At 35.5% G+C, this 72089-nt stretch overlaps 3 protein-coding genes and 1 pseudogene across 4 annotated transcripts; all 4 read left to right on the top strand.

Annotated features, from left to right (window-relative positions):
* The first annotated feature begins 21565 nt into the window (after positions 1 to 21565).
* LOC100250533 (receptor like protein 22) lies at positions 21566 to 24992 on the top strand. The gene has a single exon (XM_059738930.1). It carries the CDS (start codon positions 21568 to 21570, stop codon positions 24826 to 24828), a length of 3261 nt encoding a protein of 1086 aa, XP_059594913.1. The 5' UTR covers positions 21566 to 21567; the 3' UTR covers positions 24829 to 24992.
* A 4808-nt stretch (positions 24993 to 29800) lies between these two features.
* LOC100255712 (receptor-like protein 35) lies at positions 29801 to 33507 on the top strand (annotated as a pseudogene). Its single transcript, XR_009466384.1, has one exon. The product of XR_009466384.1 is annotated as a receptor-like protein 35 (transcript).
* A 3405-nt stretch (positions 33508 to 36912) lies between these two features.
* LOC100265987 (probable inactive leucine-rich repeat receptor kinase XIAO) lies at positions 36913 to 52472 on the top strand. The gene is made up of 5 exons (XM_059739342.1): positions 36913 to 37090; positions 50429 to 50714; positions 50846 to 51358; positions 51508 to 51579; positions 51875 to 52472. The coding sequence occupies exons 1-5, from the start codon at positions 36913 to 36915 to the stop codon at positions 52470 to 52472; spliced, it is 1647 nt and encodes a 548-aa protein (XP_059595325.1).
* Positions 52473 to 58616: 6144 nt separating this feature from the next.
* LOC132254198 (receptor-like protein 33) lies at positions 58617 to 59360 on the top strand. Its single transcript, XM_059739343.1, has one exon. The coding sequence runs from the start codon at positions 58617 to 58619 to the stop codon at positions 59358 to 59360; it is 744 nt and encodes a 247-aa protein (XP_059595326.1).
* The last annotated feature ends 12729 nt before the right edge of the window (positions 59361 to 72089 follow it).

Genomic DNA, 72089 nt, shown 5'->3' on the forward strand with positions numbered 1-72089 from the left:
TTCATATGAAGATTAAATAATTTGAAATTGTATCAGTTTCTAACTAGTTTTAATATATATTTGATTTTCTTTGGTATTTTTCACATGACAACCAAATATGATAAAATCAAAATTTTTTTTAAATATTTTTTCATTCCTCATTGCTTTCCGAGAATCAAATATAACCTAAATTTCTTGTTCTTTTTTCCATAATAGATCAACAAAGAGAAGGGATAAGGGCCATTGAACATGACTTGATGTAGAGAAACTTTAATTTCTCTCGTCTTGCTCTAGTTACCTTACCAATTCAAAATGCCTTTAGTTGGAAGACTTTGAGGTCTACAAACATAACCTAAATTTCTTGTTCTTTTTTCCACAATAGATCAACAAAGAAAAGAGATGAGGGCCATTGAACATGACTTGATGTAGACAATCTTGAATTTCTCTCGTCTTCTTATAGTTACCTTACCCATTCAAAACGCCTTTAGTTGGAAGGCTTTGAGGCCTACAACTGTGGAAAAGTCAAGCCCTCAATTATGCCCAAACATTACACTCACAAGTCTTTTTCTTTCACTCTCCTAACTAACTTAAATGATTCTTATTAGAGAAACTACTATATAAATAGTTTTGAGATGTATACTTATTTATATTTATTTATCATAATAGATAACAATTAAAATTAAAACATGGCATTTTGAGAAGATAGCTAAAATAAATTGAAACCTCATCCAATTGTTTTAGGAGAGGTAAGATAATGTTTGATTAACATACAAACTAAATTAAATGTGTAAATTACAAGAAAAGTGTTATGCTTGTTAAAGAATTCGAAAAGCGTATTTTTTGGGCTAGAAAAAAGGTCGCAAAGAAAAAAGAATTATGGAAAGGAGAATTCCATTTTCATGTTGGTGGGAAGATAGACTTGAATCTAATTTTCCAAGTGACAATGGCATATTCCCATTGAATTCAAATTGATAAATTTTATCATTATAGATATTTTGATATTTTTAGTAATGGAATGAAATAATGTGGATATTGGATTATTTTGATATTTTTACTAATGGAATGAAATAATTTAGATATTGGATTCATTTGAACTATGTTTGGATCCCAGAAAATACTAGGAAAAGAAAAAAATGTTAAGAAAAATGGTTTTCTCACGTTTGGTTTCACTATAGAAAATATAAAAGAAAATCAAATATAATTAAAATTAATTTACAATTTAGATATTTTAAAATTATTTAATCTTGCTATAATAGAGAGAACTAAGTAAATTGAGTTTGCAAAAACATATAAACATAATTTATTAAATTTAAATTTTTCTTCATTTTTTCTTTCTTTTTACTTTTCCTCTTTATTTTCTTTCCTTTGCATTTTCCTTCAATTTTTTTGAGAACCAAACATAGTCTTAGTATCACTTTCTAAACTTAATTTGGTATGTATACATGCAAAACTCTATAAAATTGAATTTGTTGTTTATGTTGTATGCCATAAAATTTGCATAGACTCTTTGGGAAGCTTCCCTCCATGTGTCCTTCACAGGCTCAAGGCCCTTTGGCCGTCCAAGGGAAGCAAATAATCTGTCTAGGAGAAATCCATCTGGACCAAGACAATCTCCGTTTGGCATAAAAGGAAAGACGAATTTCCTTTTTCCCTAATGCCAGACAGAATGGACAAACTAAACCGACTGGGGGACTTTCAAATGGACAAACTAAGCCAGTCGAAAATTCCAAGCATTGAGTAGATGATTAACCACCACCAATGCCTAAGCAACAAGCAAAACAACATTTACACCCAGAAATCAATGTCCCTTAGTCGTTACGTGCAATCGGTGACATTAAAAAACGTATATGCACAACCAACAACATGGTTCGAGATACAAAAAATAAATGACGCCAATTAGTAACTCTTATTTGGTATGATTGTCCAATCCACACTAAGCTAATGACATTGACTACCTTATTAAGGCATAGTATCCGCCATGACGACAATCATCAGCGCAAGAAATGCATGAATGCACAATCAATGCTATGATGATGATGTCATACGTTCTATAAAAACTCATCTAAAAGCATGAAAAAGGTATGCACATACATAACCATTCAAAAAGTTGGATTCATTCTCACTAGATTCTGACTTAAGCTTCGAAGGGGCATGCTCGGACCACCTATCTGAACATCCTTTTGTGTTGGGAACAATCCATCTAACTCTAATGAAGTCAGATCCTACATGCAATTGGCACAACACCAACATTGGTGCAGTCTATGGGAAACAACTAAGGATGTTAATGCCCTTTAGAAACTAATCATCAATTATTAGTGATGAAGACTATTTTGTCTAATGCAAAAGAATGGAGAAAGGCCAACGAGAAAATGAGCAGCAAATACAAACTTTGCTCTACTAAACAGAACGACTAAGAGAAAAGAACGAGGAGTTGCAGACTCAAATGTCAATAGTGAGCCCCTCTCAAAGTCGACACACTCAAAGCTGACAAACAGCCTCACGACGAACTGTTGAGGCATCTTTCCTTGGGGGCACAAAGTTCTCCTTCGACAGCTACTCAAGACAATACAAGAAGGAGTCTTCGCCAACTCATCAAATTTAGTCAGACGAAGGCATCAATTCCATCTGGGCATCAAGGAAAAAGAGGCGCGACAAAGGGTCGCATTTGTCTAATGCGAAGCGAGCCAGACTAAGACCTTAAGCACTAGGCGTGGAGACACAACCGCACATGTTAAAAACTCTAAGGGCACGTCTAAGTCAGCCAGCCATAACAACCACATCTAGATGCCCCCCCTCAACCACCAAGGCAATAGCAGGCAGGAGTGTCAACAACGCGAGCCACACCTTACTCTATTAGTCGAAGGTTGGATGACATGCTCTCCATGTTGTTCGTCACTCATATCATTAGCTATGAACCACCCAGAGGGTTCGTGTTGCCCAAATTCATAATGTACGATGGAACGAGTGACCCATTTGACCACATCATGCACTTCAGGTAGCTTATGACCCTTGACATAGGGAATGATGCACTGATGTGCAAGGTCTTTCCGGCCAACCTACATAGCCAAGTTCTCTTCTGATTTCACCACCTTGCATAGAATTCTGTGAACACATTCCAAAATGTCTCAGAAGCCTTTGTGGGCCACTACTTATGTTTTGCTCGCCAAAAGCAGAACATAAGCACCTTATAGAACATCAAGTTACAGGAAAATGAAATGCTAAGGGATTTCATGAAGCGGTTTGGACAAGCAGTTCTTTAAGTTAAATCATATAGTATGGACGTCATCCTATAGATCTTCAAGCAAAGTATTAGCCTAGGCACTCCATTTTTCGAGTTCCTTGCAGAAAAGCCACCCATAACAATGGATGACCTATTCAAGCGGACAGACAAGTATTCTATGCTCGAAGATGATGTCAAAGCAACCTCTCAACAAGTCTTGGTCACCAATCAACCGGCCAAGAATGATAAAGCAAGGAGTTGTAAGCCTTCTAACCAAATGAGACAGGTAGCAAAAAATAAGACAACCGACAACAACAGTAGGAGAGTCTCACTTCTTTAAGTATCTCTTATAAGAAACTCCTCCCATAGATCTGTGACCCATCGGACTTCAGATGCTTGGATCTAATTAAGATAGATTCGGATAGATGGGACTAGAACATAAGGTGCTCTTACCATAGGGAAAATGAAAACACCACTAAACAATGCAAGAGTCTACATTACTTGGCGAAAAAACTCATCAAGATTGGACACCTTAAGCAGTACTTTTGCACAACAAGCCAGCAAAGAAAGACAACACTAGAGGTACCCGCCCAAGCCCCTATATCTCCGACAACCCCCAAACTATAATTAACTATATACACGGAGGTCTAATAGATGACAAACACAACTCTAGGTGACAAAGGCGAAGGTTTCTTCATGCAACTTCTATAAGAAAATAGATTAGTTCCGTCTAGGACACCTTTGTAGAAGGAAGTGTGCATCCAGTCGATTACACAATCACCTTTCCTCTTATAGGTGTCAATTGGGTGTTGCAACCCCATAGAGATGCCTTGATCCTAACACTAGGGATGGGCAAATTAGAAGTGCGGAGAATCCTAGTTGATCCAGGCAATTTAGCTAATCTCTTGCAAATGTCAACCTACAGGCAAATGGGTCACTCACCATCTGCCTTAGAAAATCCAAGGCGTCTACTATCCAGATTTAATGGACTTACAATAACCTCCCTAGGTGATATTGTGTTACACGTCCAATCCGACTCGATCATAACGAGTGTACAATTCTCGATGGTTAATGATCTGTCTCCATACAATGCCATTATGGGACATGCATGACTTCACAAAATGAAAGTCATTCCTTCTACGTACCATCAAATGGTAAGCTACCTCACAGAAGTGGAACAAGTCAATTTCCTTGGTAGCCAACTAGCCGCATGATAATACTATCAAGTGGCGCTAGAGTTTGTACATCCAACCAACGATGAGGCACATCTCGAACCATCGAACACAAGGTAACAATAGCAGTTACTAAGCCCGATGGAGAAATATCCATCCGCGGTTGATCCGCTTCAACCACTGCTTTTTTCACATGACACAAATCAAATCACCTACAATCAGTTTTTTACTTGCGCAAGATGAACTAGAACTGCTAGGGAATACGATTTAGTGCAATAAAAACATTTTTTCCTAGACTCACTAGGACATGTAAGAAATCCATCCGGTCGTGGCCTCCCAAAAGCTCAATGTCTCACCCACATCGTATCCTATCTAGTAGAAGGTCTAATGCTTTCATATGGATTGTCAAAAAATCATCTAGATGGAAGTTGACAAGCTATTGGCAATCAGATTTATTAGAAAAGTCAAATATTCAGATTGGTTGGCGAACGTGGTGGTAATTCCAAAGAAAAAAGGGAAAGTGGTGAGTTTACGTTGACTACACTAACCTGAATAATGCTTGTCCAAAGGATAGTTTTCTCTTACCTAGATAGATTAGATAATCAACGCCACAATCGAGCATGGGGTGCTATCCTTTTTAGATGCCTTTTTCGGATACCACCAGATCCCTATGTTATAGCCAGATGAGGAGAAAATAGTCTTTGTCATGCCACAAGGACCATATTGTTATAGAGTCATGTTGTATGGACTCAAGAATGTTGTCGCTACCTACCAGAGACTAATGACAAAAATCTTCAAGCCCTTGATCGACAGAACTATGGAAGTCTACATTGATGACATTCTTGTAAAGAATGAGACCCAAGTTGAGCATGTTCAGCACCTAGAAGAAACATTCCATTTGATACGAGCATACAACATGAAGCTCAATCTAGTTAAATGTGCCTTCGACATCAATGTAGGAAAATTTCTAGGGTTTATGGTAACCCAAAGGGGAATTGAAGTTAATCCAGCTCAAGTGAAAGCCGTCTTGGAAACACCTGCTCCAAATAACAAAAACAAATTGTAGCACCTTACAGGCCATCTCACAACTTTGGGTCGTTTCATAGCTCGTTTTATAGACAAGATGCAACATTTTTTCCTCACATTTAAGGGGGCAAGCACGTTTGGCTGGACAGACGAATGTAAACAGGCATTTGAGGCAGTCAAACACTACCTCATTGAACCACCTATTCTAATCAACCCCAAATTCGACAAAGAACTTTACATGTATCTGGTCGTATCTAATTACACTGTCAGTGTCATCCTATTTCGACATATACTAGACAAGGAACAGAAACCCATCTATTATGGGAGCAAAGTAATGGTGGATGCTGAGACATGGTATTCCTAAGTAGAGCAAATTGCTCTAGCACTAAAGAGTGTAGCTCAAAAGCTCCACCCACACTTCTAGGCTCATCAAGTGATCATACTTACAAACCAGCCGCTTCGAGTCACCTTGCACAAGCTATCCGGATGAATGTTGAAATGGGCAATCGAGTTGAGTGAGTATGAGATCAAGTATCAATCGTGGTTATCCTTAAAAAGACAGGTTATGACCAAATTTATAGTTGAACTCCATGAAAAAAAAAAAAACCACATCCGGTCAATCGCCCTAGAAAGCAATGGTGGATATTTCATGTAGACGGAGCATCCAAGGTGTCTAGATCCGGAGTGGGTCTGCTCCTGCAGTCATCAACTGGGAAACTAGTATAAAAAACTATCCACCTTAGCTTCTCGTTTTCCAACAACGAGGCAAAATATGAAGCTATGCTAGTCAGGCTAGATCTTACCCTAATGTTAGCCATAACCAAGTTGGAAATCATGAGCAATTCTCAGCTAATTGTTGGGCAGATTCAATAAGAGTATGAAACAAAGGATGAATGTATGACGCGATACCTTGCCCTGGTGGAAAAACACCTGAAAAAGCTAGACGAATGGATTATCAAACAGGTGCCGTAAGAGGACAATGAAAATACCAACACACTAGTCGAGCCAGCTGCCACTTTCCCCATAAATGGGACGGTAATGCTACCCATTTACCTCGAAATCAAGTCTTCCATCACTCCTAGGCTAGTATGCAATATCGGTTAAATAGACTCAGGATGGATGCTTGACATCATAAAATACCTCCAAACAGGGGATGTACCAAAAGACAGAAAGCAAACACACAAACTTTGCATACAAGCAACATGCATCACTTTAATTAATGATCAACTTTATAAACGATCATTTGAAGACCCATATCTAAAGTGTTTGAGCAAGCCAGAGTTCAAGTATGTCCTAATCAAACTCCATGATGGCATATACAACAATCACCTAGGGGGGCAAACTTTAGCGCACCGTGCCTACACGTAAGGATATTATTGGCCCACCATGAAGTGGGACACTGAAAGCTATGTCAAAAGATGCGATCGATGTCAATGACACATTCCCATTCCCTGTGTACCTTCGAAAGTCCTCAATTTGGTCACAAGTCCTTGGCCATTTGTGTAGAGGAATGGACATAGTCAACCCCTTACGTATTGGAGCATCGCAAAAAAAGTTTTTGCTCGTTGCAATCGACTACTTCAGCAAGTGGGTGGAGACAGAAGCTTATGTCAGTATCAAAGACAAAGATGTTTCTAGATTTGTCTAGAAAAACATCATATGTCAATTCGAAATTCCACGAGCAATTATCATGGATAATAGGCCCTAATTTGATAGGATCGTCTTCTGAACATTTTGTTCAAAGCTAAACATTAAGAACTTTCACTCAACACCCCACTATCCGCAAAGCAACAGACATGCCAAGTCAACAAACAAAGCCCTATTAAATGCTTTGAAGAAAATGTTGGCAAGAATAAAAGGAAAATGGGTAAATGAATTGCCCAAAGTTTTATGGGCCTACCAGACAACATCTAGACGGCCAACAGGAGCCACTCCCTCGCCTTTGCTTATGGGATGGAAGCCATCATTCCAACCAAAATTGGCATGCCTACTACCAAAATAGCAGTGCAAGATAAAAAAGACAACAATGAACTCATAAGGCAACTAGATTGTGTTGAAGAAAAGTAAGAAACTCCAGCTATCCGAATAGCTTCTTACTATTAGAGGGCAATCACTCAGTACAACAAAAAGGCACGACTACGGTTTTTTCAGTTAGGATCTTTGGTTCTTAAAAGAGTCTTAAAAAACACAATTGAAATGGGACATGGAAGCTATAAGCTAATTGGGAAGGACCTTATGTTGTAATTAAGGTAGGAGACTTGGGGGCATATCACCTCCAAACACTAGACGACGTGTCTCTGCTCTTCCCTTTGAATGTAACTAACTTAAAAATAATATAGCAAAGACAAATTGCTAAAAAGAGCACACTAGAAGGAAAATTAATAAGTGTATTCATAATTGAGCATACATTGTGTATATAGGCATAAAAATCTAGGCCACAATTGGCTAAAGAAAAGAAAAGTAAAAGAAGTCAAGTCTGCTCATCATGGGAGCCGTCTTCAACGGAAGGGTCCGTCTCCTAAACCATGTCCATCTCTTAGTGCAGGACTACCCGAAAACTCATCTTCCTCATCATCAGAAGGGAACCTAGGAGTATTGTTTGCAATGTCATGCTTCTTCATACAACACCGGTAGCCATAGAAGAATATGTCATCAACCTGCTTCTAATAATCTGTTTCTATATCATTCTTTTGAGTGGAAAACCCTTCCCGAATATCTTATAGCTCACTTCTCAACTGGGCAGTCTTCTCTTGAACCTTCTCTTTTTTGGCCGCAATAACAACCTTCTCCTTAGCCAGGCAGCGAGCCTTGGCCTGGGATGCTTTCTTCTCTTCCTCGACTTTCCTCAGCAGGCAGACACCCTTTCAACCAACTTTTGGGTAGTAACAACCTTACCCATTGCCGTCTTCATGACGACTAAGAGCTCCTCATTTTTGTCCATGTTATGGGCGATATATGCCATCATGGTTTCGATTGCTTCTAGTCGTTGGAAAAGGTGCGCTTGTTGTCGTATGAGGTTACAAACCTCGACTATCATCTAGGGGTAGCAAAGATCATTATGAAATAAGACACTAAAGGAAAAATGAGAAAAGTCACAAGTGAAAAAGAGGGGGACGACTAACCACTTCCACTGTCTCAAAAGCAGTGTAGTCCCTCATATGAATGATGCGAACAATGGCAATGTCCGGAGTACCATAAAGAAGTCGCGCCATGAAAGACTAATTAGGGTCTTCATCCACCTCAACCAGAATTCGTTGCATAGCTGGAAAGAGCTCTTTATGTCCTACACTAGAGGCTCCATTTCGGTAAAGGTTGGGATACGCCTTATAAGCTTAGACAATTTCTTCATGCTGGGAACATAGGCTGGCTTTGGGCCGTGAGGAGAAGGATTTAGACACTTGAATGAATCCTCATTGATGTTCCCTAAGACGACAAAGGGTTTCCTCATCTCGTGGTTGGGAATATCACCAACATATGAGGGTTTATCATTCAAACCTGAGTCGACAATGTTGGCTTGGACGGAGAGTCCAAACCGGGAGCTGGATGATCCTTCTTTGAAGAAGATGGGCCAATAGCGATAGACTCAGACAGGCACTTACATTGCCTCTTACGGAATCTGGCTCTCAAATTGGTAGCCATCTCCTCTTCTTCGTTCTCATCGTAAATAATTAAGGGCACCAACTGACTCTCTTGCTTCTGTCTCGTCATTGGAAGATGAAAAGGACAAAAAAAAAAAAAAAAAAAACGGAGAAGGCGATGAAGACAGCAAGGCAGGAGGTGGAGTTCTCGTTTTTTTGATGGAACGAGTCGCGGGCTTCTTATTTTGGGCATAAAGACGAACAACGAAGTTGGAAGCCGGACGACTAGCAACTTGAGCTTGCTTCAGTGTTCCCTCCTAGTGTTTCTTATCACGTTCCTCTAAAAAAGCCTGATGTGCTTTAGAATAAGCCAAACAAGCAACCTTGTAGAAAAGTACATCATTCAGCACGAAATGTTTGTCAGGCACTAAAGACGAAGAAGCTAGCCGGGAATACACTAGGATGATCAAGACATTGAATTTTCAATTAAGACCTGGAGGTTTTTATCTGATAGAAGAAAGTTGTGAGCCCATTCAACAGCATCAATCTTGAACAACTTGTTTAAATAGGCAAATGAAGCCTTCTCCACCCACTCCGCAAGACGTCCCCACCTCTCTTTGCATGTATTAGACAAACATGAAGATCGTGAGTAGGTTAGCAACAAGGATAGAATAGTAGCAAGACAAGACGAAAATGGTAAAATCATAGTCTACTTGGAATCTTCAACAAATGTTGCGGAGCAAAAACTTTATCTAGACCCTCAAAAGAACCACTCTAGGGGCCAAACACCAAAACATGCCCCTTCGCTCAGCCTTTGCTTGAGTTCAAAAAATTGGTCACGAATTGGAGAGAAGGGATGTGGGCAAATAAGTTGAACCTTTCCTTTGGGTTCATCTTGACAGTGTAGATGAGTAAGACTTCTAGTAGAGGAAGATCTAATTGGAAAAGCATATCCAACACATTGCACCCCATCGATATCCAGATTATGTTCGTATGAAGGAAAGTAGGAGGAATTTGTGTGAAGTGAAGAAATTGTTTAAGAAGAAAAGGAAGATGAAGACGAAGCCCCACGGAAAACTGTTCTTTAGTAAAGTATATCATGTTATTCAGGATATCGACTGACGATAAAGCTTCGTCGACTGATAGTTGAATCAAGATGGTGTCCAGAACTCGAAAACGAGCACGAAACTCCTGCTTGGACAGGTCACCAACTGGCAATTTAGCTTAGAGTGCCCGACTCTAGCATTTTTTTCATCTGCCTTGCTGAGGCCTTCTGTTGGTATTAGTAATTCATCCTCTATCCATTATATCATAGGGATCTGGGTTGTGTGGAAACCTGCACGGATCAATGTAGTTGGCGGAACCAATCAATCAACCCATTCGTCGTTTGGTGTTGCCCTAGTAACGGACATTTAAAACTAAATGAACTATAATCTAAATCTAGATGGATTTGATTGTGAAAACTTGTAGAAAAAACTCCTTCGCCAATGACGAACGCTGAATCGCATACATCACACCTTCGCACCATCACGATGATAGTGAAAGCATGAGACAACAACACAAATACAATGACGACATAGAAGCAAACAAGAAGTCTAAAACACCCAAAATCTGGACATTGATATGTCCATTTTCTCTCCAAACAAACAACACCAACACAATCAGAAAAGCAAAAACTAGCCCAACAAAGAATCAAAATGACAGTAAAAAACTTACCTAAGCTAAGACCAAAACGCTTTTAGGCGAGAAAAGAAATCCTCTAGTAGCATACTAGTTGACGACGATGGAAGTGAAAAGACGCAATCGATGGTAAGCAAAGTAATGACAAAGAAGCAACATAGACAAGAGAACACTATGTATAGGAAATGCACCAAATGACACGCATCCCTTGGCGCCCAAAAACTAAAAAAAAACAGATAATCCATCATGCCCCAGTTCATCAGCAACCTGACCAAACAGAGGTAGACGGATTAGGAGGAATTGTGGGAAGCTTCCCTCCACTTGTCCTTCATAGGCTCAAGACCCTTTGGTCGCCCAAGGCAAGCAAATAATCCATTTGGGAAAAATTTATTTGGACTAAGACAAGCTCTATTTGGCGTAAGAGGAAAGACAAATTTCCTTCTTCCCCAATGCTAGACAGAATGGATAAACCAAGCTGACTGTGGGACTTTTAGATGAGCAACCAAGCTAGTAGGAAATTCCAAGCATTGAGCGGATGATTAACCACCAACAATGCCTAAGCGACAATCAAAACAACATTTACACCCAAAAATCAATGTCCTTCAATTGTTATTCGCAATTATTGACATTGAAAAACGTAAATGCACAACCAACCACATGGTCCAGGATGTTTGCATGATAGACAACAAATGGCGCCAATCAACAACTTTTATTTGGTATGATTTCCCAATCCACTCTAAGATAATGGCGTTGACTACCTTATTATGGCATATTATTCGCCATGACGACAATCATAAGTGCAAGAAATGCATGAATGCACAATCAACGATGTGACGATGGTGCCATACATTCTATAAAAACCCCTCCATAAGCATGAAAAAGGTATGTGTGTACATAGCCATTCAAAAAGTTAGATTTACTCTTGCTAGACTTAAGTTTCAGAGGGGCATGCCTGGACCACCTGTCCGGACATCTTTTTGTGCAAGAAAATAATCCATCTGACTTTGGTGAAATTAGACGAGCCTGCATCTAGTTGGCACAACACCAACTGACTCCATTTTTTTTATTGAAATGATATAAAAAAAAATACGTACAAAAAAAATTCTCATAAAATCTTGAAAAACTAATAAATTTTTATATGACTTGAAATTACATGAATAGTGGTGAGTTTATGTCTTGATATATGAAACTATCTTAAAATGGGCAAATAGGTAATCTAAGCTCGTAGTTCATAATTTTTAAATTAATTTAATTTGTGGAAATCAATAGTTTTCAATCACAAGACATATTACAAGTGTAGGAATTCTAAAGTTCTATTCCAAAATCAGAGATATTACCTCTTACTTGAAATCTTCAATTTATCAACCTTCATTACTTCAATAAGTTAATCCAAGGTCACTCAAACTAAATATTTATAATTAATGTATTAAAGCCTAAATACATGGTAACCTATATTAAGAAAAACTAAAGATGAGATTACCATGACTTGTAGCATCTAGGTTGTCATCCCCTAAGATCCATATACTAGACTATTCAACAAAGCAAATCCTCTATCTACATTGAAAATGTCTAAAAGTAAAGTTTTTTATGAAACTAATTCTTTTTCACACCACTATCATGAAAGTAATAAAATCTATAGTAAAAACTTTTGAAGAGTTCAAAAATCTAATTTTAGATTCATAGATTGAGATAGTAACTTTTAACCCTAAGACAAATATCAAAGTTCACTATGATTGAATTAGATCTTAAGATCAATTTGCATCTAGTGTTAATATTTAAGTTTAAGGTACTATTCTCTTAAACAAATTTAACATGTCTATTATTTCAATTTTGAGTTTATATACTTTCATTACTAATATCCATCATGTAGGTTTGATTCCTAGAGTTTCTCTCAGTGGATCAAATCAAGTTGACTAGTGATCAATGTATCCCCAAACATCACTAGTACCATAGTAAGAATCCTTTGTACTTAACCTAAGCCAAACCACATAGAGGATTATTCTAATTAATTTAAACACAAAATATTTATAAACAATCCAAATGAACTTTAATGTTCTATCGCACATCTCTCTATATATGAATCATCTATCTTTATGTTACTATTAGGAAAACAACCTTTAGATCTAGATTAAAGAGTGCATGCAACTAAGATCCCAAGTGTAGTGAAAAGATGCCTATTTTTTCAAAAAATTATTCTAAGGTGTTCTTAAAAAACATACCCTTGGATTCGATCCAAATCTTTTTCCTAATTTGCAGTAGAAATCTCAAATGCATTGTGATCTTCTACCTGATGACTCTCTCTTGGATCTTAGCTATAAAGAAGAATGGACCTCTCTTTAGAGGAAGTGATGGTTATGATTTCTCTCAAAACAAATTATAAGACAACATTTAGTCTAACCCTAAATCCTAAGAGGATTTATATAAACTATCAATTAGGCTTAAGTGACTAAGGCTCATCATATGGGCTTAGGTTGTTTAATCTTAGCCTAGTAAGTCTTATTTAATTAATTATGCTAAATGGCGTCAATTAATTAAATAGATTAAAAAGAAAACCCATAAGTCATTTAATCATAAGCCCTTGCACAACCTTTGCTTATACAAATGCACCCTTATGCATACTTATAATTAAGTACTAAAAAAGTTCTCAAAATAAATACCACCAAAAAGTGTGAGCTCGAGTGGGACCACCAAAACCCATAGGAAAGTATGTATTAGCTCCCTTAGAATCAAATTCTAAAATTCACTCAACATTCCATTAAAAAAAAAGTCAATTGCACTTCAATATCTTATGATATTAGATGGAGATAGAAAACTTGGGTCTATCACTTACTATCCATTGTATGTAAGTTCCTTATGAACTAATGTTTATAATCCAAAAATGTAGTAGCTATCAATCTTTAAAGATCACTTCTCAATCCTTGAGTCTTAAATCCTCCTATACCATGACAATTTGACATACTCTAGTCCAGAAAGGATGTATGTCAAATTTCGTTGAAGGAACTGCTATAGCCATATACTACATGATCATGAAATCCTTGGGATCATGCAAAAGGATATATTGTCTCAAATCCATGAGATATTATAATGTCTCTATGGATCATAATATCTATTGTTACTTTCCAAAACAGTCAGTCACCCAATCCTTTGGGAATATATAATCACTTTAAGATTTTACCCATAGATCAAAGTGATTGATGACCTCTACATTAGCATAATATTCTCTAAAGGTTGAGAACTCATGCAATTAATATTTAGTAGTTTTGACAACCCGATAATCATTAGTCATGATCCTCCAAAGGTCTTGTTCAATCTGTAACCATACACACTAGTACACTTATCATGGTAAACCTATCCTGATGAGCAAAATTATTTATTCCACCACTTAAGAGGTAGTATACTATGACTTTTGATGGATTGCCTAAGTCTAAAAACCAGTCATAAACTAACTCATCAACTTGTAAGATGTTAGGATAAAGCCTTTAAGAACATGACATGATATAACAAAATTTAGAATTTATTATTTATTAATAAAGTTCCAATTTTACTTATATCTATCCTTATTTCATGCAATATACTTTATAAATATTCTGGTTTACATCTTTTGCATTGTACATGAATTGGATGCATTAGGAGTTATATAGAAAATCTAAGTCATGAGTCCCTTACAAGAGGATGACTTGTTCACAACTAGTTCGTGTTCCTAGGCAGCCCATTAGAAAATGTAGTGCACTACCTCCTAATTGGAGGGATAATTGGTTTTGGCCATCAAGATGGGTTTCCTGTACTAGTGTGTATGGTTACATATTGGATAAGACCTACAGTGAGTCTTGATGTAAGACTCTCAAGTAGTTATGAATTCACCAAGTTGTTTCATTGTGTTGTTTTTCAACATTGAGTGAATATTGAGTTTATACTAAAATTAGTAGTGGTTTTGACCTACAAGTGAGATTTTAAAGGGATCATATATTCCCTTATGGATTGACTCACTATTGATGGAACTTATAACAATAGGTATTCTCAATAAAGGTACCATTTTATCTCATGAGATTAAGATAAAGTGTCTTATTTGGTAATCCTAAGAAAGTGTGTTTATATAAATTATGACTATAGTAGTTCCTTAAGCGGTATTGGACATAAGCTCTTTGTAAGCTAAGATTGAACAAGCATAAAAGAAGAATAGCTTAATAAGGGCAAACAAATTTAAGTTAAAACTGTTTTTCACAAGAAGGAAAAAAGAGAGAAGGCCACACAAGAGTGATAATTAGAAAAATATTATGTACTAGTAACAAAATGATGGAGGGTCCCAAAGAGAATTGTCTTTCACTTAAGCATGAATCTTAAAAAAAGTGATGGCAACTTTTGGCCACTCATAATCACTACTTGAAATGCTATTCTTCACCATACCACCATAAAATTGGTATCTTTAATCCACTTCTCAGCAAACAACATTTTGAAAAGAAAAATCCCTTTCATCCATTTTGGAGAAACACCATCTAGTTACAAATGAAATTCTAATCTAAGAATTTAGCCATAAGTAGTTCTTCTATGAAATAGCATTCCAAACACACCTTCGTATGGTCAAAAGTCATCCAACTCAAATACTAGAATGAGTAGACTCGATCTAATTTTATGACTCCGAATGAAATATCTGCTCCTTGGAATAAAATGTAAAGAATATTTTTCTTTTAATTTATTTTAGGGAAACATCTCCTAGGATGTGGTCAGAAAGAAAATTTAGAATGCATTTGGGAGTGATTCTAAAAAGCGTTTCTCACATTTTTAACCCTTGAATGATAAAAATTTTCAAGTATTAGAAATATTAAAAGCGCTTCTTATAATCACTACCAAATGGGCTTTTAATACAAGAATATAGTTAAAATAATCTAGAAAGTTGTATTGGAAACATTCCTTCAATTAGAAAAAAAAATTAAATTAACATTTTTAACAAGATCAACTTATTATGATTAATTATAAATTTAAAATTTTGTAGAAATACATAATCAAGATCCGATTAGACTAGCGTTGCCAATACATGTCTGATCCAAAATGAATTCGGAGTGATACTTCTTTTCAAACCCAACTTAAATTATAAATTAAGGAATCCAAGATTCTAAAAGATGGTGCCAAGGAGCACGTAACAATAATGATGAGATAAGAAAATAAGTGTAGACTGAATACAGAAGAATTGGAACCAAGTAGAGTTGAAAGTGAATTGAGAGTGAAAGGACAGCTTGTAAGAGGACATTTCTGGTTCTCATTCAAAGTAATGAATTCTATGTCGGTAGGCGTTCTGTTCTGCCTTCCTTGTTTTCTTTCTCTTTCACAAGGACTTGATTAGGAAGACTTGAAGCCAAACCGAAGCATTCCCACTTGCAACTTAGATTATCACTACATTTGTCAAAGTCAAGTTGGACCAAGTGTTCAGTTTGGGTGTGAATACATTAACCAATAATTATATCAGCAATAGCTTGATAGGGTTTATTCAGAGAGGACAACTTAAAAGGTGAAACGCATCACACTAATTTAGGAAATTTTAGAAAATGATTGGACTATAATAATACCCAAGCGAAGAAGAAAAAATAAATGGTATTAAAAGCTAAAATGATAGATGAAATGTTTGTGGATGACCTCTAATCAGTTTTATTTTTCTTTTTAATTTTTTTTTAATTTTAGCACTTAAATGTTGGGTTTGATTAAACAATTAATGAGAGATAGATAATAGAAATGAATTGGAAACAGGCATTGATTGCATGTCCTTAGACGGTTTTATTTTTTAAAGGAAAGACAAATGTTAAAACACACTCTTAAACTCTTTCTCCACTTGTCCATTTTTTTTTTCAAATAAAAATAAATATGATTGGATAAACATACCCTCTTCTTCATCTTCTTAATACCACTCCCTCACCAACCTTAGTTCTTCAATTTCCTTCCCTTCCCTTCCTTCACCTACTATATATTATTGCTATTACAGAAAGGGTTTTCCTTTAAGGTTAGGAAAGATCAAACCAACTTAATATTTATGCAAGTAATGGAAATAAATTATATTAAGGCTACTCTTCCCAAAATCAAAAGTATTAAAAAGTTCATGAAATTTAAGGAAGAACATACCAAACTAGTAACAACTCTTTTTTTAGGACATTAATGGCTCAGTTGATCACCATGCATGAAATTTAATGGTTCATGGAGGATAAGTATCTCTTAATATATTTCATATTTAATTCCTTGTCTCTTAAACAATATGGGTCATTTCAATTGAATTATAATATTTTTAAGGATAAGTAGAATGTTAATAAATTGGTTACTACCCTTGTCCAAGAGGAGATAGGGCTAAAGCAACAAATGAACTCATGCACTTCATTTTATAAGCTTTCAACTAGCTAGAAAGAAGTCTACAAAGGGCACAATCCAATGACCATAATTGAAATTAAATGAGTCTTATAAAGATTCCCAAAAGAATGAACAACAAGAATAATAAAATATCATTTTTGAAAGAAAATTGGGCAGTATAAAAAAGATTGCTAGCTAGAAACATAATGCATCATTTTTTTTAGAAAGATAAGTTGAGTACTTACATACATTTTGAATCAAATTTAACAGAAGATCCTTACAACCCTTAGTGGATTGATTCACACATAACTACTCATATTTCTAACACAGCACAAGGATTCTATAAAATCCAAATCATAAATCTAAATGAGAACTTAAATCCAATCAAAGCTCCAATTGAAGCCGCTAGAATTTGGCATTTGAATTTTAAGCTCCAATTAAATACATTGGGATTTATTGTTTGAATTTTAAACAACCATTAGACTTGTTCTAGACACTTCATATATATTGTTTTCAAGCAATTTGATTTCTTTGTCTAAAATTGATGCTTCTGGATACACTTTCAAATTTAGGAATAGGTGTTTCAATTTTTCTAAAAATAATCATCTCCTAAATTTTAGTATCTTACATGATGATTTGTACAAGTTGAAAGGTGAGAATCTTCTAAATTATAAAAATTTTAGTACCAGAATGTTTAGTAGATAAGCCTTTAGCTTTCTTGTGGCATAAATGTTGGGGATTAGTTAATAATGAAATTCCTCCAAACTTAAATTTAACTGATACTCAATGTGTATGTGGATTATATTAGAGTAAAACCAACTAAACTCCCTAAGAAATGAGGTACTAGGAGAATAAAACTTCTTGAGATTATATACATGATATATGTAGGCATTTTGATACCCATCATTTGGTGGAGAAAAATATTTGTCAATTTTATTGATGATTTTCCACGTCATGATTATGTTTACCTATTGCATAAAAAAAAAAAATAAAAAAATAAAAAATCTCAATTAACGAGCATCTTTGGGCCATACACTAGTGGGGTTGAAAGATATAAAAAAGATGAAAATTGTAAAGTCATATGTGGGTGGTGACTATTATGATAATTACAATGAATCAATAAATGTCTTGGATCATTTGCTAAATTCCTTGAAAGAGATGACATGTGTGCTCAATATGTTATGTAAGGCACACTAATAAAGTGATGTAATTGAAAAACATAATCGTACTTTGATGAACATGATTAAAAGTATTTCAAGTAATTTGTTTTTATCCTTTTTATTGTAGTTACATTTTTTGAAAACCATCATTTATTTTTTGAACTGCATTCCTAGTAAGGCATATCCAAAGTTTCCTTTCAAACTATGGACTAAAAGAAAACCTAGGTTAAGGCACATGCACGTTTGAGGTTGTGATGGGGGTTAGAATATGTAATTCAAAGGGAAAGAAATTAGATTTTAAAATGATAAGTGGATAATTTATTGGTTGTCCAAAATAGTCTAGAAGTACAAATTAAATTTATTGTCCAACTTATAGTCCAAGGATTTTAGAAATTGGAAATGCTAGATTCATAGAAAATGGAGAAATTAGTGGGAGTGGAGAACCGTGTAATATGGTTATTAATGAAGAAGTTAGGATACAAGTTCCTTTACCCAAAACTTCAAAGGTTGTTGTTCCTATATATACAATTGTCAAACAATTTGATAACATTTAAGAACAAAAAGTGAATGATCAAGCTTTTCATAATGAAACTATATTAATTAACCCGTAGTAGACGAACCACATGAAATAGCATTAAGGTCTCAAAAGAAAGGAGATTATGAAAATCATGTGGTACATTTATAAGTCAATATTTAACTTAAGAATCAATAAAGATCCTACTTCATTTTCACATGCCCTAAAAGGTATTGATTTAGTTAATTAAATGGGTCGATGCTATGAAATAAGCTAAAATCAACAAAACAAAGTTGGCATCTTGTTGAATTGTTTGAAAGTCATAAAAATTTCTATGTAAATAGGTCTTTAAAACCATGAATATAGTAGAAATTTTGGCAATATAAAACCATATTGTTTGCCAAAGGTTTTAATAAAAAGAAAATGGCACAAATAACGTATTTCATTGACAAGGGAGAGATCTAGAGTATTCACTTGCCAAGGTTAAAAGATTCCCCCACAATAATAATCACCTTCAACAATAATTAACAACCTAACAAGAATCAAGATTGATAATTAAGAAAATTCAACCAAAAAGGGGACACCAAATATAACATGGAAAAACCCTCCAAATGGAGATAAAAAACCACTGAATTCTACTTTAATAAGGGGGGATACTATAATTAAGTCCTCAAATTTCTTCGTCTTGAAAAGTTATATAAATATCTCAATACCTAAGGTGGGAATCCATCACCTTAGGAAACATGAACAGAAAGAAATTAGGGAAAAAAAATATACCATAGGGACTTCCCAAAAAGGTTGATGAAAAAAACTTGTAACTTCACTTTGAGTCCCAAAATAGTGCCCAAAAAACAACCCTAATTTTATTTTTATTTTTAAATCAAATCTTCCTTCTCTCATAATACCAAAGATCTAATGCTCATGGGTTAAACAAACATAGCCTAACAATCTCCCCCTCTAGCACATGAGCGAGGAATGCCAATCTATAACTCCAACACATGGAGTTTAAACCCTGCTGTCGTAATGGACAATTGAAGCTTCTACTGGGGAACAACCTTTATAAATATATCTGAGGCATTGTTGTTTCTATTAATCTTCTTCAATTTGGCTACATTTTCTTCAACTATATTGTCCTTTCACATATATTTTTCTTAATTTTTATGTTTTTTTTAAATAAAAATAAAAAAAGAGATGTGGATATAAAAAGAGAAATGATGGATGTGTTTAAAATTTATCTTCCCTAAAACATTCTCATATTATCTTTTTAAAAGAATTCAAAAATACTTTCTACTAATTTTTTTCTTATTTTCATTATTATTATGATTATTATTATTATTTTTCATGATATTCAAATATAAGAAAACATCTCCCTTAATATGCAAAATTTTCAAATTTTCATAATTATTATTTGTAAAAGGTGGGGCCATTGAATAAGACTTCCTTAAGAGAGCCTTGATTCTCTCTCTCTCTCTCTCTCTCTCTCTCATCCTTCTATTTTCTTGCCAATTTAAAAAGACTTTAGGAAGACCTTGATGCCTAAAACTATATACAAAGTGAACCCTCAATTAGGCCGAAACATCAACCTCATACTCTCATGATCAATTCAATAATGTTTCCGACCAATAAAACTCTTGTATAAATGGTCGAAAAATGTCTACATAATTAAATTTATTTTTTATCAGATGAATTAAGAATTATAATTATAGTTGAAACATGGTCTTTGAGAAGACAACTGAAAATAATTGAAACCTTATGAAAATATTTAGGAGAGGTGAGAAAATGTTGATCACCATACCGAGTAATGTGAATAAATGGAAAGAAAAAATGTTCAGCTTAAAGAATTGACCATTCACTACGTGTTGTTTGAGCTAAACAAAAGGTAGGCCAAAAAAAATGACTGAGACTTCCTTTTTATGTTGATGGAACGCACAAAAGAATTCCGAATTTCCAAGTGATAATGACTTTATTATTATAGATAGTTTTATATTTTCATTATAAAATGAAATGGTGCAAATATTGAATTCATTCAATATCACTGTCTTTCTAAATTAAGTCAACTATACATGTATAAGTCTATAAAATTGAATTAAATATTTATATTCTTTTATCAAAATAATACAAAATCATAGTTAATATGTTTTTTTAAGAACAAAAGCAGGAAATAAATAAATAAATTTCCACACAAATTGTTGTGTGGAAAAAATGAATAAATTTTTGAAAAAGAAAATAATAAATTGTTGTGTGACTTGGAATAACATGAATGGGAAAATAATTGAAAGAAAAAGCAAAAATGGTCAAATTAAGGTGATGTTTGTTATTTTACTTCATTCTAAATAGAACTTTAATATTTAATAGTATTAAGTATTAGACTATTTATTTCTATTAAGTATTAAAAGGTAAAGAAAATCAATATATATTACTTTTTATATTTAGAAAAAAAAACCAAATATTTTGACTTTTTCTATTTAACAAAAAATTTATAATAAGTCATGAAAAAAATATAAAAACAAACAACCAAAAGTTTGAAAATAAATTGCTTTTACAAAAAACTAAAAAAACAAACACCCTCTAAGATTTTGATTAATAATGATATTAATGGTCAAGAGTGAAGAGATTAAAAGGGAACTCACTCCTCCAAAAGGTTTAAATTGGATCATTCTTAAAACTTCACTTAAAGATCAATTTTAGCGTTATGATGGTTGATTGAGAAGTGGATTAATTTTCTAATATTAATTGTCCTATGATGATGATGATGATGATTATTATTATTATTGTTATTATTATATTTAAAATATGCTGTGGAAAAATGTATATAAAGAAAAAAACAAGATATATAAAGTGAGGTGTCATCTTATGTGTAACTATATAACCGTTTCTCATCTTGAAACATCCATAAAAGTAATGTTTAAACATGTGTGGGCTTAGTAGTCTCTCCCAGCTGCTGCCAATGAGAATTCTATTCTTTTTATGGATTTTATTCATGCCCTTATGCCCGATCTTTTTTGGTATGCATTGTACTTCGGTGTCTGGCGAATGTCTGAGTGATGGGAGGGTATGCCTGGAAGATGAGGTGTTGTTGCTGCTGCAACTGAAGAGCAGCCTCATATTTAATACTGCTGCATCGAATAAACTAGTTTCCTGGATTCAAAGCGCGGACTGCTGTTCTTGGGGAGGTGTAACCTGGGACGCCACTGGTCGTGTTGTCTCTCTTGATCTCAGTAGCGAATTCATTTCTGGTGAACTCAATAGCTCCAGTAGCATTTTCAGTCTACAATATCTCCAGAGCTTGAATTTGGCTAACAACACCTTCTCTTCTCAAATTCCAGCAGAATTCCACAAGCTTGGAAACTTAACTTACCTGAATTTGTCCAACGCTGGCTTTTCTGGGCAGATTCCAATTGAGATTTCCTACTTGACAAAGTTGGTTACTATTGATCTATCTAGCCTTTATTTCATCACCGGTATCCCAAAACTGAAACTTGAGAACCCAAATCTGAGAATGCTGGTTCAGAACCTCAAGAAGCTAAGAGAACTCCATCTTGACGGTGTAATCATATCAGCCCAGGGAAAGGAGTGGTGCTGGGCATTATCATCTTCAGTACCTAATCTCCAAGTGCTGAGCTTGTATAGCTGCCATCTTTCAGGCCCTATACATTATTCCCTGAAGAAGCTTCAGTCCCTCTCAAGGATTCGTCTGGATGATAACAATATTGCTGCTCCAGTTCCAGAATTCCTCTCCAATTTCTCAAATTTGACTCACTTGCAGCTCAGTTCTTGTGGATTATATGGAACATTTCCAGAAAAGATCTTTCAGGTACCAACCCTCCAGACTCTTGATTTGTCATACAACAAGTTGCTCCAGGGTTCTTTGCCAGAATTCCCTCAGGGTGGATGTCTAGAAACCTTGGTGCTCTCGGTTACAAAATTTTCAGGGAAATTACCCAACTCCATAGCGAATCTCAAGAGGTTGGCTAGAATAGAGCTTGCAGATTGTGATTTCAGTGGTCCAATCCCAACGGTGATGGCAAACCTTACTCAATTGGTTTACTTGGACTTCTCTCATAATAAGTTCTCTGGTGCAATCCCATCTTTTAGTTTGTCCAAGAATCTAACCCTAATAGACCTTTCTCATAATAATTTAACAGGTCAGATTTCTTCCTCTCACTGGGTTGGTTTTGTGAATTTAGTGACTATTGACTTTTGTTACAATTCACTGTATGGAAGTCTCCCGATGCCCCTGTTCTCCCTCCCGTCACTGCAGAAGATAAAACTTAACAACAACCAATTTTCTGGTCCATTTGGTGAATTTCCAGCTACGTCTTCTCATCCCATGGATACCCTTGATTTGAGTGGCAACAATCTGGAAGGGCCAATACCTGTATCCCTCTTTGATCTCCAGCATCTTAACATCCTTGACCTTTCTTCCAACAAATTCAATGGCACTGTTGAGCTAAGCCAGTTTCAGAAACTTGGAAATCTTACTACTCTTAGTCTTTCGTACAACAACTTGTCCATCAATCCAAGTCGTAGTAATCCCACTTCTCCTCTTCTGCCAATTCTTTCCACGTTAAAATTGGCTTCTTGCAAGCTCAGAACATTACCTGATCTTAGCAGCCAGTCAATGTTGGTAATTTTAGACCTTTCCCAAAACCAAATTCCGGGGAAAATACCAAATTGGATTTGGAAGATTGGTAATGGCTTTCTTTCTCATTTGAATCTCTCTCATAATTTACTGGAGGGTTTGCAGGAACCTTTGTCCAATCTTCCTCCGTTTCTGTCTACCCTTGACCTTCATTCCAACCAGCTCCGTGGGCCAATCCCCACTCCACCATCTTCCACCTATGTGGATTACTCAAACAACAGGTTCACCTCTTCCATTCCCGATGATATTGGTACTTACATGAACGTCACTGTTTTCTTCTCTCTTTCAAAGAATAACATCACTGGAATTATTCCTGCATCAATCTGCAATGCCCATTACCTGCAAGTTCTTGACTTTTCTGACAACAGTTTAAGTGGCAAAATACCCTCATGTTTGATTGAGAACGGGGATCTTGCAGTGCTGAATCTACGGAGAAACAAGTTTAAGGGCACTATACCTGGGGAATTCCCAGGTCACTGTCTTTTACAGACCCTAGATCTCAATGGGAATCTTTTAGAAGGAAAAATTCCAGAGTCTCTGGCCAATTGCAAAGCATTAGAGGTTTTAAACCTTGGGAACAATCGGATGAATGATATCTTTCCTTGCTGGTTGAAGAACATTAGCAGTCTGCGTGTTCTTGTTTTGCGAGCCAACAAATTCCATGGACCCATTGGATGTCCAAATAGCAATTCCACCTGGCCAATGCTTCAAATTGTCGATTTAGCTTGGAACAATTTTAGCGGTGTGTTGCCAGAAAAATGTTTCTCAAACTGGAGAGCAATGATGGCAGGTGAAGATGACGTCCAATCCAAGTCCAATCACCTGCGATTTAAGGTCCTAGCATTCAGTCAATTGTACTATCAGGATGCAGTAACAGTTACCAGCAAAGGTCAAGAAATGGAGCTTGTGAAGGTCCTAACTCTCTTCACTTCCATTGATTTCTCATGCAATAATTTCCAAGGGGACATACCAGAAGATATAGGAGACTTGAAGTTACTTTATGTTCTCAACTTATCTGGTAATGGTTTCACAGGCCAAATCCCATCATCACTAGGACAGCTGCGACAGCTTGAGTCATTAGACCTCTCACTGAACAAGCTGAGCGGGGAGATCCCTGCACAGCTCTCGAGCCTAAATTTCCTTTCGGTCCTGAACCTCTCTTTCAATGGATTGGTGGGAAGGATCCCTACAGGTAATCAATTGCAAACATTTTCAGAAAATTCATTTGCAGGTAACAGAGGATTATGCGGCTTCCCTTTAAATGTAAGTTGCGAAGATGCTACACCACCCACGTTTGATGGCAGGCACTCAGGTTCCAGGATAGCGATTAAGTGGGACTACATAGCTCCTGAAATTGGATTTGTGACAGGGCTGGGAATCGTGATTTGGCCTCTTGTGTTGTGTAGGAGATGGAGGAAATGCTACTACAAACATGTTGATGGAATTCTTTCAAGGATTCTCCATCAGAAAAACCAAGGAAGAGAAAGTGGTGGAAGACGAGGTCACGGAATTCGGAGGCGGAGAATGTAGCACTGATGAAGAGGGATGTGACCACTGGCCATGAGTCTATTTCCATTAATTCAATCCGAAACATTAAAAAGGGGTCCATAATATTATTTAAGTAAATGTATAATTTTATATTTGGACAATGCCATGGTGTAGATTTTTATAGTAACGTTACTCTTACCTTTAGTGATGCGAGTATCATGGTATATAAATAAACGGTTTTTATATAATAAAGAATTTAAGTTGTAAAACCACTCCATGAAAGCTTTCCTACAAATATAACATGTTATATTTAAGAAATTTGAAACAAAGCTATAGAAAATTGTTTTTACATATTAAATAGAAAATATCTTTTCTACCCATGTCCAGAAATGCTTTTTATGTACAGCCACAGTCTATAACCATTTTAAACCTACCCAAATTAAAATTCTAACTAGGGTGATTCAGGGAGCCACTCAAGCTGGGCTGGAGAATGGGTAAAGATATGTTGGCTGGATGTGGGCCCGAGTTGGGCTAAACTTCGTTGGGTGGATTTCTGTTGGTATTAAAAAATATGGGCCTGGTTGTTACAAACGAAGACCCCCAATGAGGGAGCTAGGTCCATATTCAGCCCAATCAGCACATCTGAAGCCATAAGGGATTTAACAACATGAGCTTGAAAACTAAAACCCAAAACCATTCCCTAAATTATCAAAATCCATGTCCAGCTTGGCATTCAAATTGAATTTCCCTAAGCAGGTTCAATCTCTCCTTCCCTATTTCACCCTTTATGAATCCATGACCTTCACATCATACCCCGCAAATGACTGTACAGTTTTTGGGTTTGTTTTTGCCTTCCTAATCAACTTTTATGTTAAGGTAAAGAATTCATTTGGGTCTTCACATAGTAGTTTATCTATCATTTGTAATTATTGTGAGAAAAGATTATATAATTTCACTTCTTTTTTTTTTTTTTCATCTAGTTTTAGGATGCATTGGTACATGGAAATGAAAATGGAAATATGATGGAAATGGAGGTAAATAATAAGTGAGAGTAAAATTTAGTTTCCATGATAATGAATCTTTTTATTCCTATTTTCATTCTAAGAAACTATTCAACCACATTAATGAAAGGAAAATTGAATTGATTTCTCATTCCTTATTTTGCTATTCCAAACATGGCTTTTAATCTATTTTACTTTTAAAAGAAAGAAAAACTTATCTTTAAGGACTCAAGGATGTACCAAACGTAATTAGAGTTGGTAAGTAGTTAATAGATTGTCCATTGTTTGTAACTAATTAGAAGGTTGTAAGTTATATAATTTGTGGCTACTTATTAGTGTTGCTGTGTGGTTGTTCAATTTTTTAGTTTTTATTTTTTTTATCAATTTTCTCTCAAACAAGTGCTCTGGATCTCTTACGTACTCTCTCCATATTGATTGTTTTGTACGTAGCTACCAAAGAGTTTTAGAAAGTGTATGCTTGAGGCACATAACATGAGATCTTTCAAAGTTTGCAAATCATAACAAAAAAAGATATGTAGATTTGTGACACTTTGAGGTAATGAGACATTGGAGATGGAAATATTGAAAATGATGTCTCTTCTCTCATTAAAATTTTTCTCTTGGTTGAAAATTTATAGCACAATTTATTGAATATTAATTAATTTTGTGACAAAGATTTTTATATTATTTTTTTTTTTACTTAATTTGTTGTATTATTAAAGATATTCAAAATGATGAAATCATTTCCTGAGGGTCATAAAAATAAAACGGTTTATACTACAAAACATAATAAAAAATATAATTAATGACCATGAAATTTTTTTTCTATATATGATTAATTCGATTTGAAGACTAATATAAGTGTTTAATCATCTCTAATCTTACATATTCATCCCAATGTTACTTTTTAATAAGCCTTTTTCCTAGAGTCAACAATCTCTCCCCTAAGATAGAGCTCCTATAATTCGAACTCATGATCTAATTTTGATATCACTTGTTAAGATCAAGAACTTAGCTATATTATCTTTGAAAATCAATTTGCTATCAATGAGGTCATCCTAATCCTTTTTATGTGGTTCTCGTTCGTACTCATCTTGAGACTTAACCATCTCGAGTGAAATATTGGTGCCTTAGCATCTTCCGCTTTACACATTTTTCAATAGCCATTTTTTGTAAGAAGCAACAATATTATTGCACACTTAACAACTTTCTCCTTCCTTTGTCTTACGTAGTTTGATGCTTTGATAGGACAATGACCAGAACCGGAGATTAGAGGATGACCAACAATGACCACCTTTTTGATGCCCTAATTCATGAATAACTAACATGCTTTGATACTATTTTGAATCTTTGATACTCTGATTCACCAATGGCCTTCAAACTGACGAGTTGATTCCATTTCAAATTAGTGTGTTAATGATGCTGATGCTGTTCTGATTAGAGGAAGCTGATGGTGCTCGAATTTGAAGCTGGGGATTCTGTTGCAGGGTACTGATTATACCAGTGCTATAATATGGTAGTGATTTTGTTTATTGGAGAAGGAGATTTTGAATATTTGATCGATGCTGCTAGTTGAAAGGTATTTTTGATATTTAAATATTTTTGATGAATATGCTCCAATCCAGGACATTGTTTGATCAATAGGCCCAATACGTAATTTCCTAGTTTGTTTTTTAGTAATTGGAAGTAAAGAGAAATTTGAGGGTGTGCAAACTTAAGGGTAAGTGAGTTTGACATTACAAGTGGCTATTGTGAAAATTTATGTAGAATCTATTATTTTTTAATTTTTTATAATTATTTTAATTTTAATAATATATAAATTATGTGTTTATAGCATTATCAATTTGATCAAAGTTCAATGAATAGTTTGACTGTTGAACCGTAAATCAATGACTTTTTCAATTTAGTTCTCTAAAATATTAAACATTGCAAATGGGAGTACATATTAATTAAAAAACAAACAAACAAAACTTATCTTTACGTCAAGAACTTCATATTTGCTCATTTTAGGACTTTTAATAATGGAGGAACGTATCATGCATTTGCCATAATGAATGATTTAGGTACATATGAGTTTTATTTTTAAGTTATAAAAATGAACCTTCTCTTTTTCTGTCAAAATCTTGCAAAAAGGTTAAAAATGAAAAACAAAAAAAAATTACAATCACTTATAATCTGTATTGATCATGGACATAATTTTTCTATTTCTAAAACACCTTAATAGATAGGTTGTTGAAGAGAAAAATAAATCTATATAAGAAACGACAAAAACTTGGCTTAATGAAAACAATTTTTCTTAATGAAAATAGTTTTCTAATTATTTTGGGTGAAAGCATTTAATATTACTTGCTATATTTTAAATAACGTTTGATAGATAAACTCATCATTAGAGTTTTCAAGGTCTTTATGTTCTTTACGTAAACTTTTTAAGATGATCTTTAATATTCTTTATTCAGTAATAATGTTTTTGTTTTTATTACTTGATTTGTATATTAAAAAAGTAATTAAGCTCCCTTACCATATGCTCATTTCAAATTCATTTTCTATATATATACTAAGAGAATTATTGACAAAGAGAGATGCTAGTAGCACTAAATATTATGTTGTCAACATAAATTTAAACTAAGAGCATGTCATTACATTTGGTTTTAATAAATATTTTAGTGTCCATTCTATCCATTTTTAATCTATTATCAAGCATAGTTTTGTTTACCCAATTGAATTAGAAGTGAACATCAAAATATTTTTTTCCAAACTTTATGAAAGTCACAATATGTAGCATTTAACATGTATGAGGTTTACATGTAACGGTCAATATTTTTACTCAACCTTGTTTGAAATTAATATATAAACTCATATTATTTCAAATGGGTAGAATTTGTTTTGTGAAAATTTCAAGGCATGAAACAACTTCTCATATAAATTAAAAAAGAATATGAAAAAACTTAAATACATCATCCATACTTTTTCATACTATTTTTTTTTTTAATGAAATGACTTAAATAAATTCAAGAGCATTTACGTCCTTAAAAACGTGTTTAAAGAAAATAAAAGAAGAAAAGAAAGCAAAATAAAACAAAACTTAAATACATTATCAATGTAACTCAAAAAGAAAAGGAAAAAAAACTTAAATATAATATCCATATTTTTATATTGAACAATTTTTCATTAAAATTAACTAAATAAGTTTGAATGCAAGTTCAAACTTAATTTAATCCTAAAATTAACTAAAATTTAATTTTAATGCTAGGTTCATAGAAAATGCTAGGTTCATAGAAGATGGTGAGGTTAATTAGTGAGAGTCAAGAACTATGTAATATGATTATTAAAGAAGTTAGAATGCAACTTCCTTTAACCAAAACTTCAAAGATTGTTGTTCCTTACAATTATTAAACAATTTGATAACATTTAAAAACAAAAAGTGAATGATCCAACTTTTCATAATGAAATTGCACTAATTAACCCATAGTAGAGGAAGGGCACGCGTGAAATAGCATCAAGGTCTCAAAACAAAGGAGATTATGCAAATCATGTGGTACATCTATAAGTCAAAAATTTAACTTTTTCATTTTTACATGCCCTAAAAGATATTGATTTAGTTAATTAAATGGACCAATGTTATGAAATGGGCTAAAATCAATGAAACAAAAGTTGACATATTGTTGAATTGTTTAGAAGTCATAAAAATTTCAGTGTAAATAGGTCTTTAAAACCATGAATCTAGTAGAAATGTTGACAATATAAAACCATAATTTTTGCCAAAGGTTTCAACAGAAAAAAAAAAAAAAATGGCATGAATCACGAATATCCCTGTCTCACCCCATCTCTAAAACACGTTCATTTAGAATCTTTATGGCATTGATAGACTTGGAGTAACACATTCATTTTAAAATGACTTAACGTAGCTAGGAAGACTTTGAGGTCTAAAGTTATAGAGAAGTCAATAAGCTCTTGGGAAAAACATGAAGCACATACGTCTTCTATAGGACAAGATAGGAGTATTGTATGTTCTCTTTGCCACAGCGACTCCTGTCACTCTCACAGCCAACTTCCATGATCCTTCCCACAGAAGTATCAAAGTCGAGGTGGTCGACCAAGATCTCTGTTATAGTGTGAATACCTTTACCACAAAGAGTTGTAAGATAAGCATGAAGAATGTGTTCAAGATACATTTAGAATGCTGTGTTGTTTATGCATAACTAGACACCCCCCTTTCTTTTTTCTTTCTGTTCAAACATCTACAAAAAAATAAAATAAAATAAAATAAAAAATCATATTAAACATGTTTTGTTGTAGCAGTATCTCCCAGCTGCTTCCAATGAGAATCCAATTCTTTCAATGGCTTTATTTCTTGCCCTTATGCTTAATCGTTTTTGGTATCCATGTTGCTTTGGTGTCCGGGGAATGTCTGAGTGATGGGAGCACATGCCTGGAGGATCAGATGTCCTTGTTGCTGCAACTGAAGAGCACCCTCAAACACAATGTTGCTGCATCAAGTAAACTAGTTTCCTGGAATCCAAGCGGGGATTGCTGTTCTTGGGGAGGTGTAACCTGGGACTCCAGCGGTCATGTTGTCGGACTTGATCTGAGTAGCGAATTGATTTCTGGGGGGTTCAATAGTTCCAGTAGTCTTTTCAGTCTACAACATCTCCAGCGCTTGAATTTGGCTAACAACAGCTTCAACGATTCTCAAATTCCGTCTGGATTCGGTAAGCTTGGCAATTTGATTTACCTGAATTTGTCTAGCGCTGGGTTTTCTGGGCAGATTCCAATTGAGATTTCACGCTTGACGAGGTTGGTTACTATTGATTTCTCTATCCTTTACTTCCTTGGACTTCCTACGCTGAAACTCGAGAACCCAAATCTGAGAAAGCTGCTTCAGAACCTCAGAGAGCTTAGAGAACTCCATCTTAATGGTGTAAATATATCGGCTGAGGGGAAGGAGTGGTGCCAGTCATTATCATCTTCAGTGCCTAATCTCCAAGTGCTGAGCATGCCAAACTGTTATCTTTCTGGCCCTCTTGATTCTTCCTGCAGAAGCTTCGGTCTCTCTCAAGCATTCGCCTGGACAATAATAACTTCTCTGCTCCTGTTCCAGAATTCCTTGCGAATTTCTTGAATTTGACTCTATTGCGGCTCAGTTCTTGTGGATTACATGGAACCTTTCCAGAGAAGATCTTTCAGGTACCAACCCTACAGATTCTTGATTTGTCAAACGACAAGTTACTACAAGGTTCTTTGCCGAAATTCCCTCAGAATGGATCTCTAGGAACCTTGGTGCTCTCGGATACAAAATTCTCAGGGAAAGTACCATACTCCATAGGCAATCTCAAGAGGTTGACTAGAATAGAGCTTGCAGGTTGTGATTTCAGTGGCCCAATCCCAAACTCGATGGCAGACCTTACACAACTGGTCTACTTGGACTTATCTAATAACAAGTTTTCCGGTTCAATCCCACCTTTTAGTTTGTCCAAGAACCTGACCCGAATAAACCTTTCTCATAATTATTTAACAGGCCCGATTTCTTCCTCTCACTGGGATGGCCTAGTGAATCTAGTGACTCTTGACTTGCGAGACAATTCACTGAATGGAAGTCTCCCCATGCTCCTGTTTTCCCTCCCATCACTGCAGAAGATACAACTGAGCAACAACAAATTTTCTGGTCCCTTGAGTAAATTTTCAGTTGTGCCTTTTTCTGTACTGGAGACCCTTGATTCGAGTAGCAACAATCTGGAAGGGCCAATACCTGTATCTGTCTTTGATCTCCATTGTCTTAACATCCTTGATCTTTCTTCCAACAAATTCAATGGCACTGTTGAACTAAGCAGCTTTCAGAAACTTGGAAATCTTAGCACTCTTAGTCTTTCATACAACTTCTTGTCCACCAATGCGAGTGTTGGTAATCCCACTTCACCTCTGCTGTCGAATCTTACCACATTGAAATTGGCTTCTTGCAAACTCAGTACATTACCTGATCTTAGCACCCAGTCAAGATTGACACATTTAGACCTTTCCGATAACCAAATTCGCGGGAGCATACCTAATTGGATTTGGAAGATTGGTAATGGATCTCTTATGCATTTGAATCTCTCTCATAATTTACTGGAGGATCTGCAGGAAACTCTCTAATTTTACTCCTTATTTGTCCATCCTTGACCTACATTCCAACCAGCTCCATGGCCAAATCCCCACTCCTCCCCAATTTTCCAAATATGTGGATTACTCAAACAACAGTTTCAACTCTTCCATCCCAGATGATATTGGTACTTACATGTCCTTCACTATTTTCTTCTCTCTTCCGAAGAATAACATCACTGGAAGTATTCCTAGATCCATCTGCAATGCAACTTACCTGCAAGTTCTTGACTTCTCTGACAATGACTTTAGTGGCGAAATACCATCATGTTTAATTCAGAATGAGGCTCTTGCAGTGTTGAATCTAGGGAGGAACAAGTTTGTTGGCACTATACATGGGGAATTGCTGCACAAGTGTCTTTTACGGACGCTAGATCTCAGTGAGAATCTTTTACAAGGAAACATTCCAGAATCTCTAGTTAATTGCAAAGAGTTAGAGATTTTAAACCTTGGGAACAACCAGATTGATGATATCTTTCCTTGCTGGTTGAAGAACATAAGCAGTTTGCGTGTCCTTGTTCTGAGAGCCAACAAATTCCATGGAACCATTGGATGTCCCAAGAGTAATTCTACCTGGGCAACGCTTCAGATTGTCGACCTAGCCTTCAACAATTTCAGTGGTAAGTTGCCAGCAAAATGCTTATCGACCTGGACAGCAATGATGGCGGGTGAAAATGAAGTCCAATCCAAGCTCAAAATCCTGCAATTTAGGGTTCAACAATTCAGTCAATTGTACTATCAGGATACTGTAAGAGTTATCAGCAAAGGTCAAGAATGAGTTGGTGAAGATCCTAACTCTCTTCACCTCCATTGACTGGTCGTACAACAATTTTGAAGGGGAGATACCAGAAGTGATAGGGAACTTCACATCCCTTTATGTTCTCAACTTATCGCATAATGGTTTCACAGGCCAAATCCAATCGTCAATAGGGAATCTGCGACAACTTGAATCATTAGACCTCTCGCAAAACAGGCTGAGTGGAGAGATACCTACACAGCTTGCGAACCTAAATTTCCTTTCAGTCCTGAACCTCTCATTCAACCAATTGGTGGGAAGGATCCCTACAGGTAATCAATTGCAAACATTTTCACCAAATTCCTTCGTGGGTAACAGAGGATTATGCGGCTTCCCCGTAAACGTAAGTTGCGAAGATGCTACACCACCGGCGTCTGATGACGGGCACTCAGGCTCCGGGATGGAGATTAAGTGGGAATACATAGCTCCTGAAATTGGATTTGTGACAGGATTGGGAATCGTGATTTGGCCTCTAGTGTTGTGCAGGAGATGGAGGAAATGCTACTACAAACATGTTGATAGAATTCTTTCAAGGATTCTCCAAGGAAGAGCAAGTGGTGGAAGAAGAGCTCACAGAATTCGCCTCCGGAGGCGGAGAATGTAGCCGTGGTGCAGAGGGATGAAGTGATTAGTCAAGAGTCCATTTCCATTAATCCAATCCTATGTTTCATTGAAGGAATATTAAAAAGGGGTCCATATTATTGGATGGGCCTTCAATCCGTGTGTCAAATGTAATTCTGGCTTGCTTCTTATAAATTTAATCGAATGCATAATTTTATATTTGGACAATGTCATGGTGAAGTAGATTTTCAAAGTAACATTTTTCTTACCATATTCAGCCCAATCAACACATCTCAAGCCATAAGGGATACAACATTGATAAGCAAGTAATTATCATACTAGGTGGTAAGGTGGCTGCCCATCTACTTATAAAAGTTTCATCCTCTTACAGGCTTTCACATTAAATTTGGCAATGGTTCTCACTTTATTTTATTTTTTACCACATTTTTTTATTATTTTGTTAATTTATGGGAAGAAAAAAATTTATCAATTTTTTTTATAGTCCATTGTTCCAATGAAATGATTAAACAATGATAAGAGTATGAGATTTTCAAAAGTAGAAGGTCAATCGATATAACTTGTAAATTTTTAGATTTTAATGGAATTTGAAAAGTACTAATATTATCATGCAAGTGAAATAACAACATGAACTTGAAAAATTAAACCCAAAACCATCTCTAAAATTATCAATATCCTGACCCAACTTCACATTCAACTTGAATCTCTTTAAACAAGTTCAATCCTTTCTATTTTTCAATTTTCTTTCACTTTTTTTTTTCTTTCTAGAATTAGACTCTTTATGGGTACCATGAAAAAGATTGCTAGCTAGGAATGTAAAGCATGGTTTTTAAGAATGATAAGTGCTCATATATATTTTGAATCAAATTTAAGAGAAAGTTCATTACAATGAATTGATTTTCACTTAACTACTCATAATTCTAGTATGATACAAGGATTCCATATAATCCAAATCATAAATCCAAATAAGAACTTTATGTCTATGGGAAATCTAATAAGCTCTAATTGAAGTCATCTAAATTTATCATTTGATATTTAAGCTCTAATTGAATCCATTAGAATTGTTATTTGAATTTTAGACATATTAGATATCATTTAGACTTCTTTTAGATAATTCGTATATCTTGTTTTCCAGGAAATTTGATTTCTTTGTCCAAACTTGATGTTTTCGAACATACTTTCAAATTTAATTAGAAACAAATGTCTCAATTTTTTTCAAATAATCATCTTTTCCATTCTAATATCTTACATGATGATTTGTAGAAGTTGAAACTCGATAACCTTTTTACCAAGATCCTTGTTACCTTGCACTATAATGTTTAGTAGATAAGCTTTTAGTTTTCTAGTGACATAAATGTTGGAGATTAGTAGAGAATGAAAATCTTCAAAACTTAGATTTTATTGATACTCAACGTGTATGTGGATTGCATTAGAGTAAAACCAACCAAACACACTAAGAAATAAGCTACTAGGAAAAAAATAATAAAAATTATATTAGAAAAAAAAATCCATATGCATTCGTATATAACGGAGCTTACAACCAATCTACAAATATTAATAAAATATTCGTATACAAACGGATTTTTCACTAGCCGTTGGAGCATTTAATGCTCCGTTATCTTTGACCAGACATCGATCAAGAAGGCAAATACCTCGACCAGGAAGGAAAGGCTATTAGCAGAGAGAGAGAGAGAGAGAGAGAGAGAGAGTGTGTTTTTTGCTCCTCTCGACTAGATCTCAATCAAGAAGGAGTAATCGGTCAACCAGTACCCTGGTCGGTTGAGCCGGTTTGGCCAGTGTCTCGACTGGTTCACCATTTTTGGCCCAAAAAACCTATATTTTTTTGCTATTTTCTCTTCTAACACTTAGGCAAGGTATTTAGGTAAATTAATTTGCCAATTTTGAAATGATTTGCCTAAGGTTCATTTGATAAAACTCGGGTTTTGATGGAAATGTAACTTTAAAGCATAAACTGAGTTTTTCAAATATGCATGAAATGATACGTAAATCCTAAGTGCACCCATGCATTCATCTTACATATGTTTCCTATGATTAAAGGTCTTCCAAAAGTCTTAATCTTGCATCCATTAGGTCATTTGATGAATTTCCAAACTGACATTTGAAATTGTTTATAATTCAAACCAATTAGTAACTTAACCATAATTTGTTATCATCAAAACATGATTAGGAGAACCCTTGGGCTAACAATCTCCCCCTTTTTTATGATGACAAACCTTGGTTATCTAAGAGAAAAAGAATCTCCCCCTCAAACCAATCATGGATCAACAATCAAAATTTACGAAGTTAAAACCAAGATAATCAAGACATACTAGAGAGAATTTGCAATAAGAAACAACGTAAGTCATCAAAAATATAAGAATATCATATATAAGTCAATGTATCAATATCCAGTATATACGATCCAAGTGATATGACAATGATATGCATGTAAGTCTCCTAGATCCTAAAATATCTCCCCCTTTTGGCAACATAAAAAATGAACTAATAGGGTCTCGAAGGAATCAAGGATGAGGAAGTGGAGGAGAAAACACAGAGCGCAAATAAGCCATCATATTCTCATGTTGACTCTCCAAACGATCCTCAATACGCTCAATCCCCTATTGGAGATACTCAAACTGTGAAGTGAAGCCAACCTGATGATCCATGCAATCCTCCATAAAGTAGAACCGTGTGTCACTGACTACAACAAGCTCCTCCATATGAGTGCTTAGAGAGCTAATCTAAGCAGATAAATCCATCCATGGAGCATGGTCAAGAGCAAGAGGTGTTTAAGCAAATGGTATCTCAAAAAGTGTAGGCTTAGTGAATGCAAGTTCAAAGGAAGACTTAGTGAATGACAATTAAGTATATGGACCCGCTATAAAAGTTGGCTCAAACATCATTGGCTCAGAGAAAGTAGTCTCAAACTGAACACCACTAACTGGAGTGGAGGAATGTCAAGCTCGGGCTCTCTCTGTTGATAGCCACTCTGAGGGTCTACTCCACACTCCATCTTTTTAATCTCTACCTCCTCCTCAACTCCGGGATGTGCCTGTCCCTGTCCCCGAGCTTGTGTCGTTGCTCTCTTTGCTTTCCTTACCCAAGAACCATTTGTGGCCTTCTCAAATTTCATCTTCCCCATGGACTGATCATCATACGTATCATAAGCGTTGGGGACCTCAAAGTTTGTCTCTCTGCTCAAGTCAATGCCGACATCCTTGCACACTCTAGTAAGGAAGTGACCATAGGGGAGTACGCGAGTCGTGCTCTCGCAACATGAGATCAAGTGCATCATCATCAAGTACCCCAAGTGGATTCGTCTTCCAGTCAAAATAGAGTCAATAAGGAATGCCTCATAATAAGAGACCTCATCTCGGTGTCCACCCCGTGCATATGATGTAGCACTTTGCTGATGACCGTCAGGTTGTGTGCTGAGGGTTTGTCCATCCCGTGGGCATCTACAAGTTCACAAATCCTCTTAATGGCTCTAGGCTCAAATCTTGGCACAATGGGCCACATTTTGGACTCATATACTTTGAGTCCAACTGGAGCAATATCGAAAATACTACAAATGCTCTTTAGTCCAGACGAATCTTGACGCCTTTAACAGTAGAAATGATCGAGCCACCTGATGAGAATCAACAAGCATTCGAGGATCCATTGTATGTTCCAGTTGGGCCTATTACTAAAGCAAGATCCAAGAAGATTAAAGAAGCAATTAATGGGCTAATTCAAGAGATTTGGGTTGATTCTAACGTAGGACATTCCAAGCTTGGCCCAAAGGAAGATGAAGGTGTAATAAATTTAATCGAAGCTATTGAGGGCTAATCTGGCTTGATTGGGCGTGATTTATGGCGTGGATTAATGACTGATTGACTTTCGAACTCCATATCAGTTAATAGACATTTTTCCTATTTTAGAGCTTCTAATTTTAGGTTAAATCTACCTTAATTTTAGGCTTTTATTATTTAGAACGATTTTTAGCTATTTTCCTATTTTGGATTTGCTAATTTCAGACCAACTAAACTTTTATTTAGGGTTTTAATATTTAGTAAGTTTTTATTTCATGACATATAAATAGCATGCACTCATTGTAATAGAGGATAATTTGATTGAATAAAAAATTAGAAAAGGTGAGGCTTTGCTCTTCTTTTGGTTCTTCAAGGACTATGAACTTATCAGGGATTCTTCTTTGTGGCTTTCAAACTTTATACTTTCGGTTCGTGATTCCATTGTAATCATTGGGTCAAGGTTGTTACTTATACTTTTGGTTCACGTTTCACTTATAAACGTTGGGTGTTCTATCAAAAATCTGTATTTTAGCTTTCTTGGGCAATTATTCCAATACTGTTTGTTGGGTCTCAAAGCGTGTCGATTGAGGTTCACATCATTTGGTATTAGAGCTCAGGTTCTAAAATCAGTCGATTGAGGTTCGCATCACCACCTATGCCATAAGTCGCCTTTGAGTAAAAAGCTCACACCAAAGTCGAGAAAATCGACTCCAAAACAGTGACCACAGGAAACCAACCCATCCTAGTGAATAAACCCTCGAATCCGAAGTGCTCAAGTTGGGGAAAATTAATATTTCTCCTCAGAACTACTCGTCCCAAAGCAAAGTGATGTTTGTACCGTTGGTAGTCCACCACGAAGTTGAACAAGGCAGTATCAAACCTTGCCTTTCGGGTTTGACAAGGTTCCAAAAGCTTGAATCCTAAATCCTTAAGAGGGTTTATATAGGATTTCCTATGGACTTAAGTGACTTGAGCCCAAATTTGGCTTGAGTCACCCGATCTAGCCCACTTGGGTCCTAATTAATTAATTATTTTAATGGACTCCAATTAATTAATTAGCTCAAAACACCAATCTAGAAAAATTGTTCATAAGATCTTGTGCAACCTTGTATTTTTACTAAAACACCCTTATGTGCCCTTATGAACTACAAATCTAAATCTCTCAAATAAAACATGTCACCATGAACTAGGAGCTCAAGCGGGGACCATTGGGACCTATAAGATTATATTGGCTCCCTCATAATTGAATTCCAAAATTGATTCGAGAATCCACTAAAGAGAAACAATTGTACTTCGGTATCCTACATTAAGACAAAGCTTAGGTTTGTAACCTACTATTCATTGCATGCAAATTCCTCATGAATTAGTGTTTGTAATCTAATAAGGTAGTGTTATCAACCTATCAAGATTAGCTCTTTAATCTTTAAGTTATAAATCCTCCTATTATGTGATCAATTGACATACTCTAGCTTATAAAGAACATATATCAAAATTCACTTAAAGAATTACTACAACCACATATTTCATAATCATATGCCCTTTAGATCATCCAAGGGAACACTTTGTCCCAATTCTATGAGATGCCATGGTGCCTCTATTGAGAATATGTATTATCACCAACCTCCATCAACAATTGCAATTCATAGGGAATCTATATATATAATCACTTTAGGGTCTTACCTAATGGTCAAAACCTCCTATTGATTTTTAGCATAGACTTAATATCTTCTTAAAGTTGAGAGTCCATGCAATATAGTAACTTTGTGAATCATGACAACCCAATGACCTTATGTCATGATTCATCATAGGCACGATTTGAAATATTGCAAAATTTCAGCGAAATATCGTCGATTTTTCGCTTATCGGAGAGAATCAACATGACATTCGTCATTGATAATCAATTGACGGATTTATTGCGGATTTTTTTGGGAATATCGGTAATATTTTGGCATTTATCGACATTTTTGCCTATTTTTCGAAAAATTTCCCGATTTTTTGGTGCCAACCACTTTGGTCAACACGAAATCAACCCTCACATTTTTTGTTGTAATGCCTAGGGGATTTGAACCTAGGTCAAAAGGCTTGGGTTGAACCCTGGTTACAACTGGGCCAAAATGTCATTTGTAAATATATGTTCAATTTAAATATGTTAAAGTTCAGCATTTAAAAAATAATTTTAATTATTTTATTTTAAATTTTATGTAATTGATTAATAAAAATATAAAAACCAACATTATAATTTTTTTAACAAGTCTTTTTTTATATCATTTATATGATAATTAAATATAAAAAATATAAATATTAAAAAATCATATATGTATCATCATTTATTTTACATTATTGAATGCATTTAAATTAAATAAATTATAGTTTTAATATTAAATGTATTATTATTGATCTCATTAATCTTATTTTAAAAAATAATTATCACTTCACTTTTAAATTTTTTATATTTATTTGTTTATTTTTTAATATCTTTATTTTAAAATATTAAAAATATAAATTTATTCAAAATATACTAAAATATATATAAAAAAATTAATAATGAAGTTCTAATATTTTATAAATTAAAATTAATTTGATAAGATAAATAATAAATTATATATTATGATTGATATATCCTTGCTTAGAGATAATTTTCTCCTTAATCATACTTATGTCAATTATACTTACAAATTAACTTTAGCATGTGCCTTTTTACTTATTTTATCATTTTTTTTTGGAGTTTTTCCAAATATTTCAATGAATTTTGAATAATTTTCACCTCACCAAAATTTTTGTCAAAATATTCACCAATATTTCTCCGATATTTTCAATATAATCGTAAAATTCAAGTATCAATATATCCATATTTTCCAATATTTCAAACCATGATCATAGGTCTTGTCTTATGTATAACCAATACACACTAGTGTACTCACAATAGGAACCCTATCTCAATGGTCAAGATAAGTCATATTTTATAACCATACACACTAGATTTTAAAAGTGTGAGATAATGCTCATAAAAATAACAAAGTAGAGAATTTGTTGATAATTATTCCCAAATAAATGTCATTAAAACAATTTGAACTAGAATTTAAAATAAAAAGATGTCACATGGATTAACCTAGGATTTGAGAAATTTGGCCTCATCATAGGCCATACTACAAACCTTAGATGAATTTTAGGAGAAAATGAGTAGAAGTTAGAATAATAAAACAGTTCTTTTATTTTCCAAAACAAAAAAATTGGAAAACACATTTTACAATCAAAAAATATTTTATGCTTTTTGTTCTCAAGAACAGAAAACAAAGTGTTTCAGATAATATCTTTTAGTTATTTTAATTATTTTCACTTATTTTTTTAGAGTTGTTTTAAAAAATAATTATAGAAATATGTATCATGATTAAAAATAAAGCTCGATCTAGATATAAAAATAATTTTTAAAACTTACTTAAAAATATTAAAACCATTTCAAATTCTCAAACAGACTTTTAGTTTACAAAACATCAAAGAATAGTTTTTAAAAATTGTTCTTAAAAACTATTTTTCAGAATTATTTCAAAAACAGTTATCACACAGGTCCTTAATTTCTAGCCTGTGAAAGAAGAGACAAAAATGAGTAATTTTGTTTAATATAAATAAACAAAGAGTCATGTGAATAAAGGGATCCTTGATATAACAACAAAAATCAACCTTTCCAACTTCTCAAGTGATTCTATCTCTTTGTTGACCATCGTGACAACCTTAATCTCTTTTCATTAGCAGTAGGAGTAAGGTAGATTAGCAGTAGATTCATCAATGGGGAAACCATTTTATGCTTGTTCCTATCATTTAGGTTTACATCAATGAGTGGTTTGGAGGGTGTACTACCTATAGTCTATTTAAATTTGAGGGGAAAGGCTTTTATCCTTTAAAGGACTTCTTGCCACCCTTCTTCAATTTTGGGGAGAGTTCGATCAATATTCAATAACCATTTAGCATTATTATCCAAGGGGTCATGGGAGAGAAGTTTCTCTAGCATTGGTTATGCCATATCCAATATACACATCACTAGAGGGTGACATTATCCCAATAATCACATCATGCCCTTCAGTACCAGTATAGTTTTGATCAATGCAATTTGCTGTGAATTTCTGTAGTGGTAGAATTATAGCCAGGAGGTTCTAGCCCCAGTATCCACCATAGGCCAGCAAAGTGAATAATCCTAGGAGAATAAGCTCAGAAGCACAAGGATTTGATCAATGGAACCTGGTTTTTTTTGTTTTAATTTCTTTACTGATATAATAAACCTTCTGTTTATTTGGTTCGCTGTCATTATTATAATCTCTAGTAGTTGCACCATCCTGGGTGAATGAGCTATTACCCCTACCAATTGAACTTTTTTTTGGTTATAGTCCTTGGTATTCTCTTGGAATTGACAACCATTTGGAAAATAAAAATTCCTTTATTTAGACATAAAAAGAATCCACAAGCATGGACCATTGCTAAAAGAAGATTGATATGAGACTATTCAACCCGAGACACTATTTGCCTAGGTATATTTCGGGATGGTGATTAATTCCTCTAATAGGACTAGAACAAATGGCTAAATTGCTCTGATATGCTCACATCTTTAATCAATAAGTTTACACTAAATCAGTATAACTCCCTACCAAAACGCTAGGTGAGAGATCAGGGGCAAAGCTAGGTAGTGTCTGGGAGGGGCAAATGAAATTTTAATAAAAATATTAGGGTTTATTGCTAACTATTTGGTTACTGGTGAAGTTCCAAGTGAGTGGAAAACACAAGACAGGAAGCACTTTTTTGCAAAGATTCATGCTTATTATTGGGAAGAGCCCTTCCTTTTCAAGTATTGTGCAGATCAGATCATAAGGAAGTGTGTCCCTGAAGAAGAGCAACAAGGGATCCTCAGCCACTGCCATGAGAATGCCTGTGGAGGCCACTTTGCCTCTCAGAAAACAGCAATGAAGGTCTTGCAATCAGGGTTTACTTGGCCATCGCTTTTTAAAGATTCCCACATCATGTGTAGGAGTTGTGATAGATGCCAAAGACTCGGGAAGCTTACAAAAAGAAACCAAATGCCCATGAACCTGTGGACCCGCATTTTTCACGTGCGTCCCCACTCGATCGGCGAGACTCGCTTTTTATTTATTTGTGAAAAATTGATTTTTGAAAAAAAAGTTGGAGTCGCCACTTATTTTATTTTTATTTTTGAAGGGAAAATAAAACAAGAAATAAAACCCTAAAAAAAATGACTCCATAATTTTTGGAAAAGCGTGTCTTTGAAAACCCAAGTCTTGGTCCGGGGATCAGGTTACTTATTGGGAAGGTACCTCTAGGAGGTAACACCCCTCTAAGCCCTAAAGAGGTCTCTACTAATTAAGTTAAGGGGAATATGGCAATTAATCGGTTAATTATGGATACCTAAGTAGGCTAGGTGATTTCAAAAAATTTGCATGCTAAACAAGATCAAATTGCCATAAAAGAAAGGTTAGGATGCGTACCCGGACCGCTTCTCAAGCGCTATCGTAAAACATCAGAGTTAGTATAGAAGTATAACACACAACATGTATTTAATCATAGTGAATCAAACATACATCTAAACACCTAAGGATTATCAAACATATGCATACTTCATAGTGGCACGATTGTTTACAAAATTTAGAAAGTAGGCGATAGGGGGGGCGTACCTGGATAGCATAAATAACTTACAATGCGCTCCCATAAGACATGAGGGATTAGATAATAATAAAATAAAGAAACCCTAGCATGCTTGTTATCTAATTAGCATAACAAAAATTATCAAAGTATATGAAAACATTAATTATCACACACATCTTATATACAATTCCTAAAAAAGATAGACATAATTTCAACAAGTGACAAAAATGGCAACAAAAATAATTTTTGAAAAGATTTTCTTATGTAGGGGTTTCACCAATTCCCCAATTGATATACACGAATTTAGCCCAGAATCATCCCATTATTTGGGACCACAAGCTTTGATTCGTGTTTTTGTTCAAAACCAAAATTTTTGTTGAAAACCGAGAAGGATGCAAACCGAACAAGATATGGTTGCATATTATTTTTAAATAATAAAAAAAAGAGATTTTGATCCTGAGGACTCTAAATGAGTTTTTGAAATAGATTTTTAAAATGATTTTTTTGAGAAAAGTATTTTATTTTAAAATAAAAGGAATTAATTTGGAAAAAATAAAATATAAGAAATAAAATACCCAACAAAACAAAAGTGAAACCTCAAAGTAAAATTTTTTTAGTAATTAACAAAAATGATAATGGTGATGGTAGAGGTCAATCTTCATGATTTTCCAATGGCCTTTGAACAAAAAGGAAACTATCAAAGCAATAAATTATTAATATTTAGATCAAATAAGCTAATGAAATATCCATCAAGAATTAGCAACAAGGATTCAAGAAGCGCATAAATTGAGAATAACAATCCATAATTAACATAAGATTAACTAAACACATAAACGCCTCTAGACTAAAAAAATAAATTAAATCAAGATTAAACTTTATCTAACGGGATTAATTAAACCAATGTATTCAAATCACAAACACATACAAGTGAAGAACAAATTAAAACTAAATTAAATTGTAATTAAAAACATGAACTTTATTTAATAAGATTAATTAAACTACTAAATTACAATTACAAACACATCCAAATTAAAAATAAATAAAAGCTAAACTAAATCTGAATTTCAAATATGAACTTTATCTAACAAGATTATTTAAACTAATGAATTAAAATCACAAATATACTTAAACTAAAAGATAGGTTAAAACTGAACTAATTTAGAATTAAAAAAATATAAACTTTATCTAACATGATTATTTAAACTAATAAATTAAAATCACATACATATTTAAACTAACAAATAAATTAAAAATAAACTATTTTGGGATTAAAAACATGAACTTTATCTAACATAATTATTTAAACTTAAGAATTAAGATCAACTAATGCATTTAAACTAAAAACGAATTGAAATCAAACTAATTGAGATTAAAAACACAAACTTTATTTAACGTGATTATTTAAAGTAAAGAATTAAAATCAACAAAATACATTTAAACTAAAAACAAATTAAAATCAAATTAATTGGGATTAAAAATACAAAATTTATTCGATATGATTATTTAAACTTAAGAATTAAGATCAACAAAATGTATTTAAACTAAAAACGAATTGAAATCAAACTAATTGAGATTAAAAACACAAACTTTATTTAACGTGATTATTAAAAGTCAAGAATTAAGATCAACAAAATATATTTAAACTAAAAAAACGAATTGAAATCAAATTAATTGGGATTAAAAATACAAGCTTTATTTAACGTGATTATTTAAAACAAAGAATTAAGATCAACTAATGCATTTAAATTAAAAATGAATTGAAATCAAACTAATTGGGATTAAAAATACAAACTTTATTCAATACAATTATTTAAACTTAAGAATTAAAATCAACAAAATACATTTAAACTAAAAAAAAAAAGTTAAAATCAAACTAATTGGGATTAAAAATACAAACTTTATTCGATATGATTATTTAAACTTAAGAATTAAGATCAATAAAATGTATTTAAACTAAAAACGAATTGGAATCAAACTAATTGAGATTAAAAACATAAACTTTATTTAACGTGATTATTTAAAGTCAAGAATTAAGATCAACAAAATACATTTAAACTAAAAAACAAATTAAAATCAAACTAATTGAGATTAAAAATACAAACTTTATTCGATATGATTATTTAAACTAAAGATTTAAGATCAACAAAATACATTTAAACTAAAAAACGAATTGAAATCAAATTAATTGGGATTAAAAATACAAACTTTATTTAACGTGATTATTTAAAACAAAGAATTAAGATCAACAAAATAAATTTAAACTAAAAAACAAATTAAAATCAAACTAATTGGGATTAAAAATACAAACTTTATTCGATATGATTATTTAAACTTAAGAATTAAAATCATTAACAAACTTAAACTAAAAGATAGATTAGAATTAAACTAATTGGGGATTTAAAAATAAAATAATATAAACTTTAACACAAAGAATTAATCAAAAACTAAAATTTCCAAAAAATAAAAAAAAAAATAAAAAAAAATCTAGGCTAAATAAAAGTACTATATAGAAAACTAACCTTTGAAGTGAAAGAGAAAATCCTCTCTTGATGATTAAATGACAGCCCGATCTCCGTTCGAAGTCCCTTGCTTTTTTCCCAAAATTCCGTGTGCTCTGCCCCCCCCAAGAAAAATCTCCTATTCTTTTCCTTTTCTCACCTATATATATCACCCCTCAAGACCTAAATTTGTTTCCAAAAAGGAAAATTCTCCTCCTTCCTTTCTTCTTCTCTTCTTTTTTTAAATCCTCCAATCAAAAGCAATCTTCCCAATTTCAAATTCCCCTCCAAAACCTTCCAAGGAGAGTCCCATCTTCCTTAAACTCCAATGGTAAGTTTCCTTGCAAAAACATGAAATTTTTGAAGTTAAATAATTGCATGTATAGATAAATAAGTAAATAAATTAAAAAATGGTAAAAATAATAAATAAATAAATAAGTTAAGGAAAATAATATAAAGAGGAAGATAACCAATAAAAAGTGAATGATAATCATAAAATTAAAATTAAAAACAAAATAAATAAATAAATAAATAAAATAAAATAAAATAAAATAAAAGTCTTCGTAGGCCTAGTGTGCCTAAACGGGCCTAAGGTGAGACTAAGTGGGCCTAGGGTAGTGCCTAATGGGCCAAGTGTATCTAAAAGCTATCCTAAAAAAACAAGAAAAGCCTAAATCTAAGTTAGGGCTGCCAAGGGTCACAATAAGGGATCAAATAATCCCTCAACCAAAATCTCCGAGGTGACTCAGAAAAAGGTAAGTGGTATGAGTAGCCATGGGCCACCAAGGAACTATTGTGGAGCATTGAAAATGAATTTTAAAGACATGTGCTAAAGGGACAAAATTGAGGGTCTACAGAACCCCATCCTTATAGTTGATCTTTTTGATGTTTGGGGTATTGACTTCATGGGACTTTTCCCAATGTCTTTTGGTAACTCTTATATATTGGTGGGGGTGGACTATGTTTCCAAATGGGTGGAGACAATCCCCTGTAAACATAATGATCACAGGGTGGTTCTCAAATTTCTCAAGGAGAACATCTTCTCAAGATTTAGGGTGCCCAAGGCCATAATCAGTGATGGAGGTACTCATTTTTGCAATAAACCTTTTGAAGCACTATTAGCCAAGTATGGAGTGAAGCATAAGGTAGCTACACCTTATCATCCTCAAACTTCCGGGCAAGTGGAGCTAGCAAACAGAGAAATAAAAAACATACTGATGAAAGTGGTGATTACAAGCAAAAAAGATTGGTATATTAAGCTGCATGATTCATTATGGGCATATAGAACAGCTTATAAGACTATTCTTGGCATGTCTCCCTATCGTCTCGTCTATAGCAAAGCATGTTACCTCCCTGTGGAAGTTGAATATAAAGCTTGGTGGGCAATCAAGAGGTTGAACATGGACTTGATCAGAGCTGGGGCAAAGAGGTGCTTAGACCTTAATGAGATGGAGGAATTAAGAAATGATGCTTACATCAATTCCAAAGTTGCAAAACAGAGGATGAAGAAATGGCATGATCAGCTAATCTCCAACAAAGAATTGAGGAGATGACAAAGAGTCCTACTCTACGACTCAAGGCTCCATATTTTTCCAGGGAAGCTCAAGTCAAGGTGAATAGGTCCTTTCATTATTCACCAAGTACATCTTAATGGAGTGGTGGAATTACTAAATTCCAATGGCATAGATACCTTCAGAGTCAATGGTCATCGCCTCAAGCCATTCATTGAGTCGTTCAAGCCAAAAAATGAGGAAATCAACCTCCTTGAGCCACAAAAATCCTGATCAGAGAAGGGTTAGATGGACTTGGTTTCACCAAAGTCCATAATTTTGTTAAATATGTTAATTTTTAAGTTTTGTAAATTATTTGATTGTAATTCTGATCTTAAATTATGTTAATTGTAACTAATTTTTTTGAATGATTAAAATCAGGAGGAATTACAAGAAAATCGAAAGAAGCTGCTCCCAGCTCCTCAGAGCCATCACAGGCCCCTCTTTTTGTTAATCAGCCTTTGCCTCATTCAGAGCCTCCTATAGGAGAGACAGCTAAGCCATTATTTCCACAGCATCACTTCATGTCACTCAGGAGGTACCACTTCCTCCCTATTTTTCAATTGCTTCTGTCACATTGAGGACAATGTTCAGTTTGGTTGGGGGGAGAGTTGAGGAAGGAAGTTTTTGTTATTAATGCTAAGTTATTTTGGTAATTTAGTTGCTTTTTGCTTAATTTTAAAATTTTTTAAGTTTTTATTCTACTCTCCATGGTTATTAAGGAAAAATTCTCAAAAATGAAATGAGATAAATTAAATTTTTGTCTTTTTACTTGACTTAGATTTTGTATTATGCTTACTAAAGTTGATGAATTGTTGAAACTTCTATTGAATTCAACCTTAATTCTTCCACTTTAAGCTATTCACACACTGTGCACAATAGGTTCTGATTATAAGATGAAGAACTATTTCCCCCTTAACTTAGGAAAATTTTAGACTTGGTACCTTTGACCTCATTTAATAGTGTTGGGACACCTTATAAAAGGCCAATGAGCCTTTGAAAAAAAGAAGAAAGAAAGAAAAATGTTTACTTGCCTTGAAACCCGAGCAAGGTTTGAGGGGTATATGGTGAAAATCTTAAAAACCTGGTGCCCTAAGCCTTCAGTGGTTGGGAGTCACCGACCTCAATGCTCGTTACAAGGGTGGATAGGTGGAGTTTAACATACTGTAGGTGCTTGGGTATTAAAAATTCATTCTCAAAAGTCCGGGGTAAAATCCGAGTTAGTGGTTGAAAAATCCTTAAAGCTTGATGCCCTAAACCTTAATTGGTTGGGAGTCATCGATGGACCCCCGTTACATGGACAATTTAGAAAAGAATACCTTTAGCCTTGTACTCCTACAATGAAAAAAAAATTGTGAAAAAAGAGGTGCGTTCTTAGCCTATTGGAGGTTGATTAGTTTGCTAAGCTTTGAAAAAGAACTAGGTTGGGGGAGAGATTAGTTTAACATACTATATTCAGAAACTAATAAATAACACTTAGATTTTTGTGGAATAGTAAGGTTTGACCATCTGGGAGTGGAAACTCTTTTAAAGCTTAAATTTGCATAATGTCGTCTCTATAAGAATTGTGATTAAGACAAGTTATTTGATAACTCTTGTTGAAGCTTGAGTTTTATTTCTTTAATGTTCCATGTGAGAGTTAGATCATCATGCCACTTGAAAATTGTTTTTTGATCAGCATGATGTTGTAAATTATAGTACTGTTTATTTTTATTTTTTTCTCTCCTTCATTGCTAAGGGACTAGCAATATGTCGGTTGGGGGGAGTGATTACTACTCAAAAAGTGCTATTTCATAGCTTGTAATAAACTCTTTTAAACACTTTTGAGTAGTAGTTATCACCTTTTAACCCAATTAACATCTTAAGGACCCTTGCAATCAATTCTAATCAAATTGTGTTAAGTTTTGGTGTTTTGATAGCTTTTTTATCACCAAAGCAATCAGAGATTGAGGAGAGTTCTTTAGAATCCATGACAAAAGATGTTCGGACAGGGCGTCCGGACACACCATTGGAGAGCAGCGGAGCGTGGGCTGTAGAAAGGCTTGCTCACTGTAGTCAATGATCCGGACAACATATCCGGATAGGATATGCTATCATCCGGAGTGTGATGTTCGTGAGTGCCGGATAGCATGGCGGCGCATGTCCTCTTGGGGAATCCGGATGAAGTTGAGTCGGATGGGTCCCTACACCTTACACACGCAGACAGTCCCTCTTGCGCAGCATAGCTCAGTCCACCCGGGGAGGAATTCTGTGCGCCAACATTTCACATCCGGAATTCCGTGCGCCGACATTTCACATCCGGAATTCCGTGTGCCGACATTTTACATCCGGATATCTCACATCCGGATGGGAGAGGAAGACGCTTCAACTTCTCCGGATATACATATCCGGACCTTTTGATAACGCTTACCCACAGAGTTCTTCTCTCAGTATACAGTGCAGCGGTGTTCTCCTGAAGCTTCCTGATATTTCCGACCGACATTTTGAGATATTTTGGGATATTTTTCTTTAGATATTTGTTGTCTAAATCCCCAAACTCTCCTTGTAATCCACCTATCATAGGATTCCTTAGTCTTTAAGCAAGAAAAAGGGTGAATAACCTCATATATATAGTTTGTAATTTTCTTTACAAAGAGAATTATTATGTAATCAGCAGAAGGAAGAAATATATTTTACAGAGCACTTGCTCTGTTTTTCCTTCTTATAATTGTTTTCTCGTTAGTTTTCTTACTAGCCAAACAAGCTCTGAGGAAGTTTCCTCAGAGAATGAGTGGCTAGACTTTTAGTTCCTTGGAGTTAAGGTTGCCGGGAAAGGTTCCAAGTGCATGAATTAGTAGCTTTGTGGTTTCAGCCATTAATGGAGAGAAAGTGTGATCCTTTAATGATTTCTATGTTTTTAGTTAACTTAAAACACTTTCAATTCACTTGAGCCAACACTTGGTAAGGCAAGTGAGCTCCGTCCATGGAGATGCACTAGTTTACCTCTTGCGAGCTTTTGGGAAGTGACTTGGAGGTAGGATTTTCTAGAATTGCCAACACTTGGTAAGCTTTTGGACTCCAAGGAGACATCCATTAGTTATCTCTTGCGAGCTTGAGAAGGGAAGTCCAAAGTTAAAGATCACCTTGAATGGCAAATGCTAGGTGAGAGGCACGAGCCATTGCAAGTTGCATCAGTGAGAGGGAATTAGAGCTGAAATCCATTTAAATGATACATCTGTACAGCACTGGTTAGAGAATTGACTATATGTTAATTCTCTAATGTGAGGAAATGAACCAAATGACCGGAGCTCTGTTTTTGCATAAGGAACCTCCCCTGTGAACCTAAACCTCCAAGGAATGTTTTTCTTCATAAGTAATTTCTATTACTTTCTTTTTAGTTAGCTTTAAACAAAACCTCATTTAAACAAAGTTTGTGTTTTATTTCTTAAGCTAGCCTTGAAATGAAAAAGCACCAATTTACTTTGAATTGGTATCAGTTGTGAGTTGAAAGCCCTTCCTAGTGAACGATCCTAGAGCCACTATGCTATATTAGCTAAGCTATCCTAATGCATGGTGATATAGGTTATAAATTTTGTTGATTACTCTCTCAATCAAAGAGCACCAGCTGGACATGAATCAACTGAGACACCAATTGGGAAGGAATCAGGAGGTGTGACCTGGGATGCCAATGGTCACGTTGTCGGTCTTGATCTGAGTAGCGAATCAATTTCTGGTGGATTCAATAGCTCTAGTAGCCTTTTCAATTTACAATATCTCCAGAGCTTGAATTTGGCTGGAAACAGCTTCTGCGGAGGATTGAACTGGCCTAACAACAACTTCTGCTCTTCTCAAATTCCATCAGGATTTGACAGGCTTGCTAATTTAATTTATCTGAATTTATCCAATTCTGGCTTTTCTGGGCAGATTCCAAAGGAATTTTCGCTCTTGACTAGGTTGGTTACCATCGATTTCTCCAGCCTTGGTTATCTCATTGGATTTCCTACACTGAAACTTCAGAATCCAAATCTGAGAATGTTGGTTCAGAATATCAAGGAGCTTAGGGAACTTCATCTTAATGGTGTAGACAATCAGCCGAGGGGAAGGAGTGGTGCCAGGCATTGTCATCTTCAGTGCCTAATCTCCAAGTGCTTAGCTTGTCCAGCTGTCATCTTTCAGGCCCAATCCATTCTTCCCTGCAGAAGCTTCGATCTCTCTCAAGGATTCGTCTGGATGACAACAATTTTGCTGCTCCAGTTCCACAGTTCCTCGCTAGCTTCTCAAATTTGACTCACTTGCAGCTCAGTTCTTGTGGATTAACTGGAACGTTTCCAGAAAAGATCATTCAGGTAACAACCCTACAGATTCTTGATTTGTCAATTAACTTACTTGAAGATTCTTTGCCAGAATTCCCTCAAAATGGATCTCTAGAAACATTGGTGCTTTCGGATACAAAACTTTGGGGGAAACTACCCAACTCCATGGGAAATCTTAAGAAGCTGACTAGCATAAAGCTGGCACGTTGCTATTTCAGTGGCCCAATCCTAAACTCAGTGGCAAACCTTCCTCAACTGATTTACTTGGACTTGTCTGAAAATAAGTTTTCCGATCCAATTCCATCTTTTAGTTTGTCCAAGAGACTCACCGAAATAAACCTTTCCTACAATAATTTGATGGGTCCAATTCCTTTCCACTGGGAAAAACTTGTTAATTTAATGAATCTTGACCTGCGGTACAATGGAATTACAGGAAATCTCCCCCCGTCCCTGTTTTCCCTCCCATCCTTGCAGAGGTTACGACTAGACAACAACCAAATTTCTGGTTAGTTCAAAATTCTTTTAAATGCATCTTCTTCTAGATTGAGCACCCTTGGTTTGAGTAGCAACAATCTCGAAGGCCCGATACCTAATTCTGTCTTTGAACTGCGGTGTCTTAGCTTCCTTGACCTATCTTCCAACAAATTCAATGGAAAGATTGAACTCAGCAAGTTTAAAAAACTTGGGAATCTTACTGATCTTAGCCTTTCATACAACAACCTGTCCATCAATGCAACCCTTTGTAATCTGTCCCCTTCTATACTGCCTATGTTTACAACATTAAGGTTGGCTTCTTGCAGGCTGACAACTTTACCTGATCTTAGCGGCCAGTCAAGCTTGACACATTTAGACCTTTCCCAAAACCAAATTCACGAGAACATACCTAGTTGGATTTGGAAGATTGGTAATGGCTCTCTTGTGTATTTGAATCTCTCTCATAATTTACTGGAGGATCTCCACGAACCTTTCTCTACTTTTACTCCTTATCTGTCCATCCTTGACCTACATTCCAACCAGCTCCATGGCCAAATCCCCACTCCTCCCATATTTTGCAGCTATGTGGATTACTCGAACAACAGTTTCACCTCCTCCATCCCAGAAGATATTGGTACTTACATCTTCTTCACTATTTTCTTCTCTCTTTCTAAGAATAACATCACTGGAATTATCCCTGCATCAATCTGCAATGCCAGTTACCTGCGATTTCTTGACTTTTCTGACAACGCTTTGAGTGGAATGATACCCTCATGTTTAATTGGGAACGAGATTCTTGAGGACCTGAATCTACGGAGAAACAAGTTAAGTGCCACTATACCTGGGGAATTTTCGGGAAACTGTCTTTTACGGACTCTAGATCTGAATGGGAATCTCTTAGAAGGAAAATTCCAGACTCTCTAGCCAATTGCAAAGAGTTAGAGGTTTTAAACCTTGGGAACAATCAGATGAGTGATTTTTTTCCTTGCTCGTTGAAGACCATAAGCAGTTTGTGCGTCCTTGTTCTTCGATCCAACAGATTCTATGGACCCATTCAATGTCGACCATATAGCAATCCCACCTGGCCACTGCTTCAAATTATGGACCTTGCTTCCAACAATTTTAGTGGTGACTTGTCAGGAAAATTCTTTTTAACCTGGAAGGCAATTGTGGACCCGCATTTTTCACGTGCGTCCCCACTCGATCGGCGAGACTCGCTTTTTATTAGTGAAAAATTGATTTTTGAAAAAAAGTTGGAGTCGCCACTTATTTTATTTTTATTTTAAAGGGAAAATAAAACAAGAAAGAAAAACCCTAAAAAGTGACTCCATAGTTTTGGAAAAAGCATGTCTTTGAGAAACCCGAGTCTAAGTCCGGGGATCAGGTTACTTATTGGGAAGGTACCTCTAGGAGGTAGCACCCCTCTAAGCCCTATAAAGGTCTCTACTGACAAAGTTAAGGGAAGTGTGGCAATTAATCAGTTAATTATAGATACCTAAATAGGCTGGGTGATTTTAAAGAGTGGCATGCCAAACACAATCAAATTGCAATAAAGGAGAGTTAGGGTGCGTACCAGAACCGCTCTTCAAGCGCTATCATAAAACATAAAAGTTAGTGTAGAATTGTAGCACACAACATTTGTTTTATTCAAGCAAATCAGGCATATATCAAGATATCCAAGAATCACGTCAAATATGGATATAGTCATCAATGGCATACAAATCCATAGAGTTCTAAAAAATAGATGAGAAGAGAGCGTACCTGGATAGCAAGCTAGTACTCCTCTATGGGAATCAAGAGCATCTCAACAATAAATACGAAACAAATTCATGTATATCATCAAGAATAATCAAAAATCAACATATCAAGCAAACAATATTGAAGAAGGTATCATGAATGTCGGGCCCCCACCAAAGCCCTAATTGCTTTCGCACAAATTGATTCAACCAGTCCTATTATTTAGAACCATGAAGTTTATTTGCGCTTGTTGAAAATCGAGAAAACCATGAAAATAGTTGAAAATCCCAAAAGATGCATGTTTGAATGAAATATGGGAGCAAGGGTTTTTAAAACTGAATTTTCTCAACCTGAAATCCTCCAATGATGAAATTAAAAAAAGAATAATAGCTTTGATGGAAAAGAGATTTAAAAAAAAACGTGATTCAAAACATGTAAGATCACAAGGAAATATCAAAACAATAAGGGAACGGTGCATCAAGATGGCCACTGTATGAGTGAGGTCTGGGGGTGTGATTGAGACTACTTCGCTAAATTTGAAGATGATTTCCTTAATTCCATTCTGCTGCAACGTTCTGATATGCCTCAATAATTCAGGCACATTCATCTCCTTGGCCATCTGAAACAAGCTCCATGGTTTGCAGATAATTATAAGTCTCATGAATGCAGGAGTAATCATTACCTATTTCCAGTAATTAACATATTTAACACCCTGTTCACGAGTCATGCAACCTGGTTGATCCACCAGATTGCAAAGAATTGATGCAAAGTAAATTCTATGAGGAACAAGTGAGTGTCACGATTCTCAATTTTTGAAGCTTCAATCACAGACTACACAAATAGTTGACTTTCACTAAGTTCATCATCATCATCATCCACACAACCAGGTTGTTGTTTCAATTCAGTGTCAAGTTGCTGAATCTTCTTCTGTTTTAGCCATGTAGGAAGCCTTTTCGATTGTAAATCCGGAATGACATCAAGTTTAATCTCCAATTCTGAACCCTCAAGGTACAGTTTCTTCATTGAGCCTTTATTACTTTTCCTTTACTGATATTACAGTAGTTCAATTCAGGCAGCCAACTTAGCTAAACACTCACAACCTCGAATTCAAAGACGGCACAATTGGCTCATAGTAAAAATCATCCCTTCCACCGAACTCCTATGGCGCGGCTGGTTGTTTGAGGTGTATCTAACCACTTTCAAAATCACTTCCATCAGCAGTCCCAAATTAATCACTATGAGACTCCTTAGTGAGTTCAGGGAATAACCCACCTTAGTGGGGAGTACATGCACTTACCATGCGCACACCACGTGGATGTGCTCATTGTGTCAAGGCGACTTTCCACTGACATTTTGGCTTGAGATTTAACATGTATTAGGCGCTGACTTCATAAGCAATGCCATGTAAGAATATCTTTAACCATTCAGGAGTGATAGGTGGACATTGGAAGGAGTTTGTAATGCTGGAGGCAACATCGACTTATACATCTGATTGGCCGGCGAGTGGCTTCTCCATCTTCTAATTCTAAATCCATAGAACTTTCAGAAAACGTGCTGAAATGGTGTTAGTGAGTGCACGACAGCAAGAAGAAGCATTACATATGTCACCTTTCTCCCAAGCTGTTCATCGGCAGTTTGCTCCATGACCTGAGTATGTCTTCTTTTCCTCAGGTATTCCAATCATCTTTCAATTCAGCTGGCTCATGATCAACAAAATCTGGGTCTCTTGTTCTTTAGGTCGATATCGTTAACCATGACATGGGAATAAACTCATTTGGAGGTGAGTTTGTTTCGTCTGCAATACCAGGGAACATGATTGATCCACCACTGAGCACAACACTGCCATAGTAGTTCTTATCCTAAAATGGTTGTTGTTGTCATGATTGCAAATTTAATTTCAAATGGAAACCTAGATGGGTGTACAGCCTTGAATGATTGTGCCATGATTCAGGATTACAAGGACACTACTAAAGCACTTTAAAGACGGACCATTCTTCACATTCTCATTGCATGTAGCAGCGGCTTGATTAGATGCACGAGCAATAGAGGCAGGGTGTTTCTGCTAAACATAATCTTGTCATCACAAGCGCATGGAGCCAAGAGAGCACCAACTTAGGATTCCAATCAAGTCAGAATATTAAGAGTACCAGGTGGCAGGCTCACCTCCATGCACACATTAGCTAGTTTCTAAACAAATCACAGAAGCCATCTCAGATGACTTTAATATTGCCATGCACCCAATTAACTAAGGCAAGAGCCATTTTCCGCATAACTGTCCCCTGTCCCCTGTCCTCTTCAAGTTATTAGAAGTCTTTTCCTACATCTTTAATTGTCCACACCATGTCGAGGAAGACTAAAGGCAACTAGTCAATTTAGAAGCAAATTCCCATGCATTAGTTCTTTCTGGCTCATCAAGCCATCAACACCTCAACTTTCTATATTGTAAAAACCACCCAAATTATCTATATCCTGCTGCCTTGTGAAGAGAGGACCCCCAGTCCACAAACTTGAAGGAGAAAGAGAGCACATAAGTCACTTTCCATTGTAACTCGTGACAATATTGTTGATTTTTGAATTCAGAAGGGGTGTCATCAGATTGAATGCGTCTGCTCCCATGTATGACCCACCATTTCAATTTTGTTGACAAGCTCCAATAACAATTGAGATCTAACTCTCTGAGCCTTTACATCATGCTGTCCACAAGCATCCTTCAGAAACCTAATCAGTGGTTCAATAAAATTCTTAGATGATAGCGAATGCCAAAGTTGATCATCACCCTTCAAGTCTTTTTCTGCATCTTCGATCACCTGGCATTTAGGACTTCTGTGGATGTGTATCAAGTTCAGATAAAAACTTCAAATCTGTCTCAGGTTTATCAGCATACCATGACATCTGCGAGATTCATTACTAGTCTTCACGGAAATCAAATTTGAGCCATCTCTGATTTTAATGCATGATGAGCCTGAACTGTGACGGTTATCTAAAGATTCAAGTGATATACTGTTGATATCTATTGGCGGATGTAGATCATTCATAGAAATTATGAGGCTTGCGATAGAGGTAGAACAAAATTCCCATGTGTTATGTGCTGGTGGTTCTACACGTGGGCCAAGTTTGGAGATTCCATGCTCCAACAGTATCCAGAAGAGTCACCACAAATAAGCACCAGAAACAGGGGAAGGTATCCAAAAACAGAGCATGAAGAATAGAAACAAAAGGAACCGATAAAAGTCGTGTTTCATGTTTTGAATCAACGGTTTAAACAGGTGGGCGAAACCAAACACATTTCAAATAGAAATCAATACATGATCGCAGGCATCTAACAGAGAAACTAAAGCAGTACCAAACCAATCTTAACAAAACCCAAAAGAAAGTGAAACATGAACACACTATAATCCAATCCAAAGAATAGCAAAGAAGCCAAATGCATGACAGGATATCCATGCCCAAAATCAACAACAAGCAAATAGGTCTCTGATGACCGCACTAAAGCATCAGACAAGTCTCAATAATAGCAAACAAAATAAGTGTACAAAGGAGCAGTGATTTTACAATGAAGAACTTACCTTTAAGAATATGCAATCTGATAGATCTCCTCTGTTATACTCTTCTTTCTGTTCTGCCCCTCTGTCTGTTCTTTTTTGTCCTGCTCTTCTTTCTGTTCTGCCCTTCTCTCTGTTCTCTTTTTCTGTTCTGCTCTCCCTTTTTGTTCGTTCTCCATGCCTTCATAGAGATTCTCCCAGAAATCTCCAGGCTGCTCTTTTGGAAAGTCCCTCATCATTCCTTCTTCGAATGTGTGTTGGCCCTCCAATCCTGCAGTACCCCTGTGTGTCCTCTTCGTATATAGAAGGCTGATTCTTTTAAGCATGGCGACGTGTTGTCTCTTTGGAAAGTCTTGCTACCCTCAGACTCATGGAGAATCAAATCCCACCCATCACTCGTGCTTATTTTTGGAAAATCCTTTTTTTCATTTTTTTTTTTTATATGTACGTTGTAATGTCCAAAAAGTCCATAGGGTGCATGCTGTGTTTGGAGATAATCTCCTCTTTCCATCTAGGCGCAACCGGCATCCCTTTTCTTCCATGTATGTACGGCCTTCCATGTGTGGTCCGGAATTTTGCATGGATTCTCCATTACACAACCACCAGGATCTCATGCAAAAATATAAAAATTCGAATCAAGACTCACGCAATCTCCTAGACGAACTCGGTTGCACTTGCTCCTTTCCTGCTCCTTTGTGCTTTCTCCTCAAAAATCCTCAGAATTTCTCCCAATCCTCCAATGCGTGCTTCCACCAAGATAACCGAAGAATTCTTATAGTACCCCTGATTCAAACCACCAGATTTACTGAAGAAGGGTCACCCTGGCTAGCAGCTGTACGTGTTGCATAATCTGAAGTTCCTTGCATGTAGTGGACACCATGCGATTCCATGTATGAGTGAAGGTCAGAGCCCACCCAATTTCCACTTCGTCTCAAAACTCTGACCATCTCCACTACCACTCAAAGCTGGACCTTTGAGTAAAGACTGGCAGAGGCTTGGCTGCAATCTCCTTTTTCCCGCTCTTGTGCACCTTTCCACCCCTCTCAATCCTCCAATGTGTGCTTCCCTTGAATTCTCCCTAAAAAAAAATCCTCTTTTGCCCGGTCACTCATTCTTCCTTCCTCCTTCCGAAAAACCTAAATCTCCTTAAAAAAAAGCCAAATCTCCTATTTTCTCTCTTCTTTTCTCCTTATCCTTTTTTAAATCTTCCAATTCAAAAGCAATCTTCCCAACTTCAAATTCTCCTCCAAAACCTTCCAAGGAGAGTCCCACTTTCCTTAAACTCCAATGGTAAGTTTCCTTGCAAAAACATGAAATTTTAAAAGTTAAATAATTGCATGAATAGATAAATAAGTAAATAAATTAGAAAATGGTAAAAATAATAAATAAATAAATAAGTTAAGGAAAATAATATAAAGAGGAAAATGAAATAAAATAAAATAAAAATAAACAAATTAACAAAAAATGGGCCCTACGAGCCATGCAAACATGCAAACCATGCAAAAACATCTAAAGGTGACCTAGGGTGTGTCCTAGTGCGCTAGGGCAAACGAAGTGGACTAAGTGTGCTTAAAAGCTATCCTAAAAAAAACAAGAAAAGCCTAAGTCTAAGTTAGGGCTGCCAAGGGTCACAATAAGGGATCAAATAATCCCTCAACCAAAATCTCCAAGGTGGCTTAGAAAAAGGTAAGTCGTACGAGTAGTAATGGGCCACCAAGAAACTATTGTGGAGCACTGAACACGAATTTAAAGACATGTGTTAAAGGGACAAAATTGAGGGTCTACAGCAATGAGGGCTGATAAAGATGGAGCCAGGTCAGAGCTCAATCACCTACAACTTCAGGTACTACAATTCAGCCAAGTGTACTATCAGGATACGGTGACTGTCACTAGCAAAGGCCTAGAAATGCAGCTTGTGAAGATTCTAACCGTCTTCACTGCCATTGATTTCTCCTTCAACAATTTCCAATGGGAGATACCAGAAGCTATGGGAAGCTTGATTTCACTTTATGCTCTCAACCTGTCCCATAATGCTTTGACGGGCCAAATCCCATCATCACTAGGGAAGTTGCGGCAGCTTGAGTCATTGGACCTCTCACAGAACAGCCTTAGGGGGGAGATACCAGCACAGTTTGTGAGCCTAAATTTCCTTTCCTTCCTTAACCTCTCCTTTAATCAACTGGAGGGAGAAATCCCCACAGGTACTCAACTTCAAACGTTTTTGGAATCTTCTTATGAAGGGAACAAAGAACTATGCGGACCCCCCTTGAAGAGGAAGTGCACAGATCCATCCCCACCCACCTATGAAGAAACACATCCGGATTCTGGGATGAAGATTAACTGGGTGTACATAGGTGCTGAAATTGGATTTGTCACCGGTATAGGAATTGTGATTGGGCCTCTTGTGTTATGGCGAACGTGGAGACGATGGTACTACACACATGTGGATAGACTTCTTTTGAGGATTCTCCCGCGTCAAGGCGAAGGAGTTCATGGCAGGAGACGTCATAGAAGTCAGGGACGGAGACTCTAGCACCAGAAAGGTGGCGCAGCTAGAGTTTGTTCTATGGAAGGAAAAATAAAAACTAAAAAGTATGTTCATTGCTAGGATTTCTGTGTTTTTTTACCTTAAAAATTGGAAGTACGTTGTTTTTGAATAATATCTTTCAATTATTTTAACTTATTTTAAAAAATAATTATACAAATATGAACAAAAATTAAAAATAAAATAATACTGTAGACCCCCATTTTGGGGGGCATCTTTTTGCAAATTATTTATGTTGGTGGAGGGCTCTTAACGAGCCACATGTTGCCCCAAGTTTGGTCTTTAGAGAATCATGTTAGTGGTTTGAAGAAGCAATGGGAGGGCGACACGTGTCATGGGAATATTCAGAAACAATTTTTTTTTTAGGGATTTGGAGGAGCATATATTTGATATAGAGACAGGGAGGCCGTTAAGGAAGGGGAGATATTTGGTTGCTGTTACAGAGAGGTATAGGTAGCTTGGGAGGCAAGACTGAGGAGGCATGTTTTTTGGGGTTGCTTAGGAGAGAGGGATACCTGGGGGGATTCTCTCTGGAGGAGGTTACAGAGGAGTGTTTTTTTTAGTAGCTTGAGAGAGAAGACAATTGGAGAGAAGACCATTTGAGCTAGAGAATGGGAGGAGGAGAATCGATTGAGCTTGGAAGGGAGAACTGGTCAGAGAGAGGAGGAAACACACAGAAGAATCGTCTTGAAAGAGGGTGACACAGTAAATCGGCCCATCACTCAGGTACACTCCTTGCCTATCTTGTTTATTCGGTTATTTTGTTTTGATTGATATTCATTCGGTATCCATGTTTGATCAATCAATTGTCATACTTGCTTCAGCTCATTAGTAGAGACCCGTTTTTAGGGACTTAGAAGGGTGTTACGATCTTTACCGTACCTTCCCAATAAGTAACCTAACCCCCGAGCTCAAACTTGATTTTTCACAGACCACCTTTTCCAAAATAAAGAGTCACACTTAGGGTTTTCTTTCTTATTTTGTTTACCCTTTAAAAATAAAACAAAAATAAGTGGCAACTCCAAGTTATTTTCTTAAAAAATAAATAATTTTCAAATAAAAAGCGAGTTTTCCATCGAGTGGAAGCGCATGAGCATAAATACGAGGTCCACAAATACACACTTAGGGTTTTCTTTCTTCATTTTGGCATTCAAAGCCACATCTTCATTTTGGCGTTCAGAGCCACCATCCCTTTTTAATTTGGCATTCAGAGTCACTATCTCTTTTTTCGATTTGGTGTTCAAAGTCGCATCTTCATTTTGGCGTCCAGAGCCGTTGTTTGCTTCTAGTTCAGTATTCATAGCCATCATACCTCTTTTTCGGTTTGGCATTCAGAGTCGTATCTTCATTTTGGCATTCAAAGCAGTTGTTCAGTTTAGTTCGGTATTCAAAGCCACACCTTCAGTTCGGTGTTTAGAGCTGCATTTTCTGTTTGGCATCCAGAGCCGTTGTTCATTTTCAATTTGGTGTTCAGAGCTGTCGTTTATTTCTAGTTCGGCATTCAGAGTTGTCGTTTGTTTTTTTAGTTCAACATTCAGAGTCGTCATGTCTTTCTTTAATTCGTCGTTCAGAGTCACATCTCTAGTTAGGCGTTCAGAGCCGCATCTTCCGTTTGGCGTTCAAAGTCATGTCTTCAGTTCAACATTCAGAGTCATTATTCATTATTGACATTCAAAGCCATTGTTTCATTCAGGCATTTGATGCCACCATTTTTCTTTAGTTTTGGTGTTCAGAGCCATTATGCATACTCATTCAGGCATTTGATCCCATCATCATTCTTTAGCTTTGGGGTTCAAAGTTGTTGTGCATACTCGTTTAGGTATTTAGAGTCACCATTCTTTCATCCCTTTTGGCATTCAGAATCATTTTCCTCACCTTGTTACCTTGTGCTTATTGCTTGTTCATCATGGTCTTCTAGACTTCCCCTTCCACTACACATGACATAGTCCTTTGAGTTCGCGACACATATTTTGGTCATGTTGTTGGGCACCCCACATTTAGCGTTCTCATGTAGCTCACATAGGGCGGTCTCCTTTGAGCACATTCTTTTCTGTACTCCAGGATGGTTCGACCATTGCTCATCTTTGACATTGACCTTCAAGTCACTTTTGGAGACGTCTTAGATGGAGTTTGGATCCTTAATGCAACTTTAGAGGCACATTGAGACATGTTTTTCTCTTAGGATTAGAGTCATTTTGTTCATCTATTGGTCTAAGTGAGTTTGTGTTTTGCAAATGTCCCTTTGGGGGTCTCCTTGGTTCTTCAATAGAGTTCACTTCATTCCACTCATTATGCACATTTTCTTTTCACCTTAGTGTTCATATTCCTTACACTCGTGAGTTCTATCGAAGAGGGGCATATTTGTAGGCCCCCTTTTTGGGGGCCATTTTTTTGAAAATTATTTCTGTAGGTGGAGGGCTCTTAAAGAGCCACATGTTGCCCCAAGTTTGGTCTTTAGAGAATCATGTTAGTGGTTTGAAGAAGCAATGGGAGGGCGATACGTGTCATGGGAATATTCAGAAACAGTTTTTTTGAGGATTTGGAGGAGTGGATTTTTGATATAGAGAGAGGGAGGTCGTTAAGGAGGGAGAGATATTTGGTTGTTGTTACATAGAGGTATAGGTAGCTCGGGAGGCAAGACCGAGGAGACATGTTTTTTCGGGTTGCTTGGGAGAGAGGGATACCTGGGAGGGGACTCTCTGGAGGAGGTTATAGACAAGTGTTTTTTTTAGTAGCTTGAGAGATAAGACAACTGGAGAGAAGACCATTTGAGCTAGAGAAAGGGAGAAGGAGAATCACCTGAGCTTGAAAGGGAGAACTGGTTAGAGAGAGGAGGAAACACACAGAAGAATCGTCTTGAAAGAGGGTGACATAGTAAATCGGCCCATCACTCAGGTACACTCCTTGCGTCTCTTGTTGATTCGATTATTTTGTTTTGATTTATATTCATTCGGTATCCATTTTTTATCAATCAATTTCCATACTTGCTTCATCTCATTAATAGAGGCCCGTTTTTAGGGACTTAGAGGGGTGCTACGGTCTTTATCGTACCTTCCCAATAAGTAACTAGACCCTCGAGCCTAGATTCGGTTTTTCACAAACCACCTTTTCCAAAATAAGGAGTCACACTTAGGGTTTTCTTTCTTATTTTGTTTACCCTTTAAAAATAAAACAAAAATAAGTGGCGACTCCAAGTCATTTTCTTAAAAAATAAATCATTTTCAAATAAAAAGCGAGTTCACCATCGAGTGGAAGCGGATGAGCAGAAATACGGGGTCCACAAATACATATTAAATTTATTTTTAAAACAAATTTAAAAATATAGCAAACGGTTTAAAAACATTTCAAATTCTCAAATACACTTTTGTTAATCTACTAAACATTAAATAACATATTTAAAAAATTGTTCTCAAAAACTCTTTTAGAATACACTTCTCACTCAAAACCTAATAAACTAAGAATATCAATAACAAAATATCAATAAAAATATTTAAATAAAATATGGAGAAATCCTATTCAAAAAGTAAAGTCATGTTTAACAACTATTTTCTTAAAACAGTTTTTTTTTTATTCAGAATAAAAAATAGGAAAACATGTTTGAGAACTAAAAATCATAATATGGTTTTCTATTATTAAAAGCATGAAATGGTGTTTTCAAGTAACATCTTTAAAATTTTAAGAGATTATCGGATCATGTCAAAAGGGTTTAGCTAGAATAATCTAGGAAATTTTACTCTAAGGTACTTCTTCAAATGCTCATCATCATTGAATCCCATGATTCCAATTCTACAATTGTAAGAGTGCGTTTGAGAGTGATTTTAGAAAACGTTTATAGTATTTTCAACATTTAAATGATAAAAAATTTCAAATATTAAAAAGATTAAAAACGTTTCCTAGAATTATTTTCAAACGGACTGTAAATCCTTTTCTGGTTATGTAAATGAAATATACAAATATAATAGTCGGAGACTAAAGACAAAATGTTGTTTTATATATACATATATAACCGAAATACATGAAACTTGTAGTCTGATTTTTCCAATGGAAGGAGACAGTTCCACCATTATATTGATTTGGTAATCATTTCGAAATATAATTTAACTCATGCTTTGAAATGCAAGAAACTAAGAAATTAAACTGAAATCTAATAGAATTAAAATAAGAGAAGTTAACAATACCCATCCACCCATTTTTATTTTATTTTTCTTGTTAAGTCCTCAGCTTTCCTCTTACTTCATGCTTTTTCTTTCCCCATGTTAAGAGACAATTTAACATCTATTGAAATAGTATGTTGGAAGATGGTTGAACACTTGTGAGAGATAGTTAAGTACTACAAATTAAATATAATAGCAGAAATTCATCAATGCAAACTATTTTAAGGATGTGCCAAATTTCGTGAAAGATGTATCAAATTTTGTAAAGGATGTACCAAATTGTCCTTAGGATGTACCTTGGGTTCCAATGTTCGTTTCAAGGTGGGGAACAACCTCCAATTCCTTCTCGAGGGTCCCCAAAGGAATATATGAACCATAAGAATGGAGATAGGGGTCTTGGTTCCTCTAAGAATGGATATACCTAGGATTGCAAAGTTTGTTTTAGGGTGGGCGAGTACCTCCAATTACTTATCAAGGGTCCCAAAGGAATATATACACCATAATAAGTATGATAATGGTTCTAGTTCTCCTAAGCATGATTTACCTATTTTTTTAAGGATGCACCTATTTTTTTTATGAAATTAATATAAAAGGTTAAATACAATTTTTTATGAAAAATATATTTTCTTTTATATTTTATTTTAATTAAAAATTAAAGATTTTAACCAAACAAAAAGTTAGATCTACAATCAAATTAAAATCATAAGAAAAATGATAAAAGCATCATCACTTATTGTGATTTTGATATGATAAATTTAAAATGAAAATTAAAAGAAAAATAGTGTAAATAATAAAATAGTATTACAAAGATATTTTTATTTTTACATGTGATAGAATTTACAAAATAAATAAATCTTTTGTTGAGTATTAATATAAAAAATCTTATATCATAAACTTCTAAATAATAAAATAGAATTTTTAAATTTAAACCTTAATTTATCAAATGTATTATTATAATTAATATTTAAAATCATCAAGTATATTATTTGTGTGATAATATTTTCATTTTTGTCCATTATATATTTTTGTTTTTATTTAATTTGTTATATTAATTATTTATTATATATTATCATTTTAAGTTTAATATGTCAAAAAAATAATTAAAATCAATAAATATGAAGAAATTAGAGAGTAAAGAAAAATTAAAATTAAAGAAGTTTTATGAGAAAATACATGAGCATATTAAAAAGAATATAAAATAAAAAGAGAAAAATAATAATAAAAACTATAATAGGTGGCAATAGATTATGGTGGGAAGAGAGGAAAAAAAGAGAAAAAAAAAAAAAGGAAAAAAGTGGGAATGTGATCAGATAAGCTAGATATATTAATGGGAGAGAAATAATAAAAATAAATGACACATGTATTTATCGTGGTATTAAATGAATAGATAATATTTTTTTCCTATTTTACACAAAATGTCAAAAGGAAAAAGTAAAGTTATAAAATCTCATTGTAGACCCCTTCTTGCAAGACCAAGGTGTTATTTTTATTTTATTTAGCTGCCACCACCCGAGGAAGGGGGTTTTTCTTTTTTTTGGTAGGATGGGGGGACCCCTTTTCTGAAAGGAGAGCAGCTTCATAGACACGGCGAGAGACGTGGGCGGCTTGCTGAGGTGAGGAACAGTAGGGCAAGTAGTGGCTTGCCAAAGAAGATAGAAAAAAGGGGAAAAATGGGGAAAAAGTGGCAGGCGGGTTCTGGGAGGAGAAAAAGAAAAAGGAGATCCGGAAAGAATCTGAGGAGAAAGCAAGCCGTTTTACCCTCACTTGAGGACTCAGGTATGACCATTATGAGCGTTCTTACTTTATATCATTTGGTTTTCCTCTCTTCACATCGTTGATCTTAGGCAGGGTTTGATGGTTTTTGTTATCATATTCATTCTATTATTTTCTTTCTCTGTTTTCTCTGTTTTCCCTCAAATGGCTGGGATATAGTTTACTTTCTTTGAGTTTGATGTTCAATTAAATATATAATAGCTTACTGCTCATCCCACCAGTGGGCACTTCGTTTGTTGCTCATGAAACGAGGTCTTGCTTGATGATTTCTTGATTTCTTACTCTGTTTTATCTATTTTCATCCCCCATGCTTTTGGGCTCACGTGTGTTTAATTGTGAAAATTCCTTGGGCCGTGCATCACCCTTCGTTGGACTGTGTTTCACCCTCTGAGGAAGCTTCGGCTGCCCCTAATCTAGAAGCTGTTGATAATTCTGGATACACATTCGAGCCTCAACGAGGGTAAGGTTGTTGCCTACCCATCAGATATGAGATACTGTCACTTCAAGAACCGGGTTTGGATGTTCAGCTGAGAGTGTCAACAGAGGAGAGGAGGCTAACAATCTGCGTGGGGTTGTTGATGCTTTTCACTTAAAGCACAGGGAATATGCTGATGGGATGACACAAAAATTGGTAGTTGCATGGAATGTGATGATTCCGGGAAGATGCCGGAGATGATTTTTTTTATGCAGGCTGTGATGAATACCGGGACTGGCGCTAAACGGCTTCGGTGAAGAGGGTCTGAAACTATCCTATTGTACAGAGCCAGAGGATTTTGAGCCATGTGATTACGCATTTGCAGGGGTAATTATTGCTCGTGTTTGGTTGGCAGCGTTGATACGTGGATGGCAGCTCCATGCTCAGCTTGTCCAGCCATGTTTTGATTCCATCTTTCCAGCGGGGAATGCGCTGATCGTAATGCATGCAAGATGTGGTGTGGTTGAGGCAGCCTAACAAAGTCTTATTTGGGTCCGGTACCCTAGAACACCATGATTGCAGCTTGGGCCAACACGGGCATGCCACGCTGATTTAGTTGAAGGGGGACTTGGCCACTTTGAATCCATGTCAGGCCTTTATTGTATATGCCCAGGCCCACCCATTTGAGAGACACTTCTTGCTGGTTGTAGGACTCATGAGAACATGAACTGGGGTATTCCCCATACGCATGCAGTGCATGCATGTATAGCTACATGAAACACTCCACAGCCCGTCCACTTAAGAGTCTCCATGCCCACATCATCTTTCATGACTCACACTGTTACCACCCCAACCCATTCAACACCATGCTCCATTCATCTTCATTAACCCATCTCTCACTAACTCACCCGTTACGTACCCTCCATACCCATTTGGTCACCATCTTTAGCTCATGCCTCTCATACTCACCACGTACCCACCGCCCATCTCCATACCCATCTTTCATGCATCCATGTAAACTCACCACGTTTATATATTCAGCCCTACATACATGGTCATCTCCCATAGTGCCCTTGTAAACACTCATCTTCATACCCATTTTGTAACCACACCCATCTCTTGTTCCATAGACTCACCAAGCCCATTTTCTTTCACTTTCACTCACCACCTATTCATCATCCGTCCACCTCTCATCCAAACCCATTTTCTTATCACCTTTCTCATGCTCATGCTTGCCACCACCTTTCCTCTCTCTACGTTCCCTATTGCCCATTTCTCTTTCTAACTCTCCACTCTTCAAACCGTTTCCTCATCACTCTTTCACCCTCACCACCCATCAGAAACACCATCCTCTCATTCCCATAATCTATTTCACGTGCATGGAGTCCCATGCGTGCGGCCACCCCAAGCACCCTCCACGTTTGCTTAACCCATCTCCTCATACCCGTCTTCTTTTGATACCCATTCTCCATACATGCATGGCTGCCCAAGCCCCCCTCTCCAAAGCTACTTCTATGACCCCTCATCTTCTCACTCAGAGTCTCTGTTTCTCGGATCTAAGCCACGGCCAGTGCGAGAGAGGGATACACACCGTTGAAGAAATGGTGATTTACATCATGTGAGCATCGGGTTTAGAGCTGAATTTCATGAAATGGAGGAAGTTAATTTCAGCGGTTTGGAGTTAGTATACCATGTCAGGCACACCTTTGGATCAGTCTTCTTGGATGATAGTGACAGTCATGATCAGCTGATTGGGGTACTGCACCATGAGGGACGCCTTTATCCCTAACGAGGTGGGGCTGTTAGTGACTAGTTCAAAGGCACTATTTGGAGCAGTTTCTGTGCTCGATTTGAGGAGGTTGCTGTGGTCGGCAAGCTGTCGGAGCATGATGACCCTGATCTTGGATATGAGGCGGCCAAAGGTGAATGTGTTGATACGGACAAAAGATGGATGAAGGGAAACCCTCATCCCGGAAATCGTTACGGGTGCACTCCTGCTGGATGCCCTGTTCATAAGTATATTGAGACGGCCATAGATGGCTCCAATGCTGTCATAATAACCTACAAAGGGACACATGACTATGCCATGCATGAACAAAGAGAAAGCGACATGGCCCATCGAGTGCTCCTCTCGTCGCGGCTGCCGCTGCCTGGCTCCACAGAATCATGGGTGCGCCTCTTGCTCGGGTGAGGAAGTATAGGTTCATTGTGGTCCTTGGTTGGTAAGTGACAAAGCATTGAAAGCGGCTGATTGCAAGAGCGACGGGGAACGTTCCCAATCCTCGTTCTCATCCCAGCTGGAGATCAGCCATGGCCACTGAGTCCGTCGAAGGACCTCTTGCTGTCTTCACTCCGCGCAATCCCTTTCGTTTTCTTCCCCGAGTTCCCTCCGAGACTCTCTCTCACACTTGATCCGCTCAAGCACTGCGCTGAAGCTCTCAAGTTCTTCAAAGATAAGCTCCAGACGCCTGAGAAGACCCGCTAGGGGTTCGTTTTCTTGCAGGTCAACAGGATGGGACTATCCGAAATGATGAGAAACTACACTGTGGCTCTCGACAGTGTCAATTTAAGAAAATACTGCTGCTGATGTTGCTCTGAGGCTTGTAAGGCCAAGAAGAAAGAACAAGGATGTAACATAGGCAATTCGGAGGGTTGCTGCTGCATATGCCTGCCAAATTGTCGAAGGTATACTCAGCCACCAGCCAAAGCAGTTTGTGATAGATGGGAACAAAGTCGTACTGAGTGTTCCCTGTCCGGAGACCAGAGTTGAGGAAGCTGTGAACTCTGAGACTTTATTTCAGATCCAGTCTCAGGTACAAGAAAACCTAGGGTCTCGGCCTGCCGAGATAAATGAGATATGGCAGCCTAGTATATTTGATTCATGGAGAGCCAGTCAACGTTAGTATGAGAATTGGTGATGGCCGGCAAGAGATCCTTGAGAGAAGTTTCTATTCCAGGTGGAGGGGTCCCTGTTGATGATGAGACAATCTTCTTTGCCGCTTTGGTGTGTCAGCCTACTGCCCACCTCAAAAAGCTTGTGGATCAAGATCCTATGAGGCTATGGTATATCCTCCTGAAGCTGCCATAAAAAGCCCAGGCCCATTTCTAGCATGGCATGCATGGCCACCTTTGATCCAGGTGCCATTTCCCATTTTGCCATCTTTAACTTTTTAAAATAATTTTCCAAGTCCTTTTCTTCAAATAAATTTCCGGGTTTTAGTCTTTAAATAATTCCAGCTCCATGTTTTTCTTCATCCTTAGAATTTTTAGGTTCCAAAAATCTATTTTCCAATAAAATTTGCCACAATTTTCTTCTTGGCGAGTCTCATTTTCACATTTTCCGTGATTTCTAAAATGTTTTTAAAATAAGCAAGGATCAAATTTTGTAATTCCTAATTATGGAATTTACGGATTTGGCTCATGCAAAATAAATAGGCTTTGGTGGGGGGCCCCACATATATGTTTCTGATGATTGATTGGTTGATTGTTCGATTTGATTATCATACATGTTTGATTTATCCTGCTCTTTGACGTACATGCCATTATTCTCTAATTGTGTACTAACCATCTTTCTTGATAATGCATTGATCGTTTGACGCCAAGGTATGCCCTTTTCTCACTCTAGTCACTCTATATATATGTATTGATTCTCACACCTGCATGATCATTTTGAGTATTCATTGATTTACTCGTCAATTGCCGCGTCAGCTTCATTTTATTAGTAGAGGCCCGACTTTAGGGACTTAGAGGGGTGTTATGGTCTTTTACCGTACCTTCCCGATAAGTAACCTGACCCTCGAACCCGATTCGGTTTTTCACAGATCACCTTTTCCAAAATAAGGAGTCGCACTTAGGGTTTTCTTTCTTATTTTATTTACCCTTTAAAAATAATACAAAAATAAGTGGCAACTCCAAGTCATTTTCTAAATCAATAAAAATCATTTTTCAAATTAAAATTGAGCTCGCCATCGAGTGGGAAACGCATGAGCCAAAATGCAGGGTCCACACTCATATTTTTTTAAATTAGTGTATGATTACATGATTTCCCAAAAAAGAATATCAGTGTACACAGAATCCCGAAGAATTGGACACAAGTAGAATTGAAATTGAATGTGAATCGAGTGTGAAAGGACAACTTGTAAGAAGACATTTCTCAGACTTTTCTCAATAGTACGGTAATTTAAAAAAATTATTCTTAAATTATTGTAGTAGAAGAAGTTATTACAAATATATGATAGTTTTTGCCACTTAGGAGAGAGGGTGAACGGATAAATTTTTTTTTAAACCAAAATCGTCTTTTCAAAAGACGATTTTATTTCCATTTAAAAAAAAAAATTCAAAAGGGAAATCGTCTCTTGAAGAGACGATTTCCCATTAAAAAAAATTAATATTTTTTTTAATATTTATTACAAATTATTAAAAAAAAAAAAACCCAAGGGAAATTGTCTTTTGAAGAGACGAGTTCCCATGAAAAAAAATAATATTTTTTTTAAAAAAAATCCCGAATTAAAAAAAAAATCCTCAAGGGAATTCCCATAAAAATTTAATATTTTTTTTTTAAAAAAATTCCAAATTATAAATAAAAAATTAAAATAAAAAATCCTCAAGAGAACTCATCTCTTTAAGAGATGAGTTTCCATGAAAAAAAAAATATTTTTTTTACAAAAAAATTCCCAAATTAAAAAAAAAAAAAAAAAAATCCTCAAGGAAACTCGTCTCTTGAGAGACGAGTTCCCATGGAAAAATATATATATATATATATATATATATATTTAAAATTCCCAAATTAAAAAAAAAAAAAAATTCCTCAAGGAAACTTGTCTCTTCAAGAGACGAGTTCCCATGAAAAATATATATATATATATATATATATATATATATATATATATATATATATATATATATATATTTTTTTTTAAAATCCCAAATTTTAAAAAAAAAATTCCTTAAAGGAACTCGTCTCTTTTTTTAAAAAAAAAATCCCAAATTATAAAAAAAAAAAGAAAAAAAAAATCCTCAAGGGAACTCGTCTCTTCAAGAGATGAGTTCCCATGAAAAAAAATCTCAAATTATATAAAAAATAAAATAAAATAAAAAATCCTCAAGGGAACTCATCTCTTCAAGAGACAAGTTCCCATGAAAAAAAATTAATATTTTTTTTTTTAAAAAAAATCCCAAATTATAAAATTAAAAAAAAAAAATCCTCAAGGGAACTCGTCTCTTGAGACGAGTTCCCATGAAAAAAAATAATATTTTTTTTTAAAAAAAATCCCAAATAAAAAAATAAAATAAAAAATCCTTAAGGGAACTCATCTCTTAAAGAGACGAGTTCCCATGAAAAAAAATTAATATTTTTTTTAAAAAAAAATCCCAAATATAAAAATTAAAAAAAATCCTCAAGGGAACTCGTCTCTTCAAGAGACAATTTCCCATTAAAAAAAATTAATATTTTTTTTTAAAAAAATCCCAAATTAAAAAAAAAAAATCCAAAGGGGAAATCGTCTCTTCAAGAGACGATTTCCCATTAAAAAAAAATAATATTTTTTAAAAAAAATCCCAAATTATAAAATAAATAAATAAATAAATAATTCCAAAAGGAGAAATTGAAAAACTTTTAGAATATTGTAAACAAGAAATTGATTCATTATTAAATACAAAATGCTGTTGAGATAGAAAAAGGAGCACCAAGATTAGTCATTAATTATAAACCTTTAAATAAAGTATTACAATGGATAAGATACCCTATTCCTAGTAAGCAAGATCTACTCAAAAGAATACATAATTCTGTAATTTATTCAAAATTTGATATGAAATCTGAATTTTGGCAAGTTCAAATTAAAGAAGAAGATAGGTACAAAACTACTTTTACTATCCCTTTCGGTCATGATGAATGAAATGTCATGCCTTTTGGTCTCAAAAATGCCCCTTCTGAATTTCACAATATTATGAATGATATTTTCAATCCTCATTTTCAATTTATAATTGTATACATTGATGATGTCTTAGTATTTTTTGATTTATTAGAAAAACATTTTGTTCATCTAAAAAAGTTTTTCAATGTCATTAAAGCAGATTTTTAGAACATGAAATTTTTTAAGGAAAAACAAAACCGATTCAAAGGTCAATAGAATTTGCTGACAAATTTCCTAATGAAATAAAAGATAAAAAACAATAGGTTGTTTAAATTATGTTTCTGATTACTTCAAAGATTTGAGAATCATTTGTAAACCCTTATACAAAAGACTTAGAAAAAATGCACCTGCATGGACTGAGCATCAAAAGTCATGAATAGTAGTGAATAGTAGAATTTGTCTACTTTCTACTACTTTGCAATCAACGTGGAGGATGGGAAAGTAAAGTGAATTTTTCTCTTTT

This window comes from Vitis vinifera, chromosome 8 (assembly GCF_030704535.1).
Source record: "Vitis vinifera cultivar Pinot Noir 40024 chromosome 8, ASM3070453v1".
NCBI lineage: Eukaryota > Viridiplantae > Streptophyta > Magnoliopsida > Vitales > Vitaceae > Vitis > Vitis vinifera.

Bases quoted from the DNA above. Each gene is read 5' to 3' on its own strand.
- LOC100250533 (XM_059738930.1), top strand. From the start codon at position 21,568: ATGTGTGGGCTTAGTAGTCTCTCCCAGCTGCTGCCAATGAGAATTCTA.
- LOC100265987 (XM_059739342.1), top strand. From the start codon at position 36,913: ATGATCGAGCCACCTGATGAGAATCAACAAGCATTCGAGGATCCATTG. The intron at 50,715-50,845 runs GTTGGTTACCAT...TTAATGGTGTAG, and splicing joins GAATTTTCGCTCTTGACTAG to ACAATCAGCCGAGGGGAAGG. The intron at 51,580-51,874 runs GTTAGTTCAAAA...GGCTTCTTGCAG, and splicing joins AGACAACAACCAAATTTCTG to GCTGACAACTTTACCTGATC.
- LOC132254198 (XM_059739343.1), top strand. From the start codon at position 58,617: ATGAGGGCTGATAAAGATGGAGCCAGGTCAGAGCTCAATCACCTACAA.